Consider the following 67,572-nt stretch of genomic DNA (forward strand, 5'->3'; position numbering starts at 1 on the left):
ATTAGTCGAACTACGAAAATATTAGCCGAGGCGAGAAAACTCTTTCCTTAAGACAATATTGCCCCGCTACGGTGCTTACGGTTATTTGGCAACGGTCTCCCAAGATACAACGACTAACTCGGCATGTCCGTAACATCCCAAAAGTGACCTAGTCGGAAAACAAATACTTAAATAGTTGTTTCTAAAAGTGAATACAGAAGATTAAAAAGCTAGAACAACAAAATTGTTGTTCCCGATAAATAAAACGGATAGTGAATTTAGTAAAATGGTCGAACAAATTAGTGAAAATACGAAAAGATTAGTCGAGGCGAGAAAAACTTTTTCCTTAAGACAATATTGCCCCGCTACGGTGCTTACGGTTATTTGGCAACGGTCTCCCAAGATACAACGGCTAACTCGGCATATGAGCACTTAAAATCCCAAGTACAACGAACGTTACTTTGTGTCTCAAACTCTCGAATCGAATACGAAAGAAAATATTCTACGAAGAACATTTCCGGGCTAAAGAAAGAAGAATTCCATAGAACAAAATTATAGAATTGAATTGATTTTTATGTTGTTATTAAATCAAACACATGGAGTTTATATTTATAACTTTCCAATGGTTGTGATTAATGAACACAACCCTTAGGAAATAAAACAAGTGAAGAGGTGTGACCACACCTCTTCATATGTCACACCTATTTGATCAAATAGGTGCCTAAAAATATCTTTTAATTTTCATTCAAAAAATAATTTTATTTTAATTAATAAAATTTCCAACAAAAACTAGTAGAGGGCAGAAAAAGGAGCCTGAGATTGTAAATGAGACTGACTAATGAGAGAGGAGAGAATAATCGAAGGGAGGATGAGAAAATGGACGATGAATAGGTCTCAACCGACCTTGGGTTCTTCCGCTCACATATAAGGAAAGTTTGTGCTAAGTGAAGAATCGAACTAGTAACCCAAGCCAGTCTAACCAAAAGGAAAATGGACTCGAAGCATGTGGAAGTGAAGCTTGTACAAAGGGCTCAGAGCTGTGAGGAAGGAGCTCATAGGAAAGCATCGACGAACCACAGGGACAACGACAATGAAGAGGTTTGATCTTGGAGCATACAAGCTAGTTGGGACGATGGCGAAAGCATGGCCACCTGAGCTAATCATGGGGCACTGGTTGATCGCTCTCTCTTTGTGCGCACGCGTGTGTGTAGTCTGTGTGGTGTTAGATTATGTGACCAACAAGTCAACTTGTGGTTGTGGTTTTTCCTTTTATAGCTGCAATAACAATTTATTTCGTAATTAATGAAAGTTTATTTTTTAACAAGCTAAATCTTGTCCTATTTTTTTATGGATAGATATAGACCTCATAGTTAAAATTGTATTACTATGAATTGATCTAGAAGAAGAGATAATTTATTAAGTATGGTAACGATTAGATAAGTTTCTAGTGGATGGGTTATGCTAAGAATTAGGATAATAGTCTTTCATGTTTGAGACTAGCACTTAATGTATGTGAGCTGGATCTTAATTAGGCGTGTGCACGGCTCGGTTCGATTGTGTTTTTGGCTAAATCTGAACATGAGCCGAATATATAGGTTTTTATAAAATTAAAAATCATATATGTCGGTTTTTCATCGGGTTGATTTCTTTCCATTTTGGTTTTTTTTTTCAAGAGTAATTATATATTCAAGTTATACAAACAAAAGTATCCAATTACAATTACTTTCACAACTAACCAATGCAATGAAAATATAAAATATTTAATCCCATAGGACTTAACGTAATTTAGAGGATGTATTATGCTTCATTTTTTTTTCCTATTTTCATCAACCACATTATTAAAACCACGAACTCTAGTAAAATTTTAGTTACTAAATAAATAAAATACAATGTCTCAATTTATGAATAAATGCTTAGGATGAGACAAGTAATTCAAAGATAGAAAGTAAAAGGTAAAGTAAAATAATACATATACATAAAACGAAGTCATTTTATAGTTTTGGTTAGGTTCGGTTTTTCGGTCCGATTATTTACCATTTCCACCATACTGAATCGAATAATTTTGTATTTCAAAAATAAAAAACCGTACATACGGTTTTGCTATTCGGTACGGTTTGAAACGGCTCGATTTTTTCGGTTTTCGGGTCGTTTTTTTGGTTTTTTTTTGCTCACCCCCACTGGATCTCCTCAGCTACACTGTCGAGACATTGACATACTTAAGTTGGTTCTCATAGTTGATGAGTTCACTGAACTCCCTCATCCTACAATCTTTAAATGGTTCCCAATAATCGAGTAGAGGTTCTATGATATATTATAGTTGCACACCATTGGTTTGTAGGACCTAATACTTCACTACGAATTTCATAGTTGTGTTGTGACATGTCCCTGAGTTTCATTAAAGACCGCCCAAAAGGCCAACATTCACATATTCTTAAATCTAGTAGGAGTCTGTTGGTTAGGGATTATTTTCACCGCTTGCTTAATTGTATGGATGGCATGTGTGTCCTTAAGTATATAGTCCACGGTCTTTGGTCGAAGTACAAAGTGGGGTGGTTAGAGAAAAAGGTTCCTCTGAATCACACGCGGATGAACTTTATAGCTTTAGAACGTTCACACAGCTATCGAACAATATTATAGGTCTCGGTAAACCAATGCACTAGTTCGATCATGACATATTGTCAAAAGGACCACACTATACGAAAACTATGATTTAAGGTTCTTGCAGACACTTCATTTATATCTATGAAATCATGACACGTAGTTGTTAGACATTAATCGTGATTCGTTGGCATTAACCGGTATGATTGGCGATGAAGATTAAAATATATTTTAATATATGAGAACACTTGGGACAAGTCCATGAGCGAATAAAAAGTTATTAGAATCACAAAGAGTTGTGGGCCCACGACTAGTTTACACTTGAACTATTGAGGGTCACACTTCTTGTGGAGAGCTAAGATTAATTAGTTAATCTTAGCTAAGACAGAGTTCAATATGATTGAATTTAAATTCGTAATAGACGATTGCGAATTAGAATGAAAAGAGAAAAGCATTTTTATAGAGTGTACTTTCTAAATCAAGGATTTTCTCAATGTAACAGGTACAAATGAAACAGAGGTTTCCAAAAATGGAAAACTTAAAACATTCAATATGTACTTGAATTGATGAAAAGATTATAATATTCTCGAATATGTAATCATTTACCTTATTCGAAATAACCATTCAAGAGATATTAGAATTTTAAGAAGAATTCTTAAAAACTCCTAATGGGCTTGAGTTTTTACTACTAGGTCAAATAGGTGACTTCGCCAACAAGTCAAATAATTCACTATAAACAAGAGGCTTGGGACATAGAAACAAAAACAAAATTCCCACAATCAACTCTCTATTTTACCGTGTCTCTGTGTCACCCCTCTTCTCTTGCCCCTTCATTGAGATGTCGCCTCCAGTACTCCATGCCGTCGTCGCCCCTCTTTTGTTTCTTCTTCTGGTTTCTTTAACCTGTTAAACCTCATAATTTTGTAGTGCTATTTGGTGAGAAAATCTCTTCAAGGTGAAACATGGTTCCGGCTAATTATACAAGATAGGGTTTCAACTAGTGTTTTACTAGGTCATTTGGTTTTGAATGAGTGGATGTTCTTGGTTCTTATTTCTTGCTCCTTATATATATTTACTTCATATTCATTGCACCGTTCATTGTTCTTCGTGCATGGGTCCATAATGGTTAACAAAGTTCTCGGAGTCCGAGTGAAGCTCTGTGTAACTATTTTGCCACAGTCGATTCCAAATTCAACTTTTGTTCAGCAAGTGGTTATCTGATCCGTTGGAGTATTTTTAATAAAAACATATATATTTATTATACAATATAATATTGGCTTTCATCACTTTTACTAGGTCATTTTGACCACTATTCTGAAACCTCCAAAAACATTATTTTCCTACATCAAACACTATAAATTTTCTTCATTGTATATTCAATAGAGGTTTTATGGTGGTCATATATATACTATAAAAAATGGGGCTTTGTCGCTTAGCAAGGTGAAGAAGAGAGAAAAAATTTATATATCATATAGATATACATTGAGCTCTTGTCGTGTGTCGTGTATAAGCTTCTGCTTCACTTGAACGTGGAGTTCCTATGAAGTTACAATAGAAAGATATGTTGTGTTGTTGTATCCCATAAGTGACACGATCGGAACCTTCTGGACCTCATTAGAGAAGGGGTCGTGAAATTCGTCTTGAGAGAGCGACCTAGTTCGCGTCTCTATCTTCACATTATTGCAAATTTTACTACCTTAAAGTGCACCTTTTTTCATTTGTAACTTTTATTCAAAAAATTCAAAATCCTCGTAAACTCTGTCAAACCTTTTCAAACTCTCGGAGATTAAACGAGCAATTTCAACTACGATTTCACGTAACAAATTACCTTAATACGTAAATTTAACCTTTTGTTTTTGTTTAGTTTACGGATTAATTACATCGATTAGTTTAATTTTATTTGAGAATCGATCGAATTCAAAAAAATTCAGTTACGACGTATGTTTCGTACTCTCAAGCACTAAAAATAATGGCTTATTTTGTGATACTAAGCACGAAACCGAGCGACTTTTGAATAATGGTTCCGTTTTGTGTAGATATATAAGAAACGGAGCCATTAATTGAAAAGTCGCTCATTTTCGTGCTTTGTATCACGAAGTGGAGAAGTTCTTTACATATTCTACACGAAACAAAGCCATTAATTCAAAATTCGCTCGGTTTCGTGCTTATTATCACGAATTGGAGAAGTTGTTTACTTATACCAAATTTCGTGTAAATTTGCACAAAACAAAGCTTATGTGAAGTGGAGACTTGGTTTCGTATAAATTTACACGAAACAATATATATATATATTTTTTTAATTTTTTTAATTACTTATTATTATTTATACGTTAAAGTAATTCGTTTAATGTCTTATTCCACATATGGCAAACAAGTCAAAGGCACTTATGCTAGCACTGTTTCTGATGTTGAGCACCAAGAATGGGAGTGTATGGCTATGTTGGCGCGATAAAGGAGAGTTGCGGAGAGAGGTGGGAGGTCGGCTTGTCATGTCGATGGTGATGTCGGTCCTGCATATGCTGTGGAGGAGGTGACGGAGCCCAGCATGGAGATGGATGTTCTTGTACCTCATGGAGGTCGCGGAGGTCATGGATGTTGAGGACGTGCAGCTGGAGGTCGTGGCAGTTGTGATCCGGATTTGTTAAATAGTCCATTTCTCGGGTGGCCCGTTTGATCACACTTTGATTCCGAGTTTCAAGTGGCACATATTGGCATACATTTGGGAGGGATCGGTGAGTTATTACTATTTTTAATTAATGAATTAAATTGTTATATGTTAAGTTAATTTAATTAACTAATATGTGTACTAAATAATTAATTGCAGAAGCGTTCGATTGGACGAGTGGAGTCCCGTATCACCTCGGTGAACAAGTTCACATACAAAAATATTGCAACAACATTGGCTCCTGAAGGCATAGACGTGACTAAGGACACTCAGTTTCTTGGCTTGACCAGCTTGTTGCCCTTAGCTCGGTCCTTCATTCGGGCATAGATGGTCCGCTGTTGTACGCGCTCGTGGAGCAGTGGCAGCAGCCTGAGACAAACAACTTCCATATATTGTGGGGAGATATGACTATGGCTCTCCACGATGTTCAGATGATATTGAGTGCTCCAGTGGAGAGATGGGTGGTCGATCCTAGGTTCAAGGAGGATACGAAGCGAGCTTATTGCGTATAGGCCTTGCCCGAGATTATGGGTCTAGATTCGGACAAGGTGGATGAGGTATGGAAGAAGCGTGGCTGTTAAGTGTATATTTTTACACTTTATCGTACCTTTTTATTTGAGCTTTTGGTGTAGTTTAACGATACTTGGTGCTTGAAAAGTTGATTTATTGTATTTTAGGTACAAATTGAAGAATTGGAAAAGTATGGGGTCAAAACTGCAATTTTGAAGAAAATATGGGCCAAAAGTAAAGAAATCAAAAATCTGAAGAAATTAGCATGGGACGGCCGTCCCAGATTTACACCTAAAACTGGGACGGCCGTCTGAGAAGCAGAAGCCACCTCTGGTTTTGGGACGGCCGTCCGAGTTTTAGTACAAAATTCGGGACTGCCGTCCGAGATGACGAAAATGCGCAATAAAGGAATCCTAATTGCACAAGGAACTACCTTCTTCTCCATATTTTCCACCTTATATAAGACCAAGACAAGCACACAATTGGGGATGGATCTTTTACGCAATTTCAAGAGCAACAAAGCAAAAACGAAGACGAAGAATTCGAAGACTTCAAGCATAGATTTATTGTTTATGACTTGTTTTATTTGCGTTTTTGCTTTAATCATGAGTAGCTAATTTTCTTATTTCTAGGATTTTATTTGGAACCCTATGTGGGATTTATGAACCCAATTCTATGATTTTATGCAAGTTTTAATTCCGGATTATTTCTTCTACTTGTTTTATTAAGTGCATGAACTTGATCAACTTATGTGCTTCTATGTTATTGTTAATCGCATGAATCGGAAGATCGGGTTAATAATTAGAACTGTTGTAGAAGAGCATTTGTGGTATTAACATAGGAATATAATTAATCTCTTAGGTAGTCATTATTGAGATTTGTGCTTAATGTTGTGTTCTAGAATTAATTACGCTGGAATACAGTAATTGAATCTAGAGTATTAGAATCGTAATACACGTGGAAGCGGGTTATGATTAATTTAGCATCTTAGGTTAATAATCCGGGTTAATTACTTGCATAGAAGGAATTGGGGGAGTAATAATCACATAGGGGGGAGAATAAAATCCTAGACTTGTTTACCTTGATTAAATTTTCGTTTTAAATTGCTTTCTTGTTTTTGCTTGCCTTTTAATTTAGTTTAATTTAGTTAATTCTCTCTAAAGTCGACTGTGTAGGGTGGGCTTGATAATAATTGCTAGAATTTAGCGTCTAGGATTAAGTAATTAAATATTCCCTGTGGGTTCGATATCCGGACTTAATTGTCCACTATATTACTTGTACGATACGTGCACTTGCGTGTAGATATTTCAACCAACAAGTTTTTGGCGCCGTTGCCGGGGATTATTTTAATTATTTATTTTATTCTAGCTCTAGATTTGAACAATTTTCACGATTCACCCATTTAGTTTTTCTTTTATTTTTTATTTTTTTAGGTACAGTGTATGCGTAGGAGACTCGATCTTGCTAGAGAACCGTTTGATCCCGAAATCGAACGCACTTTTCGAGCCACTAGGAGACGTCAACGCGCAACCAATACAATGGAGGACGAAGAACGCAGACGCGCAGAGGGTAATTTACTCGGGGCCAACGGAAACCAAGTCCAAGACCCACCCCCCAACTTCCATTACAACCAGCAGCTAGGCCACGGGCACTTCAAGACATCATAATCCACCTATTGAGGCGCACAATTTTGAGATCAAGCAAGGCCTCTTGACGATGCTCCAAAATAACGGGCTATTTAGTGGATTGACGGGTGAAGATCCCCATCTTCACATTATCAATTTTCTAGATACCTGTAATTCCCACCGTCAAAACGGCGTTTCCCAAGAGGCGCTTCAATTAATTCTCTTCAAGCACTCCTTAGTGGGAAGAGCTCGCCAGTGGTTGATGTCCCAAGCCCCCCACTCTATCTCGTCGTGGCCTCAACTCCTCAACCTTTTCATGAAAGTTTATAGCTCACTCGAGAAGGACGTGAGAATCCGACGAGAAGTTCATAATTTTGTCCAAGAGCAAGGCGAGCAATTATACGAGGCATGGGAGAGATTTAAAACTCTTTTGCGTCAGTGTCCAACACATGGAGTCGAACAATGGCGGCAAATCCACATCTTCTACCAAGGGATTAACGAGAATGCACGAACTGTCTTAGATGCATCAACCGGGGGAAATTTCATGAGTCAATCGATACCGGATGCATTTATCATGTTGGATCAAATTGCACAAAATCGGTTTGCCAAGTCAAGCGAGAGGACGGTTAGTGGAGCCAAGAAAATTCCCGAAGTGTTGGAGTTAGATGCAATTACGGCCCTTCAAGCTCAAGTGACCCAAATTGCTCAACAAAATCAACTCCTTCTGCAGCACATCAAAGCAAGTCCACCACAACAAGTTCAAGCAATTGATTCTCCATTTTGTGAAATTTGCGGTGGAAATCATTACACGCTCCAATGCCAACAAGATGTGTAGTCGCTCAACTACGTTAACAATGCGCCTCGCCAATTCCAAAATCAATGGTGGAGATCACAAGGGCAATATAGAGGAAATCAACAAGGCCAGGGATATCAAAGACCTCAAGGTCAATTCCAAAATCAAGCCCCTCCTCAACAAAGCTATCAAGGCAACAATCCACCGGCCCAAAAATCAAACACGGAGGAGATATTGGCCCAATTCATGACTGCTACCCAAGCCTCGCTGCGGAATTCGGAGAATCAATTCGCTTAATTTGTTGTGAATCAAGAGAACCGTCCGGCGGGAGCATTGCCATCGAATACGGAAGATCCTCGAAAGCAAAAGTTCGAGACGTGCCAAGCTATCGATGTCAAGATCGAAAAAAGCGAAGAAATTCAAATAAAGCCGCAAGTCACTGAAGCTGAATGGGTGGAACCAATCCCATATCCACAATGATTGCTAACGAAAAAGATCGAGGTCGAGACGTGCCAAGCAGTCACCTTGAAGAACGGTAAGCAATTGGAGGAAGCCCCACGCAAAGAGAAGAGAAACACGGTAATCGAGAAGCCGGAAGTGAATGAGGAAAAAGAATCAACTCATGAAGAGCCACCATCAACGGTGCCTTCACAAGTCTCTCCAATTCCTTATCCTCAAAAGTTTATAAAGAAGAAGCTCGATGGCGAATATCAAAGATTTTTGGACAAGTTGAAGGAAATTGGCATAAATATTCCTTTCATTGAAGCACTTCAAAAGATGTCAAAGTGGGTGAAGTTCCTCAAGGACCTCGTGAAAAAAAGTAAAAAAAATTCAAGGGAACGAGATGATCCAACTCACGGAGCAAATTAGTGCAATTCTTACTCGGCCCCTTCCACAACAACTCGGCGATCCAGGTAAGTTTACTATTCCTTGTACTATAGGAGGTAAGAATTTTAGATCGCTCATTGATTTAGGCGCTAGCATTAATCTTATGCCTTATTCCACTTTTAAAAATCTTGGGTTAGGAGAAATTGAACCGACGGCTATAACTCTTCAATTAGCTGATAGATCATTAGTTTACCCAAAATGTATTTTAGAGAATGTACTAGTGAAAGTCAATAAATTTATCTTCCCTGTCGATTTCGTTATACTTGATATAGATGAGGATGGGGAGATACCTCTTATCGTAGGGAGACCTTTTTACCCACGTCGAAAACGCTAATTGATTGTGCTAGTGGTAATCTTACAATGACTGTTCATGATCAAACAATCAAATTCAATATTTTTAGTGCTAATAAAAATCCATGTGATAATAATGATTGTTCTGCTATTGAGCTTATGGATTTTACAACTCATGAAAAAATTGATGTTTTGAACTTGGACAATGGGAAAGTATCTTTGAGTGCAGGAGATGATGGCAGAAACGGGAATCGGAAGGAGCAAGTTTACTTTGTGGACTCAATTTCAACTCCTTCGAGAGAAAGTCATAAGATTTGGGGTCTTAACGACGATGAAAGTGCAAGGAAGATGTTGCCACCCAAAGACTCAAGCAAGCCACGAGATAAGGATGAGTCAAGGTATTGTGGTCATAAGGAGAAAGTCAAGAGGAAATTGCACAAAGAACAATTGGTGTTATTGTGCAAATCACGGCTGTGGTTATTCCTAAGGAAGCGCAAATCAAAGTGGTCGGTACCATTTATTGTCCAAGAGATTCTTCGTCACGAAGTGGTCAAAATAAAGGAGCGAGATTCAAATCGTATGTTCAACGTGAAGCGGAGCCGGCTCAAACCGTATTGGGAAGCGAGTGAAGATTGTCAAGTGACTTCGGTCACTTTTGCTTGAAATTAAAGAAGCAACGTCCGGCTGAAGACTTTAAACTTAGTGCTTCTCGGGAGGCAACCCGAGCTTTAATGTTTTTCGTAGTTTTCTTTAACTTTTCGTTTCGTTTTTATTGTTATAGGCATGCATTCTAATTAATTTATTTGAATTTTAATTTTCAGGGCCGAAAACATGGTCAGGGGGTCCACACCGCCGTCCGAAATTGCAAGCAAAATCCCAGACGGCCGTCTGGGAAACAGAAGGCCGCATTCTGCAGCTCTGCCTGTGGGACGGCCATCCGAAAAATAGCCTAAAAAGTGGGACGGCCGTCCCACAACCAGTAAGGGCAAAAAAAAAAAAATCGAATTTCTTTCCCGCCAATTCTCACACCCCGATCACATCGACTCCGACTAAATCAGGTTTTTTCTATCCTTAAAATTTGTGCTAATTTCGTTGAGGGCAACGAAAATTTTAAGTTTGGGGGTGAAAAACATGTTTTTGTGCTTATTTGTTTTAGTTTGCATGCATTAGGTTTTATTCGTTTTTATTGCTTTTCTCGTTTTTCCGGAATATATAAAAAAAAAATTGCTTGAGTCGAATGCATCGATGATTCATGATGATGAGAGATGATCAATGTTTGATGATGAGATTGCTTGTTTTGTGTGATAAAGATTAGATGTTTGTTTAGCTTTCGATTCAACGGAACTTAGAAGCGAATTATTGCTAGGAATCACACTTTGTGCATTGCTTTGGTTGAATGTTTTGTATTTTAAATTTGGAATTAATTTGTGCTAGATCATGCTATGTTCAGTTTTAAAACTCACCTTAGGAAATTTATGATACGAAGTATTGAGTAGTGAGTGATTTGGGATATGATTTGGGCCTTCTTTGAACCGTTTGAGCCTTTCAAGCCGACCTTTTTATCGAAATTATCCTTAGAACCTTGATTTGAGCCTCGGAAAAAAGGTGTTCTTTCTTTTAGCCAATGTGTATAAGATAGAAAAGTGGAGATTCTAGAAAAATTACCCCTTGGAGTTCGGTTGAAATTTTTTATAAGATCCTTCTTCTTCTTCGAAAAAAATAAGAAAAAAAGAAAAGAAAAAAAAAGAGATGCTTCTATATATATATATATATATATATATATATATATATATATATATATATAAAGAGAAGAAGAAGAGACTAGAAGGAAAAAGTAATGACTAGTTGTTGAATTGTTTTGAAGGCTCGATCCATTGTCTTAAGAGCAAAAGTGGAGACTTTTGAACTCTTAAGAATTGAGTTTATTAAATTCCTTAGAGGTGAATTCATTGTTTTAAACGCCTATCTTTCAAATTTTGGCGTAATCACCTCAATTCAAGAAGAATAGACACATATACCCATATTTCCTACCTCAAACCAAAGAGCCTAACAATTGAAAGCCACAAAGCCCCAATGATCCCAATAGTTTAATGTTCGATATTAGTAGAGTAGAATAATTTGGTGAGTATTTGGAGTCAAACATATGCATGTAAGTATAAATTCTTTCTATTTTTAATTTGCAAATATTGGATGCTTGAAGCAATTGTATGATTTGTGGTTTTTGGTAATGGTGAGTGACTAAGTGCTTTTGAATTTTGAGCTTGCGAATGCCAAAGAATTGTCATTATAATTACAAGTTCTGAAAACGTGAAGTTGATCATTGATCTATGTAATGAGATGTAGTAGTTGAGTTATTTGCTTACGAGTAGATTTTGCTTGAGGACAAGCAAAAGTTCAAGTTTGGGGGTGTGTTAAGTGTATATTTTTACACTTAATCGTACCTTTTATTTGAGCTTTTGGTGTGTTTTAACGATAATTGGTGCTTAAAAAGTTGATTTATTGTATTTTAGGTACAAATTGAAGAATTGGAAAAGTATGGGGTCAAAACTGCAAATTTGGAGAAAATATGGGCCAAAAGTAAAGAAATCAAAAATCTGAAGAAATAAGCATGGGGCCGTCCCAGATTTACACTTAAAACTGGGACGGCCGTCTGAGAAGCAGAAGCCACCTCTGGTTTTGGGACGGCCGTCCAAGTTTTAGTACAAAATTCGGGACGGCCGTCTGATATGACGAAAAGGCGCAGTAAAGGAATCCTAATTGCATAAGGAAACTACCTTCTTCTCCATATTTTCCACCCTATATAAAATCAAGACAAGCACACAATTGGGGATGGATCTTTTACGCAATTTCAAGAGCAACAAAGCAAAAATGAAGATGAAGAATTCGAATACTCCAAGCATAGATTTATCGTTTATGATTTATTTTATTTGCGTTTTTGCTTTAATCATGAGTAGCTAATTTTCTTATTTCTAGGATTTTATTTGGAACCCTATGTGGGATTTATGAACCCAATTCTATGATTTTATGCAAGTTTTAATTCCGGATTATTTCTTCTACTTGTTTTATTAAGTGCATGAACTTGATCAACTTATGTGCTTTTATGTTATTGTTAATCGCATGAATCGGAAGATCGGGTTAATAATTAGAACTGTTGTAGAAGAGCCTTTGTGGTATTAACATAGGAATATAGTTAATCTCTTAGGTAGCCATTATTGAGATTTGTGTTTAATGCTGTGTTCTAGAATTAATTGCGTTGGAATACAGTAATTGAATCTAGAGTATTAGAATCGTAATACACGCGGAAGCGGGTTATGATTAATTTAGCATCTTAGGTTAATAATCCGGGTTAATTACTTGCATAATTGAAGGAATTGGGGGAGTAATAATCACATAGAGGGGAGAATAAAATCCTAGGCTTGTTTACCTTGATTAAATTTTCGTTTTAAATTGCTTTCTTGTTTTTGCTTGCCTTTTAATTTAGTTTAATTTAGTTAATTCTCTCTAAAGTCGACTGTGTAGGGTGGGCTTGATAATAATTGCTAGAATTTAGCGTCTAGGATTAAGTAATTAAATATTCCTTGTGGGTTCGATATCCGGACTTAATTGTCCACTATATTACTTGTACGATACGTGCACTTGCGTGTAGGTATTACAACCAACAGTGGCCCACATGGAGGATGCTACAATAGCACTTGTTGATGCCCCACCAAACCAGCCGACATTGGGTTGAGATCTATCTGGCGTTTCTTATCGGGTCAATTTTATTCCCGATAAGACGTGTAATCGGGTGAAGCTGTGGTATATGCATGCATATGCTCGAGGATACCGAACTTGAGAATGTCGGCACATATTCGTGGGGTCAGCTTGTCTAGCCTATTAATACAGGGAGTTGGCGATATGCAGCCGAATGCATTCCAAGACCATGGTTGGATGCACCACATTTTTGCAGGTAAATTGATGTACATTATTTAGTTTTTTTTAAACTGTTTTACTTTTCTTATTCTATTAATTATGTAATTTAACTTTCTATAATTTTCTACGTAGTGCTGGATATACGAGTATTTTCCAGTGTTTCGTCCGTACGAGGAGAACACACGTTATCGTGTGTTCCAGGCTCGATGCAGGCGGTGGAGGGAACCCCCAAAAGTGGGCACAATGCAGTATGTTCGAGGGATACTCGAAGACATGAACGTGGATGATGTAAGTTACTTATTTATTTATGTATAAATATTTTTACGGTTTGTTTTAATTACTCAATTTATTATAAATATTTTATTGACGGTTTATTTGAATTCTTCTATTTATTATAAATATTTAATTTACGGTTGATTTGAATTCTTCAATTTAATATAAACATTTATGTACGGTTTATTTGAATCGTCAATTTATTATAAACATTTTATATACGGTTTATTTAAATTCTTCAATTCATTATAAACATTTATTTACGGTTTATTTGAATTCTTCAATTTATTAAAAATATTTTATTTACGGTTTATTTGAATTCTTTAATTTATTATAAACATTTTATTTACGGTTTATTTGAATTCTTTAATTTATTATAACATTTTAACTGTTTAGGTCAATTGGTTGCGTCGTGTGGCTGGGCTATACATGAGAACATCCCGCGTACACTCTATCATGACACGATCTTGTACATGTGAGTCATAGAGCTGTATATGCCTGATCATGTTGTGGGACAATTCGGATGGATTCAGGATGTTCCACACGGGTTGATCTCGTCAATGGATCCATGTTCACGCGGTCCGAAAGGTGGAACATTGTACGAGGTTACATACCCTGCGCCGGGTGGAATGTGGGATATGCTTGACGCTCATTCTCTTCGGGCTCGACATTATCAAACAACACGATATCAAAGTGATGTCGACGAGCATTACATGACTTTGGTACCGCCCACAGACGCACCTGAGGATCAACAACCCGAGTGTAGGCCCGATTGTAGCACGACAAAGAGTGAGACCACCAGACCAGTCGGTCTTTACCAGGTAGTGCGTGCCTTGTACCCAATCGTCACGAGCACTGAGCCGGCCTTAGACTGTATGCAACAGTTTGCCTCTATGTGCATCGACCTAGCAGATATGATGGGCCTTGGCGCTCGATATATCGACATCGATCATGATGACGATGACGATGACGACGATGACAATGATGGGGATGTGCTATCGGCTATGAGAGCGAGGTGGTAGTTTAGAGATTTATTTTTATGTATTACTAGACCATTTTTTTTATGTATCATTAAATTGTAACTTGATTTTAGTTGTTTAGTGTATTATTAGTTATCGTGATTTACAATTATGTACAACCGAATAAATTCTACAAAATTCCAAACCGTAAGTTAAACATGACACAGACAGAATGATAAATACTAATAAGAACGAAAATACAATTTATTACGATTGCCATTTCAATTAACAAAAAATAAAATCACATTAAAATGCAAAATACAATATTTCATAATCTATCAATTATGAATAATCGACATATGGTTATGATTTCCATCACTAACATTCAATCGCCATAATCCATCATCCCTGGCCTTCTTGCCAATTAACTTGAAATGACAACAATGTTTCTTCAACAGTCCATGTAGTTGTCCAGTTTAGTACCTTACACACGTTAAATAATGAAAATTCTCACTTTTACAATGAAGAATAAGTTGATGATTATGACTAATTGCATTTTCTTTTGCCCACATAGTTAATGCCTCCCTACTATTAAATACGACATCACGTTAAAAGAAGTCACTATGATCATGAGATTCTTGTTCTTGTTTCTGCATAAACAGAAACATTATTAAATTAATTAAACAAAAGTGAGATTTTATTTACATTTACACGAAATACGGTGTGCATTCCGTGTTATATACCATGAAATTCCCACTGTATTTCGTGTAAATATACACGAAACACTACATAATTTTGGACAAAATACGGTTCGTGTTGCAGTACCCAAAATGAAGGTTCAATTTCGGGCAATATAACATGAAATCAGTGAGAAGGTCGAAATTCAAACAAAAACGTGATTTTTTTTACATGATTTTGAAAGTTTCAAAATTTAGAGGTTGGGAGAATTTAGAAAAAGGGTTAAAAGATTTGTCAAAAATGAATTATTTCGCACTTTGAATGGAAAAAAAGCACTAAGAATAGTAAACCTCATTTATAAGAGCATCTCCAAATGTGTAATGTAAACTTATATTTTACACAATATGAATAATAATTAATAACCAAGAGCAAAATAGTGAGCTCCAAGGAAAATGCATAATTAACAAATTGGCTAAATTGTAACTTTGACTTCTCAAATTTGAGAAACCAAAACTATTATTTAGCAAATCTAGAAAATATTAAAATAATATTATATTGTTTATCATTAAAAAATATTTTATATTGTCTTACTTATTTTTTTGTAGATAAATGTACTAAAGATGAAATTTATTATTTTACTTATTATTAATAATAACTATAATTAAAAAAAATATTTATCATTTTAATTAACATAAAAAAATATTTCATAATGAATTATCAATTTTTATGTTTATTAACATATATATATTAATTAAGTTATTGAAATTTTTTATACCAAATTTTAATTAATTTTGTATACTTATTAATTAGTATTATTAGTTATTAGTATATTAATTAAAATAAAAGTCAAATAATTTAGCAAAAAGTTTTTATTAAATATCCAACATATAAATATATTGTTTAGAATAATATACATTTTTATTAATATTTTATGATAACTGAATATCATGTAGAAACTATTTAATAAAAAATAATTAAATACAATAATTGTGTATAATATAAACAATATATGTTGTTGGAGTGCATTGTTAAAAGTGGAGTGCTAAAACACTGTTCATTGGTTATATTATAGATATAGACAACCGCTTTTAGACAAACTGTTGAAGATGACCTAATCCAGTTACGTTAGTAAACAAACTTACGTATTCGATAACTTTGAGGGGTGCTATAGCAAAATTACACCATTATGATGTTATAGTTTTTTTAATTACCAAACAAATTTTATTGTCCATCATTCAACATCCATAGATACCGTTCTTAGCCATTCAAATATATTAATCATTCAGATTTAAGCACTAAATTCAGTTAAACTTAATCTAAATGATTAAGAGAAGTACCACATAAATATTAAACATAAAATATTCATTTTAGTTTGTGAAAATATAGGATAGATATGTGTGTTGTTGTTGTTTTCCCATTAAGGTATTATTCACTACCTACCTCACTGTAAAAAAAAGTTGTTATCTTCGAAGACATGCACATTATCTCATTTTAATTGTTATTATCTTTTTGTTGTTGTTTGTGTTTACAAATTACGAGTATCTTCAATGTCCTAGGGAAAATTAAAGATTATATTATTTTGACTTAAATAGCATGGAGGCTTAGTTTAGTGTTACGTTTCGTATTATCTTTTTTAGTAGACTTGAACTCTATTGGAATATTATGGATGTTTATGTCATTTTGAGGTTTTGGTTTTGAATTATTTGGTTTATATGAAATATGAATATTGTTAATGTAAATTAGTTTATTTTTAGAGCTCAATTGATTGGTGAAATTTGTGAAATATATTGCATGAACAAGGTGAAATATATAATTGAATAGTTTAATTATTTTTCTACAACGCACCGAACATTTGGTTAATATATCAACCGACAACGCACAATGAAATGTTGTTGTTAATTTAGGACAACATGCTTCTGCACTTTGTGATATACCTTGTAACAACATTAACAGTAAGTTGTGATATACCATTCAACTAGACACGAAAATGTTATGGTTAGTGTAGGACAACATGCTTATGCACTTTGTGATATACCTCGTAACTACATTAACAGTAAGTTGTCATATACCTTTCAACAAGACATAGATAAATATTGTGGTTGTTAGCAAATATGGTCGCCGCTTAGTTTTTTCAGATAAGTTGGACGTAATTTGCACGTGTCACTCACGTGACTTGTTTTAACATCGTACATGGCTTCTGTTAAAACAGATTCAAGAAAATGACTTGGCACAACTCGCGTTCCGTTTTGTGAAAAATATAGTTTAAAAGATAGTAGGATCAAAATATGTAGAATAAGCATGTAATTTTCTCTTTTAAATTTTGTCGACCATTTGTTTATCTAATTATAAAACTAAGAATGCTTGTATTGTAAATACTTTTAGAATATTCTTAAAAATTAACATGACATACAAATAAATGTAGTGTATATATTAAATTATGCACTAGAATTAAATGATATATAATCTTTACTAAAAACAAATTTAAAGCGCAACAAATATTGTTTTTAATCTTTAAACAAATAAAAGAAAACATGAAGATAAACTAAATTAGTTGATTTAACTTGATCAGTTGAAAACAATGTCGTCCTCCTCCATTACATATATATATATATATATATATATATATATATATATATATATATATATATATATATATATATATATATATATAACTCTACACGGAAATGAAAAGCTAAATCGAGAAGGAAAGAGTGTAGGGGTATTGTAAAATACAATTTATGTGCTTTTTAAATCGAATCTCAACAATGAAACTATTGTTTTCAGATGACGCAATATATGTTGTGAAATATCATTTTCTATAGACCGTTTGAACAATACTCAATGCACATTGTGAAATAGTCATTTTTCTTGTTTTGTAGAAAATAAAAGTCATGTGAATAACACGTGCAAATTCCATCGAATTTACAAAATAAAAAATTGAGGAATATTTAAATGGCATAACTAGGGTCGAGAGACTACTATTGTAACTTGAAAATATTTAGGGACACTATCGAAAAAAGTGGATAAAATTTTAGGACGAAAAACATATTTTTCCCGTTCACGAACAAATTCCATATATTAATGTTTAGCCCAATGACTACCTAGAATTTGGTGCTAAGTCTAAATTTATTCAAACAACATTAAGATTATGAGATCTAAATTTATTCATCTAATAGTTTTTTTGAGACCATAATTATCTATTGCAAAATTACACCATTATGATGTTATATACACACACATATATATATATATATATATATATATATATATATATATATATATATATATATATATATATATATATATATATATATAAGGAGGAAAGAGTGCTCCTTAATCACAAAGATTATATTGAATACCAAAAGAAAGAAAGGTACATTAACTCTCCTATAGATAGAATCACTCTGCACCAACTCCATCTTTGAATGACCCGTCAACATTAAGTTTGTAGAATCCTATTGGAGACTTGTCCAATCTATACCATGTGCCTTTCCTCAACTTAGGAATAACCAAAGGTAATCCCAATGCTTCAAGGATGTGGGATGTATACATTACGATTGTTTAGTTGGCCTGACGAATGTCAAAGATTCCGTATGGATTTGCCATCTGATCTTTTGTATAATGTTCTAAGAATACATTGGTTATCCGTCAAAAATAGCTCTACACCGGCTATATCATATCTCACATCAAATAAAATAAAGACCCGCATTCTAATACCAAAAATCATGCCAAAGAAGTTCTATACCGTAGTCGCACAATCTGAGCTCCATATTTCTTAGAAGTTCCATGAATATACAAATTATCATAAAAATATCTAAAATAAAAATTAGTCTTCCAATATGGTCTTATAACACACACGCATATAATGAGATTTAAACACTCACTAAATCTTATTCGAGACTTCAATACCACTTAAGTTAAGCCTTATAAGAACAATACTCATAGATTGAGCGAGGAATATTTGAGTTAATACAAAAATATATAATCAACATAAAACTCTTAAAAAATAATATCATTAAATATAAGAAATGGGTTGTGTTTAGATTACACTCATTAATAATAATTTGAAGTCTCGAATAATTCTCGGAGTGGGTTTGTTCAGGATCGTCTCATTAGTGATAGTATTTAATTGGCACAGGAGATGGTCCACTCGATATCAGTTCGTTGTTGAAATTCGAATTTTATTTTGTAGCTGGACATGGCAAAGGTTTATGACAGGGTTCAGTGGCGATTCTAATTTCGTGTACTCGAGCTGATGGGTTTCTCGGCGAACTTGATTGATGTTGTTCGACGATGTGTTTCCTCGTGCTAATTCTCTTAATTGATCAACGGGGAACTGACGGGGTATTTCACTTCGACTCGTGGTCCATTACTCTTAGTTTTTCACTCTTGATCAAATTGTTTCTAAGGCAGGGAGATCCGCTCTCGCCGACTCTTTTTGTACTTGCGGCTGATTATTTTTCGAGAGGTCTAGATGCACTATACAGCCGTTGCCCGAACATGTTTTATTCTACAAGGAGAGGCATCCCTATCTCCCACTAGGCCTATGCGGATGATGTGATGATATTTACCTCGTGCCATAATTTTGGCCTGAAGAAGCTGCGGGATTTTCTCGATCAATATTGTCAGACTTCGGGTCAGTTGATTAGTGTGCACAAGAGCACTTTCACAGTTGATAGGGCATGTTCTGATGGTCATCTTCACACTATTCTCGGATTTTCAGTTATCCGAGAAAGGATCTTCAGTTGGGCTCGTTTTCTCCGAAACAATTATTGCCGGAACCGGTTCCCAGATTCATCAGTTGTGTCTTCACTCTATAGCATGGTGTGGAAGCGCATGTGCCGTGTCCGTGCGCGTGTTCAAGCTCAAATATTTTGGTGGATTGGTTCAGTTCATGTTTATTTCTAGCACCATCACTGGTTTGACGATGGTTCCCTTTCGGGCATTATTGATGGTGGTTGGCTAACGTCAGTTCGAGTGGAGTATTATTTGTTAATGGTCAGTGGGAGCGGAACAAGCTAGCTGAGGATATTCCTTTTGAGTGGATTGATAGGATTTGCTCGGTCCCGATCTCTGGTGTTTCGGGTGATTTTCCCATTTGGAGAGCTTCTTCGGATGGCAAGTTTTCGTTGACCTCGGCTTGGGCCTTCATATGACAGCAGCATACCCCTACCATTCTTCTTCGTATATTTTGGGGATCTTGTCTTACTCCTACAATTTCTATCTTTCTTTGGCGTCTCCTTCTTCAGCGTCTTCCGGTGGATCTCAAACTTCAGTCTTGAGGCACCTCTCTCGCCTCGATGTGCTATTGTTGTCCAGATCCATCTATTCCTATATCGATTCTTGTATCTCAGTCGGTCGAGTCTCGTATCTCAGTCGGTCGAGTCTCCTTCTGTTGAGTCGATTGATCATATCTTCGTGGAGAGCCCGACGGCTAAGAGGGTATGGCATTATTTTTTATATCTTTTTGGCTATACACATGCACACACACTACGCACATACCCCATATTTTAATTTATTGGCAGCACTTCACTTCGCACACACTCACACACCACAAACACATCACGGCCATTGTGCCTCGCCTGATCTTGTGGTTCTTATGGACTGCGAAGAATGACAACAAGCACAAGGATATCGCGGTTCGTGCTTCTTCCATCATTTACAGGGTCATCAAGCATATTAGGATTCTTCATTAGACCAAATTACTTTCGGCGGACAATTGGACTGGCATTCCCCACGTGGCTGAGTCTCTTGGCCTATATTACCGAGCCAGAACACCAACTCTCACACCTCATCGAGTTGTTTGGCTTCCACCAGATCCGGGTTGGGTGAAGCTAAACACAGACGGAGCCCGTAGAGCATCCAACCAGATTGTAGCTATTGACGGGATTATCAGAGGTTTAGATGTTGAGGCCATACTTGCATTTCACGAGAGGATCTCTGCCCCGAGCAGTATAGCAGCCGAGCTTGCTGCCCTTGGATATCCATCCTTTCGACGATAGTCTCGCACATAGGTGCCATGCATTCCACGTTTTCTCCCATTCTTCCTCTTTCTCTCTCCTCTTTTTTCCTGCTCTTCTTCTTCTCACGTACACACACACACTCTCTCTATCTCTCTCTCTCATTTTTCCTCATCTTCTTCTTTTCTAAGATACTCTCTCTCTCTCTCTCCCCTCATTTTTCGTCCTCTTCTTCTTCTTTGTACAAATGGAAAATGTCGTCACTCGTATTATAAACGGGATTGAAGCCGTATACACATTAATAATTTTTTTTCTTACAATAATAAGAAATTAAAAGAGAAAAAAAACACAATTTGTTTTGGGATTAATTTCTGCAAATATGTTATGAGTGTGAGTAGATCTGTCAGAATTTTCTGTTAATTTTGACAAGATTACAGTTTGTTGGAAACAAAGTATGAATTTGCAGATTCTTCATCTTCTATCTTCTCTGTGTTTTTTTTTCTCTTTTCTGCTTGTTATATTTTAATGGAGTTCTTCAGTAAAGTCGTTAACAGAGAATTCCAGTTCTCCGTTGGTGGCGGGTCAAAATTGGTTAATTGGTGAAATTTGGCTAAATTGGGTTGTAAATCATGAAATTGGAGTTGAGTTCGGTTTCAAGAAATTTGTGTTAATTTTGGTATATATAAAAGGATTATCCTTATTTGCAAATAAATTTGAGTAAGCTGGAAATATTTGAAAGACAAAAAAGTTGGATTGCTCTTTTTTAATTAAGTGTCCTTGTCATTGGCGTTTTTGACATTAACCCATAAAATTGATGTCCTTTATAAATCGAATTTCCAAAATGAAAATATTTTCAGATGACACAATACAAGTTGTGAAATGTTCTTTTTCTATAGACCGTTTGACAATAAGCAATGCACATTGCGAAATAGCATTTTTTTTTTGTTTTGTATAAAACTAGTAATTCACCCGTGCGATGCACGGATTAATTATTTTTTTTAAAATATTTTGGATAAAATAAAACGAACAAAAACTTTGAGCAGTTGACATACATGTAAATAATACCAAAAAAAAAATGTTTTATTGAATCAAATATACATTTGTTTGTGATTTACGTTCATATTCGCTGAAAATCTTTTGTGCACACAACATTCCTCATAAAGTTAGTTATATCGCCCGATTCTGAGTTGGTAAATATCTTTATCTCAAATCTACTTTTAACTCTGGACATTGCGGCGTACAATTGGCTATGCCACCCTAATATGACACTAATATTACACTAACAACAACTACTAATACTAAAACCAACATTGATAATACTAATACCAATACTAATATTAATACTAAAACCAACACTAATAATACTAATATTAATATTAATCTTAATATTAATACGATGATTAATACTAATAGTCTAATACTAATATTAATATCAACACTACTATTAACCAACCCTCAATAGGAGAGTTGGTACCTAGCATTTACCAATAGGGTAAAAATCTAGGGTTCGGGTCCCCCCTCCCATACTTCCCCTTGTATTGGACTTGAATTTACTCAAAAAAAAAAAAATCAACATTACTATTAATAATAATACGTCAATTCTAATACGAATATTTAATGTTTACACTAACACGTCAATACTAATACGAACACTAATACTAATACTAATATTAAGACTAATGCTAATGTTAATGTTAATACGCCTAGACAAATACTAATATCCATACTAATACTATTATTAATACTAATACCTATAATAATAATGATAAATATAATGATAATAATACTGATATTGATATTGATACTACTACTGGTATTAATATTGATACTAATATTAATACACATACTAATACACATACACATATTGATACTGATACCGATACCGATACTGATACTAATACTCATACTAATACTATTATTAATACTAATACCAATATTAATATTCATACCAATACTTATACAAATATTGATACTGAAACTGATATTCATACTCATACTCATACTCATACTGGTGTTGTTATTGATAATGATACTGATATTGATACTAATACTGTCATACTAATACTTATACTAATACTAATATTAATACTAATAATAATACTAATATTAATACTAATACTAATACTAATACTAATACTAATACTAATACTAATACTAATACTAATACTAATACTAATACTAATACTAATACTAATACTAATACTAATACTAATACTAATACTAATAATAATACTAATACTAATACTAATACTAACACTAATACCAATAATACTAATATTAATACTAACACTAATACTAATAATATTAATATTAATCCTAATATTAATACGATGATTAATACGATGATTAATACTAATAGTCTAATACTAATATTAATATCAACACTACTATTAGTAATAATACGCCAATTCTAATACGAATATTTAATGTTTAAACAAATACGCCAATAGTAATACGAACACTAATACTAATACCAATATTAATACAAATACTAATACTAATACTAATATTAATACTAATACTAATACTAATACTAATTCTAATACTAATACTAATACTAATACTAATACTAATACTAATACTAATATTAAGACTAATGCTAATGTTAATGCTAATGTTAATGCCAATACTCCAAGACTAATATGACTTCGAATACTAATAATAATACTAATAATGATAATAATAATAATAATAATACTGATAATAATAATAATACTGATAATAATACTGATATTGATATTGATATTGATACTGATACTACTATGGATATTAATATTGATACTAAGATTAATACACATACTAATACACATACACATATTGATACTGATATTGATATTGATACTAATACTATTATTAATACTAATATCAATACAAATACCAATATTAATATTCATACCAATACTCATACAGATATTGATACTAATACTGATACTGATACTCATACTCATACTCATATTGATATTGATATTGATGTTGTTATTGATAATGATACTAATACTGATAGTGATACTGATACTAATACTGATATTGATACTAATACTGATATTGATACTAATACTAATACTAATATCATACTAACACTAATACTAATATTAATACTAATACTAATACTAATACTAATACTAATACTAATACTAATACTAATACTAATACTAATACTAATACTAATACTAATACAAATACTAATACTAATACTGATACTAATACTAATAGTAATACTAATAGCAATACTAATACTAATAGTAATACTAATACTAATGCTAATACTAATACTAATACTAATACTAATACTAATATTAATATTAATACTAATATTAAGACTAATGCTAATACGCCAAGACTAATATGACTTCGAATACTAATAATAATACAAATAATGATAATAATAATAAAACTGACATAATACTCATATTGATATTGATACTGCTACGGATATTAATATTAATACTAATATTAATACACATAGTAATACACATACACATATTGATACTACATACACATATTGATACTGATATTGATACTGATACAAATACTATTATTAATAATAATATCAATACTAATACCAATATTAATATTAATACCAATATTCATACCAATACTCATACAAGTATTGATACAGATATTGATAAATATATTGATATTGATACATATACTCATACATATACTCATGATACTAATATTGATGTTGTTATTGATAATGGTATTAATACTGATAGTGATATTGATACTAATACTGATATTGATACTAATACTGATACTGATACTACTATTAATACTAATATCATACTAATACTAATACTAATACTAATACTAATACTAATACTAATACTAATACTAATACTAATACTTATGCTAATACTAATACTAATACTAATATTGAAACTAATACTAATACTAATATTAATATTGATATTAACACTAATACAAATACTAATACTAATATTGATAGTGATACTGATATTAATATTAATACTAATATTAATATTAATACTAATACTAATACTAATACTAATACTAATACTAATACTAATACTATTACTAATACTAATACTATTACTAATACTAATACTAATATTAATACTAATACTAATACTAATACTAATACTAATACTAATACTAATACTAATACTAATAATAATACTGATACTAATACTGATATTGATACTGATATTGATATTGATATCATTAATGTTATTGATACTGATATTATACTGATACTTATACTGATACTTATACGGATACTGATACTGATATTTATACCCATATTTATACTCATACCCATACTCATATTCATACCCATACCCATACTCATACTTATATTCATACTCATAATCATACTCATACTCATACTCATAGTGATACCGATACTGTTATCAATACTAATACTAATATTGATATTGATATGGATACTAATACTAATACTAATACTAATACTAATACTAATACTAATACTAATACTAATACTAATATTAATACTAATACTAATACTAATACTAATACTAATACTAATACTAATACTAATACTAATACTAATACTAATACTAATACTAATACTAATAGTAATAGTAATAGTAATACTAATACTAATACTAATATTGATACTGATACTGATACTGATACTACTGATACTGATACTGATACTGATACTGATACTGATACCGATACTGATATTGATACTGATACTAATACTCATACGTAAGTAATGTTGACATAATTATAAATTAAACTAATCAATTGAAGAATACACTTCATCAATTGAACTTCAACTAAGCAATTTGGAGATATGACATATACGTTTGCCACATTTCTTTCGTAGATGGCATAGATCCTCTTTTTATATTATATATAGATGGTAAATACAATTTTATTTACAATAATACTAAAAATAAACAAATAAATATGATCCAAATTTATTGAAATAAAATTATAGAAACTAATATGAACGTACAAATTAATAATAATGTATGTACATATGAACAAAATAGATAAAAATAAGCATTATTAATGGACACAAAAATTAATATTTTTACAAAAATATGCAAACGCTAAATAATCTATTACATGCTCAATCAAGTTCATTAATCTCAATTTCTTTTTCATCGAAACCAAGCGTACAATCATCTCACGTATAATCAAAAGATGGAAATGCATAACTATTTTTTTCTAAATTCATCCTTAAAATATACACGGGTCATATTTATGCGTGCTATACAACGTCGCATGACTTCTCTCTTGCTAATGTCGTCGCGTATAACACAAACGATGATATCCATGGATCTGCAAAAACAAAAAAAAAAACACAAAACAAACATAAGTTAGATTGTTATATGCACACATACATAATAAATGAATAACATCATAAATATTCAACGACAAATAAATTCTTCAAGCGAACACATCGATAAATACTAATTGCATTATGAATTTGCAAAACAAAAGGAATAAAAAAAAGAGAGTTTAAGATGAGGACATTAGTTTAGCATGATTATAACAAAATATATAGATGAAGAGAGAGATAAATGAGTTGGGTTGAGATTGGGGGTATTTATACTTAATTTTCACACACTAAATAAGTAAATAAAAGATTTTAAGAAAATCATATATTGTTTATATTAGGTAATGTATATATACTAAAACATGTATACATATATATTTCACCATAATTGGACATAATTAAAATAGATGTAAATTGATTTCATAAAATAAAAAATAGACATGATTGACAACAAATCCGGTGATTGATTTTATTTGATGCAAATTCAAATAACTTATTAATAATTAATAATTGAAAGTCAAACTTTACATAAATTAAAATTAATTATGGTGATATTATTTCCATAAGTTATAATATATAATAGATATAGTATTGGTGATATATATGTATATATAAATATGTATATATAAATGATTTAGATAATAAATGCATATCCGAATTTTAATAAAAATCAAAATATATGAAATATACCCACTATTTTTTTTATCTTTTATCTTTTTTTCGTAATATAGTAATAAAAATATAAATTTCATAATATATTAAACAACAACTTAATTAAATTTAAAAAATTTAAACGTCCAAGTCCATCAATATACTATATTTGCAAAAGGAAATAAAATAAATTCAAATTAATATGATTGATATAAATCTATATCAATCAATGATATAGTTTATATATAATTATTTCCATGTATATTGATAAAATAATATATTAATATATTAATTTGAATTATTAATTAATATATTAATTAAAATTAGAAAACATTATATATATATATATATATATATATATATATATATATATATATATATATATATATATATATATATATATATGTGTGTGTGTGTGTGTGTGTGTGTGTGTGAATTTCATGTATAATGATATTTGAATATATTAATAAAATATATATTTTATTATATTTCATTTGATTATGATTAATTAAAAAATACTAAATTAATACATTCAAATGAAAAAATTATGAAATATATATTAATTTATTAATATATTCATTTTATACAGATATCCCAATTTTTTTTATTGAATGGATATTCGAATATTCCAAAATATTGAAAATTCAAAAAAAAAAAACAAACAATTGTATTCCTTTATTTTAATATTTTAATATTAAAAAAATATTTTTTCTGAAAATTATTTGAATATTCGTAATTAGTATCGTGAATTTTTTCAATAAATGTATTTTGAAATACTGAAAATATAAATAAGACTTTTTTATTTCGAATTTATAAAATATTAACTTTGTAAATAATATATATACATGTGGTAATTATTTAAATGATTGTATAAATATTAAATAGGAAATAACTTAAATACATACCAAAATAAAATTGACAACTCATCAATTGAAGAATCCACCTCATCAATTGAACTCCAACTAAGCAATTTTGATAAATGACATCATCATTTGCCACATGTCAATCATTGAGGGCATAGATCCTCTTTTTATATTATATATAGATAGAAGTCATGTGAGTAACGCTTGCAAATTCCATCAAATTTACAGAAAAAAGAAGTACGGAATATTTAAATGGCATAACTAGGGTCCAGGGACTACTATTGTAATTTAATAATATTTAGGGACACTGTTGAAAAAGTGGATAAAATTTTAGGACCAAAAACATATTTTTCTCGTTTCTAAACAAATTCCATATATTAAGGCTTAATTCCATTTTGCACCCTCCCATTTTGGCACTTGGCTCACCCGGAAACAATTTATGGCACTTTGCACCCTCGGAGCACATTTAATCGTTCAAAATGCACCCTGTTCTATTTTCCGGCCACATTTCCCGACGTTGACTAATTTTCTGATTGTCAACAGGGGTATTTTTGTCTCTTCACCTTACAATTTGAAGTCACGTGATGATCATGTGATTAAGGGCAAAATTGATTTGTGTACAATAAAATAAAGTGGCCTCGGCTGTTGTTGTGAGTCGAACGGTCTACCTTGGTCTTTCCCGACCTTCTATGATCATTCCCACCCCTGTCTTTTTTATCATTTTGGCTACCTGTTTTGCCCGCATTCTTAACATTTTGTTAGTTACCTATTGTCTTTTGTTTGTCAATTGCTATAACTAGCCATCTGTTGGCCAATAGTAACAATTTGAGCGAAACTCATTATGTACTTCTTAGATTTTGTTTCATAAACAGGTAGGGGGTCGTAACCCCCAACCTCCTCGGGTGTCATTCTCATAAAAAAAAAAAATAAATTAAATGTCACACATATCTTGTGAAAGATAATAATAGATGTCTTTCCATAAAGCCCGGTCAAAAAGTTTGAGAAAAGATTGTGGGCTTGAAAGTTTCCCCAAAAGGTAACCAAATATGCAACATGTAAGATTTTATCTAGTGTGTAAATAGCAACGAACAACATGTAAAATATAACTTTTATTATAGTAAAACCAAATGCAACAAAGAATGACAATTTAAAGCGCAATATGACCCTCACAAAACCAACTTCATATAATTAATTAACTTCCATAGAAAATCATAATCAATAACGATAATTAAATTCTTAAAGCATGAACAATAGGAATCACAATTTCAACCAGTCAGATGGAATTGAAGATGCACCACATTCTTCTCGGTCGACATTCGCCAGGTCAACCTTCTTCGAACCTGAAGGCCCAGCATCACTCAATCTTAAATGTAACGGTTTGACAAAACCAACTCGTGGCCCATTCGCATCGGTATTTGTCAAATCAGCCTTCTCTGGAGCTAAAGGCCCACCAACATTCAATGTTAAATCTAAAGGCTTGACAAAGCCCACATGCGACCCATTTGTCTCGACATTTGTTAAATTAACCTTCTTTGGAATTGGAAGTCCAACAACATCCCGTCTTAAATATGAAGGCTTGACAAAGCCCACACACGGCATATTTTGCTCGACATTTGGAACGTCAACCTTATTTGGATCCGAAGGTCCGGCAACATCCAACCTTAAATGTGATTGATTGATAAAACCCTTTTTTGGCCCATTTGTTTGGATATTTGCTAAAGTTGCCTTCTTTGGATCTGAAGGCCCAGCAACATCAAATATTAAACTTGAAGGCTTGACAAAGCCCACTTGTGGCCCATTTGCCTCGATGTTTGTAGGACGAACCTTTTTTGGTGCTGAAGATCCAACAAAGTCCAATCTAGAGCGTGAATGCTTGATAGAGCCCGATCGTGGTCGATTGGCCAGACCACGACGCAAGTTATCTCTAAGATTCTCCATCTTTTCTTTTAGTTGCTTGAGTTGATCGAAATCAAGCAGATTCAAGCGCTCTTCGGAAATCTGGCACGACGAGCCCTCCAACGTTGCTTCGATTTCTTTTCCTCTCGTTTTTCTGATCTCCAACTCTTTGTTCTTTTGATCGCATTGTTCTTTAAGTTGCTGCAGCGTAGCGGAACGGATCCTCGTTGCATGAACGGAATCCTGCTGATTTGGGTTGCGATTTTTGCTGCGAAAACGGTCTAACACGGATCCGACACTAGGGTTGCCAAATGAATAGGCCCTACCACCAAGAGAGAAAATTATAAGGGCGATTTGAGTTCCACAAAGAACGGAAAATTCCGTGGCTTTCTTGAAAAGCCCGGCCCGCCGCTTTGAGAAAGTGACGGTTCGGGCATTTTCATCGGATATCAATTTCATTTCAATCTTTTTTCGGCCCTGTGATTTCTTCCTTCCTTGTGGAGGAGCCATGTGCACTGAGGATATCTAATTGAAATTAAAAACTTCAAGAAAGATTGTCGGAGATACCGAGGGAGGTTGAAAGATTGGGGGACTGTAGGAAGAAACGAGACCCCGAAAACTCGTATTAAATAAGGATTTTTTGGTGCATTAAATATAGCAAGACAATTACTACCACGAATCCTCGTTGTATTACCATAATAAGTTCAAATGTTTGAAAAATCTGGTGCAATTCAATGCAGAGGCTTCACACTCATTAATACATTGCGAAAAAACTTCCGTCCGGTGGTTGCAACAAATGGCAATCGAACATTGCACGACCACCGATGGTCGTCCAATAGGACATCGACACGTGGCAAGAAGATGACAGATAATTTGAAGCAATTCAAGAACAAGTCCATTTGTCAATCCAATACTGCTGGGCTTTTTGCTCTTGTTTTGGTAGTGCATATATCAGAATTTTTTTGAGTTTTAACCTCACTCAATTTGTTGTACTCTTGCACGTGTGTCTATAGTAAGATATTAATGTGGATGCATGGCAAGAAATCTATTGTTGCAACATGTGACAAATCTATTGTGTATGATGGTAGCACCGTGACAATATGTGCACTAATGGAACATTTTCCTAATCATTAAGACTTAATTTGATGAACAATACAATCTTGTTCTTCATGCTTAATATATCATATCTTTTGAAAAATCGACTAACTAAAATTAGATTATAATTAGTAAGATATAAATTAGGATATTTTAAAAGTTAGTTTGTTCATTTTTTACTAGTCATCAATATTCAATTTTGAGTTTAGCTTATCATCTTATATATAAAAGAAAGAAACGCTGGGCAACCCTAAAAAACCCTAATGGTATTTCTGTAATTAAATATTTTTAATATTTTTTTCTCTACTAATTTCTAACTATAATTTTTAACAATTATCAAAATTGATAAATCCCGAAGAATCCTATCTAATGATACTTTTGTAATTATTTATTTTTAATATTTTTTGTGTACTAATTTTTTAACTATAATTTTCAACAATCATCAATCTCCCGTTTTTCATCAATATATCTCAAATCTTAAGAGATAAAGATATAAATTCGATTTGTTATTAATCTATATATTTGAATTATAAATCTTAATATGTCAGATTCAAAAAAACTAATGTTATATAAAGTATGAATAATACTACATATTAAATTTTACTATGTTTGTATACTATATTTTCTTATTATGTATTACATTGATTATTTTTTTCACGGGGAAAAATGCTAGTATTATATAATTTATTTAATCAAAGTAATGTATAAGGGTTTATTTATTTTACGGCTATGTATTTGCTCCACTTTTTTTTTTAAGAAAAATCCATGTATTATTTTTTTTTTTTTTTTTGAGAAAAAAAATCCATGTATTATTATTATTACAAAAACCCACTATAATGCAATTTTGTTTAGCAAACTACCCCAAAAAGCTTACAATTTACGGAGTTGTGTGCTAAAAATAATGTATTGTGAGGAGATTTTGCTAATATTAATAATACTATACTTTAGTAATTCGATATAACACGAGATTACTAATAAATTAAAATCTAATCATATATATATATATATTAAGAAAGTCAATCAATAAATCTATATAATATATAAATTGAAACCCTTATGTTCTAGAATTACGATATGTGTCATCCATGTCACCATCCACGTGGGCATCCTAATTATCCACCATGTGTCACTACATATATTACATATATAATGTCTATCTAATCATAATTTCCCATAATGTGATATTAGATTATATCATTTTCTTAATATCACAATACCATAAATGATATATTTTATGAGAATTACATATTTCCGTAATATTATATATATTATGGCAATTATTAATTATGCCATTTAATAATTATTAAAACATATTAATCATATTTTATGTTTTATGTTTTAATTGTTTTAATTAATCAGGATTTAAAGATTTAAAGTCCGCGTGGATGAATGCATTAAAAAATTTACGAGGGCTATTAATGTAATCGTACATGATTTTTTTTTTATTATAAAATAATATAAATTTGAGAAATGGGGGGAGGGGCATGGCCCTATGGTGGCGCCGCACCAACTTAAATCAAAAGGAATTTTCTTATAAATTATACTAAACTAAACTAGTACTTCCCCGGTGCGGTGCACGAGGATATTCATCATGAAAACAAATATTTGATTACAAATAACAATCATCGGGAAAAAAAAGAGTTTGAAATAGTAAGACTGGGTTGATATGCAATACAAAGTAGCAGAAAAGTAAACTAAGAAAATGATTATGTTTGGTGTAAGGAATTAATTAAGTCAAAAGAGGTGAAAAACGATAAATATCGAAGAATGAAATTTCGTATAAAAAACAAATACATCCTTGGTCTCATTGTGTAGAACCATAATACCCAATTAATTCAAAATTTTCATTTGTTCAAATCTATTATTAAAATCGTGTTTCATAACAACTTTCTTAAGTGCATGTCGAATCAAATAGTTCAAGATAGAATACTTGAACGAAAAACTTTCAATAGTTGATATATATCCGTTTCATTCGATTGAAGTACCGAATTAAACAAAATAAATAAATAAAGAAAATAAAAAAATAGGAAAGTTGTGAATAAAAAATAAGCTACATTATCTGACGCAAAGGGTACAACTATCTCGTCTAATGACTCAACAATAAAGACATAGAATAGACGAAACCTGTTTTGGATATTGGCTCTGGTTACCAACTGATACGAACCTCATATAATTTGTTACGAAACTCGATACCTTATGTGGAACCAAGATCTAAACACCCAAAATGAAGGAATCAAAGGGTTGGAACTGCGACTTGTTGCTTATAAAGAAGCAAGAATCTTGCTATGTAAAGACGCCACAATCAACTGTGAAAGATTGATTAATAAGTCGGGTGAACGCACGGAATCCTCCAATATGTTCGAAAAGTTCTTAAACAACTAGAGAGAGTAATCTCAATATTTTATTCAAAATTCATCCATCAAAATACCAAATTAGTAACCTATTTATAAGTACTAAAAAGACTTTTTTCACAAGGAAAATAACTCCTACCTAAACTATAATAAGAAAACTTCTAATTAAGATAATTACAATCATAAAGTAACTCTAAAATAATAAAATATCATACATCATAAAATAAAAACATGCATAACTAAATTCAATAACTCAAACTTCAAGTCGACTTCACAATCATTGTGCATGTGCATAAACTTGAAGCACGATTATAACATTGTTACGTTTTGAATCTCTATCTGCTCAAAACTTGAAAGGTTTTTATCTGAACTTCCAGTTGACGTCAGAGGAGAGAGTTATATATCGAATGGTAAAGCTCCCAGAAACATACAGGAATTTTGTGATGCATTGAATTCGGATTGTCCAACGAATTTTCCACTTCTTTTTCTTCCAATCCCACACCATAGACTCTTCAAGAAACTACAATGAGGCCATATCAGATACGGACATGGGACATTGGCTTAATACCATGAAATCCCAAATGGACTCCATGTAATCCGACAAGGTATGGACCTTGGTAGATCCCCCCAAAGGGAATATGTCCCATAGGCTGCAAGTGGATCTATAAGAAGGAAATTGGAGTGGATGGAAAGGTATCGACCTACAAACCTAGATTGGTTACAAAACGATATACTCAAAGGCAAGGTGTTGACTATGAGGAAACCTTTTCACCAGTTGCAATGTTCAAGTCCATTAGGATTTTGCTGGCCATAGCTGCGTGATACGACTATGAGATATGGCAAATGGATGTGAAGACCGCTTTCCTTAATGGAGACATTGAAGAAGAAATTTACATGGCGCAGCCGCAAGGCTTCATATCATTTGGAAATGAGCAAAAGGTTTGCAAACTCCAGCGATCCATTTATTGATTGAAACAAGCATCCTGTAGTTTGAACATAAGGTTCGACTCAACTATCAAAGAGTTTGATTTTGAGAAGAACCCGGAGGAACCTTGTGTATAAAATAAGTTTTGTGGGAGGGAAGTTATATTTTTGGTGTTTTATGTCGATCACATTCTACTCATTGGGAATCACGTAGGGGTGTTGCAACAAACTAAAGCTTGGTTGTCCACACGTTTCTCAATGAACAATTTGGGAGAAGCATCTTACGTATTGGGAATACGTATCTATAGAGATAGAGCTAGGAAGATGCTAGGCTTATCCCAAACTCTGTACATAGACACCGTTATGAAACGGTTTAACATGGAAGAATCAAAGAAAAGATTCTTGCCAATGTCCCATACGGCTCGTCTCTCGAAATCCATGTGTCCTCAGGCACCTAGTGAAATCGAGAAGATGAAAAGGACGTCATATGCTTCTGCCATAGGAAGCATAATGTATAGCATGCTATGTACTACACCCGATATTGCATATGCCGTGAGTGTCACATGCAGATATCAGTCTAACCCCGGTCCAGCTCACTTGAAGGCTATGAAAGATATCCTCAAGTACTTACGAAGGACTAAGGATATAATTTTGGTCTATGGGGGTGTCGAGTTGAAATTAGAAGGCTTTACCGACTCTAGTTTTCAATCGGATGTGGACGATCAAAGTCGAACTCGAGATTTATATTCACGCTTAATGGTGGTGTCGTATGTTGGAAGAGTTCCAAGCAAAGTACGACGGCCGATTCTACTACCGAAGCTAAGTATATTGCAGCGTCTGAAGCTGCAAAAGAAGGGACTTGGATACGGAAATTTATCCAAGAGTTGGGTGTTGTTCTTAATGCTAATGATCCAGTACCGTTGTGTTAGAGTAGGTGACCAACAAGCCAACTTGTGGCTGTGGTTTTTCCATTTATTATTGTAATAAACAAACCTTTTTCGTATTAATGATAAAACACCTTGTCATTCTATATCTTTGTCCCTTTGTCACAAGCATAGATATATTCCTTACAGTTATTAAAAGTACTAGTAATTGATCGTTAGGATTGTGAGATATTTACTTTAGTATTATAACTGTTAAACGTGATCCTATTCGAAGGGTTACGCCACCAATGAGTATATCGGCATTTCCCATTAAGAGACTAGCACTTAGTGTATGTGTACTGCATCTCATCAGTAAATGGTATTGTGATATCATCATGCATAAGTGGGTGCTCGTAAGTTGACAAGTTCAGTGAACTCCCTCACCCTAGAAATCTCTAAGTGGTTCCCAATAATCGAGTAGAGATATCTATGGTATAGTTGTACACCATTAATCTTTATGACCTAGACATCACCGTGACTTCACTAGAGGACCAGCTTTATCGTAACCTGTCCTTAAGTTCCACCGAGGACCACCCCAAGGGCCAGTGTTCGTGCAGTCCAAAATCTAGTGGGAGGTCTGTGCATTTTAGTCGGGGATTCAATCGCTAGAATAGTCTTGGATGTCATGTGTGTTCTCATAGTTTGTAATCTCTAAGTCTCTGGCCAGAGCTGACTAAGTGATGATTAGAGAATTCGATTCTCTAAGTCATGCACGTAACGATTACAACATTTAGAACGATCGCACAGTCATTGAACTACTAAGGAGGTCTCGATGAACAAATGCCTCTAGTTCAATCGGGACATATGAATCGAAGGGATCGTACTGTACGCTAACTATATCAAAAACGTTCTTGCAGACACTTCATTTGTATCTAGGGAATCATGACGCGTAGTTGCAAGACGCCAATCTTGATTCATTGGGTGATTAAGGTGAAATGAGTTTCATCTTAATCGTAACTCTAAGGGACGAGTTTTGACCACAAAGAGTTGTGGGCCCACGGCTAGCTTACATCTGAACCATCGAGGGTCACACTGCTCGTGTACATGAGATCTTTGAATGACCGGCCAGAGATAAAAATGTTTTATCTTTGCATGATTGGAAGTCAATATGATTGGATCGAACATTCGTAATTTGGAATTATGAATGAGAATACGAAAATGAAATGAATAGGCGAACATCTTAGTGGACTTTCTCAATTGGGAAGTTTCCAAATTTTGAAAGTGCACTAAATTAGGGTTTCCACTTTTAGAAAGTTGGAAATTGAGAATTGGCACTCGTAATGACGAGAATGTTATAATGATTCCAAAAATGTAATTGTTGCAATTTTCCGATCAATGAATTGAGAGAGACGAGCGAGTAAAATAACTAACGAACTTAAGATGTTGGGCCCGGTCCAACTTAAGCCCGTTAGGGCTTTTATGCAAGACACTATAAATACTTGATTTATAGGTCTTGCACAAACACTTGAACACACAACCCTAATCGAAAACCCTAGCCTCTCTCTCTCTCTCTCTTTCGGCCGAACTCTCCCCGCGGCTCCCGTCGCCGCGGCCGCCATTCACTCGCCGGAAATCGGCCTTCCTTGGCCGATTAATCATGGTAGTTCTTTTCTTTGTTTATTCTTTTCGTTTATTCTAACTACTGCGTTTCTAGTGCCACGTTTTACTAGATCGAGGTATACGAGGTGAAATCCGAGAGGAGAAAGATCGAAGAATCGATGAGCTGCCCTACGCCGCCGCCGTTCGCGCCGTCACCGTCGCTGCTCACGCCGCCGCCGCTCCCGGATTGCACGGATTGAATTCCGTGGCAATCTTGCTTCGACTCGTGCGCCTACCTCACGCTTCAAGAGGTAAAGATTCGAATCCGTATTTATTTGATTTGTTTTTATTTAAATTAAATATACATGTTCGTTTAGTAAGTATGTTGTATGATTTTATGTATATTATGTGATTACATGAAATTCATTATTTACTGCGAGCATGATTATTTGATTTAATGCGAGGATGCTATTTGATTTAATGTCGATTAAATAATTCGCATGTATGTTGTTTTTAATTTCACTGGAAGCGCAAAGGTACGCAATTAATTGTTTAATATATGTCGGGAATGTGATTATGTGATTTAAACTCGTTTAATTCGCATAAAATTTTTGTTTTCCGCTGCGTACACGTTGTACTGCGATAACACCGGAGCCCTGGCGCAAGGTAAGGAGCCGAGATTTCATCAGAAGTCCAAGCATATTCTGAGGAAGTATCATGTGATCCGAGAGATCATTGATAGAGGTGAAGTCAAGGTAGAACGAGTCACCTCGAAGAGAACGTAGCCGACCCCTTCACAAAGCCTTTACCAAGATCGATCCACGAGAAACATCGAGAGTCGATGGGATTACGATATATGGGTAGTTGGCTTTGTTGGGGATCGGGCATGTGTACGCAGCGGAAAACAAAAATTTTATTTTATTTATACAAACTAGTTTATATAAATAAACACGTGCACAATAATTACAATTAATTGCGTACATTTTCGCTTCCAATCACCGACAAACATGCTCGCATATATAATTAATTTAAATGACATAAGTTAAATCATCATAGCATGCTCGCGAAATTAAATCAAATAATTAACATGCTCAACGAACGATTCACATAAACACATAATCGAACATATAGATTCATGTGATTCAATAATCAATTAACATACATTAATCTCAATTAATATAAATTAATTAATACATGTATATTAATTAGGGAAAACGATATGTTACCCTTGAAGCGTGAATCGAACGAAGACTCAAGAAGATGGCTAGCTACTCTTCCCACTCATATTGATTCATGTTTGCTTATCTGAAATTACAGCCTTGCTCCGACTTCAATATATACATTCTTATTTACTGGATGGACAATTCCTTCTGAAATATTTTGGATTTATGAGTCTTAAAGCTTCTACCAAAATTTCACGTTCATCCGATCACCCGTTGATGTATGGCGAATTTTTTCGCTGGACTGCGCAGAAAATCCGAGAGCAGTTTTTCAGAATTGCCTTCTCGCGTCACTGGCTTGTGGCGGTGCGTGGGGGAGCGTGGCGACGACTCTAGTGGCGTCGTTGGCGGCATAATAATATTCCTCCTCTAAGGTTTCACCTCGTATATTCAATCCACTATCCACGCAGCACTAGATACGTGATAGGCTAAGTACAACGAAGAAGAACGAAAGGAAAAGGAAGATGCCGATGCGGCGGCACGGCGGCTAGTGGCGGAGGTAGGGTTTCGGCTACAAGGTGGACGGACGTGGGGAGAGAAGCTAGGGTTTCAAGATTACGTTTCGTAATATTTTGTGTCTTTCACAAGACATATAAATCCTATTTATAAGCTCCTTATGAAAACCCTAACATGCCTTAAGTTGGGCTAGGCCCAACAGCTTAAGTCCACTCTCTTTCTCGGCTCGTTTCTAACAAACGAATGCTCGTAAAAATATAACAATTATATTTTGACGACGAGCACAAATTCTCGCCGATACGAGTACCACTTTGCAATTTACCAATTTCCGAAATTGGAAACCCTAATTTAGAACTTGCCAAATCGGGAAACTTCCCAATATAGAAAGTTAACTAAATTTTCGTCGGATTCTTTTCCTCTACTTATTCTCATCCGTAATTAACAATTACGAATGTTGGACTCAATCACATTGACTTCCAATTACACTAAGATTAACTAATTAATCTTGGCTCGTTGCATTAAGGATCTCAAGTACACGAGCAATGTGACCCTCGATGGTTCAGGTGTAAGCTAGCCGTGGGCCCACAACCCATTGTGGTTTAAACTCGTCCCTAGAGTTACAATTAAGTTGAATCTAGTTTCAACTTAACTATCCAACGAATCAAGATTGGCGTCTAGCAACTACGCTTCATGATTCCCTAGATACAAATGAAGTGCCTGCAAGAACATTGTGATATAGTTAACGTACAGTACGATCCCTTCGATACATATATCCCGATTGAACTAGAGGCATTGGTTCGTCGAGACCTCTTTATGAGTTCAATAACTGTGTGGACGTTCTTGATTTCATAATCCGTTCGTGTTTGACTTAGAGAAACACATTTCTCTAATCACGACACTTCAGCTGTGGCCACAGACTTCATGGATTATAAATCGCAAGAACACACAGGATATCCATGACTAATCAAGTGATCGAATCTCCTACTACAATGCACAGACCTCGCACTAGATTTCGGACTACACGAACACTGGCCCTTGGGCGGTCCTCGGTGGAACTCACGGACAGGTCACGATACAACTGGTCCTCTAGTGAAGTCACGGTGATGTCTGGGTCTTAAGGATTAATGTTGTACAACTATATCATAGAAACCTCTACTCAATTATTGGGAACCACTTATAGATCTATAGATTGAGGGAGTTCAGTGAACTCATCAACTTATGAGCACCCACTTATGTATGCCGATGTCACAACACCGTTGACTGATGAGACGCAATACACATACACTAAGTGCTAGTCTCGAATGGGAAAGGCCGATATCCTCAATAGTGGTGTAACCCGTTGACTAGGAACCATGTTTAACAGTTACTATACTTAACTAAATAATCTCACAATTCTACTAGATCTACTTATGGTAATTAAGTAAGTGTAAGGACTATATCTATGCTTATGCAAGGGACAAAGATATAGAATGCCAAAGGTGGTATTTATCATTAATACGAAATACATTATTTACGAGTAGCGTGAGAAAACACAACAATTAGTTGGCTCTTGGTCACCTACACTAACAGGCTTTAGGTCAAGTGGGAGATTGTTAGAGTAGGTGACCAACAAGCAAACTTGTGGCTGTGGTCTTTCATTTATTCTTGTAATAAATAATCATTTTTCGTATTAATGATAAAACACCTTGGCATTATATATCTTTGTCCCTTTCATAAGAATAGATATAGTTCTTACAGTTATTATAACTACTTATATTTCATCTATTAGGATAATGAGATATTTACTTAAGTATTATAACTGTTCAACCATGTTCCTAGTCGAAGGTTACGCCACCAATGAGAATATCGGCCTTTCCCATTAAGAGACTATCACTTAGCGTATGTGTACTGCATCTCATCAGTAAACGGTATTGTGATATCACCATACATAAGTGGGTGCTCGTAAGTTGACGAGTTCAATTAACTCCCTAATTCTAGAAATCTCTAAGTGGTTCTCAATAGTCGAGTAGATATCTCTATGATATAGTTTTACACCATTAGTCCTTAAGACCTAGACATCACCGTGAGTTCACTAGAGGACCAGGTGTATCGTGACCTGTCCCTGAGTTCCACCGAGGACCACGCCAAGGGCCAGTGGTCGTGCAGTCAGAAATCTAGTGGGAGGTCTGTGCATTGTAGTCGGGGATTCGATCGCGAGAATAGTATTGGATGTCCTATGTGTTCTCATAATTTCTAATATTTAAGTCTCTGGCCATAGCTGACTAGGTGATGATTAGGGAATTTGATTCTCTAAGTCATGCACGTTCCGGTTACAACACTTAGAGCGATCGTACGGTTACTGAACTATAAAGGAGATCTCGATGAACCAATGCCTCTAGTTCAATCGGGACATATGTATCGAAAGGATCGTATTGTACGTTAACTATATCACACGGTTCTTACAGGAACTTCACCTGTATCTAGAGAATCATGATGCATAGTTGCTAGACGCCAATCTTGATTCGTTGGGTGATTAAGTTGAAACGAGCTTCATCTTATTTATAACTCTAGGGACGAGTTTAAACCTTAAAGAGTTGTGGGCCCACGGCTAGCTTACACCTGAACCATCGAGGGTCACATTGCTTGTGTACTCGAGTTCTTTGAATAAACGGTCAAAGATAAAAATGTTTAATCTTTGCATAATTGGAAGTCAATACGATTGAGTCCAACATTCATGATTGGGAATCATCTTAGTGACTTTCTAAATTGGGAAGTTTCCAAATTTAGCAGGTCCATTAATTAGGGTTTCCATTTTTAGAAATTGGAAATCGAGAATTGGCATTCGTAATGACGAGGATGTTTCAATGATTCCAAAAATATAATTGTTGTAATTTTCCAATCATTGGTTTATGAGAAATGAGCGAAGAAAAACTAACGAACTTAAGATGTTGGGCCCAGTCCAACATAAGCCCGTTAGGGCTTATATACAAGACACTATAATACAAGATTTATAGGTCTTGTATAAGAAGCAACAAACCCTAGCCGCTCATACCCTAGTCTGCTGCCATCTCCACAGCGCCTCCGTCGCCGCCGTCGCCGGAAATCGGCGCCACACGCACCGTTTTGTTCTTGGTACTCTTTTCTTTGTTTTATCCTTCCGTTTATCCTCACTTTCGCGTGTCTAGTGCCCCATACTAGTTGAACTCGGTATACGAGAGGAGGAAGACAGGAGAGTCAAATTGCCGAGAAGCCCTCGCCGAACTGCCACTACACGCGCCCTCACGCGCCGCCCGAAGACAGCGCATGAACTGCACGCGCCGCCGCTGCCCGCGCGTCCTTCGTCGCCGCTCCTCCCGACTGCACGGATTGGTTTTTGTGGCAGCTTGCATCAATCCGGAAGTTCGCCTCATGCTTCAAGAGGTAATTTTTTGATCCGAGTTTTAATAGGTGTTAATTTAATATGATTAAATTAAATGTATATATATATATATATATATATATATATATATATATATATATATATTTGCAGTATGTTTTTCATGAATGATGTTGTTGTGTTATTGTCAATGCATGATTCGTGATTTACTGTGAGCATGATATGTGATTTAATTAGCGAATTAATAATATGCATGTTGTTTTTAATTTTCGCTAGAAACATTAAGGTACGCGGATAATTGCTATTATCGAGTACGTGTTTATATTATTAAATTTATTTTTCATATAAAACTTTTATTTTCCGCTGCATACACTTGCTCGATTCCCAACAGTGGTATCAGAGCTCGTTGCGCAATTAATTCCGTTAATATATGTTGCTTATTTTAATGCATGTTGGATTTATTAAAATTGTAATTGTTGTATTATTTAATTGGGTGTTTTTCAAAAGTTTAAAACTAGTTTTGAAATATTATTTAGAATTTTTCCATCTTTAAAATTGTTTTAAATTTGAAAATCGGATCTTAAATAAAATTAAAACTGTTGTTTTTATTTTATCTGGATCGAGCCGGTCGGATCGGCCGGTTCGACGGTTCTTCGATCTAACTGACCGAATCGACGCGGAATCGGATCGGTCAGACCGGCTCTCGGTCTGACTGAACCGACCAACTGATTCGGCCAGGTAGGTCGGACTGAAGCGGACCGTTTCAGATTGATTTCAAATCCGATTCAAATAAAAAAAAAATTATTTCAGATATCTAAAATTAAACTTAAAACATATTGATTTTAATTTTTTGAAAATTATTTTCAATTAAATCCAATTAGATAATTGATTCAAACAATGAACTATTTTAGTAAATATGTGTTAGATTAATTAATTAATTTAAATTGTTAAAGTGATTTTAATTAATATAATACATATATAATATTGATTATACTTCAACGTAATTATTAGTACCTCAATAATATTTGATTTATTTATGCTAATTCAGGTCCTAATATTATTTTAAAAACCCGATAATTAATTAATGTAATTAATTATTTAGTTAGGTCATATGTTCCTCTTAGGACAATATGCGTCTCCATATACCTTTAGAGAACATAGATGTATTAGGAATCACATCGACCAACCCAAACCTTCTGATGAGATAAAACATTTTCCAAAAATCCCTCATTCTTAATTTAATTAAGAATTATTTCAAGCTATAAAGAAAAACCAATCTCTTGATTTTTTCTTTCCTTCTTCCAACGGTTGAATTATGTGTAGGCGTTTGCAATACTGCAATAAGCCATGTTACCGGGGAGTACTATAGTAAGGTAAGTTGTAATTCAATTGACATAATGATGTAGGTATCCATAAAAAAGGTTATGCTATATTAACGTGGTCGGCTGATTAACTAGGGACTGCATTAGTTTGGTATAATTAAGTTCTATAAGCATCTTTGATTGATAGGTCAGACTTAACACACGAAGATTTTGAATTTGCGAGATTAACTTAGGTCATTATCAAGTGTGAGGAAAAGTACTTTAGGATCATATAAATGATATCCTACATCCTATTCCAAATCCATTCATACATCCAACTTTGCTGGTGGCCGCTTCCGATCATGTACAATACAATAAAACGATCAAACATAACCAAATTGAAATTTCCTTCTTTTTTTCGTTCACTGGATCTCTTTTCCTAACTTTTTGACGTTTCTCAAAAATTTGGGGATAATGTTCTTTGATCTAGCAGATATTTCAGGATCATACCATTTGAATACACCACAAAAGTAACTTTTTGCTAAACCAAAAGAAATGCAAATTGTGTAAAATAATATCAACTAAAAATTAGTAAAAACAAAATTAATATTGAACTTTACCCCATCGTTTTAAATAACATGCTTCACTTTGTAACTAAAGATGTTGATCCGTACCTATAATCAATTTCTTGACTCATCATTCCGATTGCATTCGCCGACAACAAAAAAAAAACATTTTGTGATATTCAAGAGAGAAAAAAACCTAATTTGAATCCACTACCTCAAGTGCTCAAATTAACAAAGTTTGATGAAGAACCTTTGAAATTGGAATCGCACACTTTCTATTTGTGCTTTCAAGATTTGCTGAGGAGATTTATGAGCCAAATTCGTGAAGAATTTAGAGATCCCGAAAAGGGGGTTCAGGCTTTGAAGAGAAATTGGGAGATACATGATATTGTTTTGAATATGCGGTTGTTTACTGAATGGGGTGACTTTTGTGTATCACGTGCGATGCAAATGTTGTTTTTCGTCAAAACCAACCAGCTAAATGGACGGAGGGACTAAAATAACATAAAAATGGCATGTATAGGAAAGTATAATGTAACATCATCTTGTTTAGTAATGAACATCGAATAAGTGGTAAAGTATAGGGATGAAAAGTATAATTATCCCGCAAACGAAGAACCAAAATGCGATCTTTCCAAACAACAAACGAAGGAAAGCAAACCGAATTCAAATACCAAAAACCGAATCCCAATAGTTAACGAAGCACCAACAAGCGTTTTCTCCGAACACCAAATCCAAACAGCAAACACTAATCCAAATAGCTAACAAATCACCAACAAACATTTTCTCCAAACACGAAACAAATTGGTGCTTGCAACAACGACCCCAATACCAAAGAAAAAAAAAATTGGATCCCAAACAACAAACACCAGTCGGAATCCGATTACCAAACAGTAAACGGTACCCAAATTGCAAACAATTCAAATTGCAAACGATTCTTTCGAGGTTTGGTGATTATGGCGGCCAAGAAGAAATTTTCTGCAAATTGTTTGGTAAAGAAGATTTGATTTTACGATATAGGTGAGAATGGAGCACTAATTACGATTTTTTTAAGGGAGAAAATTGTAGGATTATTATTCTAGACATTTGTATTTCCGTTATTACTGGGGGTATTGTTGACAAATCAAAATTAATATATTTACTAAAAATTGGAACTTATGGATTGGATTGATACAAGTAAAAGCTATTATTTTATGACCTATAGCAAATTGTCCCTACTTAAGTATCTAACCCTAATTAAACCCTCATATAAACACCTAATTTCCCAGCCCTCCACCGTCACACACAGACGGCCCACCTTCTTATTTTTCTTCATCTCTGCACTCTCCTGCTTTCCTTTTTTATTCCTTCAAATTTTATTCCCCATTTTTCTTGCCCCATATTTGAGGTACATGTGAAAGATATCTCAAAATAGAACCTTGGTTGATGGAAGCGCAGAAATCTTAATTTTTTATGCGCAGCCATCAAATTAACGGTTGGTCCATTTGGGGCCTCGTTTAGGGCCTTCGTTGAAGTTGCCTTTTAGAAACTTATTAGGAGGTGCATGTAGCAATGTCTTGTTAGGAGTTAGGCCCCTTTAGCCCCTTTAAAATGCTATATACTTGATATTATTTTAATACAAATTATACATTGAAACAAATTGCTTCAAAGTTTGAAAACAAATTCATGATAATCCATATATCAAAAGTATTATGAAAAATCACAACCAATTTTTGACCAAGTCAATTAAACTAAATGAAAAGGGTGAAATAAATTTTAGACAGAGCATATTAAATTAAATAAAAGTGGGAAAAAATAAAATCAAAACTGTCTGAAGAAACTTTCTAGAATCTAAATAAATAATTTTTTTTTCTCTAAACAATTATTTTTCCTTTTTATGGCTCGGTATTTACCACATGGTTAAAGAAAATAAAGTATTTTTATTATACCGTCATTATAACAATTACTATTAATTTCTAAAATCTAAATAGGCTAGTATCTTAAATTTTGTTTGATGATATGGATTGAACTAGTAGTTAAAATGAGTGTTGACGATAAATTACTTATATTTCTTAAAAGTTTGGAATTTTCTGGAAATGCATATTGATTCTAATTTTGTATAAAAATTGGAAATTCCAATACTTTTTATACATAATTGAGATACCGATCGAATTTTTTTCCGCACAAGTCGAAAATAAAAAACGCAAAAAAATAGCTCTAAATTCGAAAATTTCAGATTAAAATAGACAGAATTCAAAAGTTAATTTAAATATGTTATATATATTAAGTATATTAGAGGGTAGTTGAGTTTGAAGTATTGACGTAAAAAAGGTGACGTCACATGAGGTACGTATATTTCAAAGTGCCTGTGATCTTACCAAGCTGCTTCCTACCGCATTCCAGGATGTTTCTTAGTTAGAGATACCGAGTAATTAATTAACAAATATTAAATATTTGTAGGCTCCATTTCTTTCTTCCCTTTAAGTATGCTTATCCCATCTTCACACTTTCCATCATCTTTTCCCTTCTCCCATCTAATTAAAACCCTAGCTAGTAAGTACACCTCTTCTTTTATTTCTATACTTCAAAAAAAAAAAAAAAACTACTTTAATTTTTTTAAGAAAAAAAGAAAACATTATTTTCAATCATAATAATTATTAGTTATACGTACGTACTTTTGTATCCAAAAATATGGCAGCCAAACGGTTTTTTGATGATGATGATGAGGATCACCCCAACCATAAACGGATCAAATCTAGACCTTCTTTTGCTTCGTAAGATCTTTATATATATATATATATATATATATATATATATATATATATATATATATATATATATATATATATATATATATATATATATATATATGTGTGTGTGTGTGTGTGTGTGTGTGTGTGTGTGTCATTAATTAATTATGTGTTTTTTAAAAATAAAGCTTAATTAACTTGTGTATTTTTTGTGTTTGGACTATATATATGTGAATGAAAACTAAACTTGTGATTTGGTATTTTATGGTGACAGTGTAATCAGAGAAGTGGTTATGGTGAATTTCTTTGAGAATTTCTGCTCAGCCTTGGAACCAATGCTTCGGAAAGTGGTATTATACAATTAACTCCGATCCTTTTTTTTTTCTATATATCTATTTTTTCTATATATCTATATCTATAGAGAGAGAGTTGACAAATAAGAGAGAGATAGTCATATATAGAGAGAGAGAGACCGATTCAATTCCATTTGAAAATATACATAGTGTTTTCGAAATTAACCAAATTTTATAACAAGCTACGCAATTCTTGTTACACACACATATATATATATATATATATATATATATATATATATATATATATATATATATATATATATATATATATATATATATATATATAATATTGATATATATATTGAGTAAATTACGGTCACTACTTTATGTATGGTCAAATTACGAAAATACCCCTCATATTGGAGTAATTACAATCATCCATTTTAACTATGAGTCTTCTTACACGTCTACCCTTATGGTGTCAAATTCAACATAATCTTCTTGAACCGTGGAATGTTCTCTAGCTAGTTTGTACTCGTTTTGTGCAAAAATACAGTTTCTGATGCACTACAATCTGATATTTACAAGCCAATAGACACATCTTATGATAATCTTATTTCAAAATGTGGAGCTCAAATGGGATAAAACGGGTAAAAACTGGAGAATATTCCACATAATTTATAAGACTCCACTAAATTTAACACCGCAATAGTGAACTTATAAGCAGTGTCATAATCCATGATGGTTGTAATTATCTAAACAACAGAGATTTTTTTTTTAATTTAATCGGGAGGAGTGGCTTTAATGTAATCTTTAAATATTTAATAATAAGACAAACGGTGAGTGACTAAATTGAAAAAAAAAATGAATTAGGTGAGCGAAGAAGTGGAAAACGGGCTGAAACGGCGTCGCATGAGCTCAAAACTACGAAGCCCTTCAATGAGAATGATCCATCATCAATTGGTGGGGCCCTCCTCACATACCCTACAGCTGTCATTCGCCAAAAGTCTGTCCCTCCCTATCTTCACCGGCACCAAAATCGTCGACGCCGATTTCAACCCTCTTCAGATCATTCTCGTCGACTCCGGCGCCGGCAAGTTGCCGACCTCACTCCCCTACCCAATCAAAGTTGAAATCGTGGTTCTCGACGGCGACTTCCCCAACAACAACGACGAGTGGACCACCGAAAAATTCGCGAAAAATGTGGTGAGAGAGAGGAGTGGAAAGAGGCCCTTGCTCACCGGAGATTTGAACCTCACCGTCAGGGACGGCGCTGCTTACGTCGGAGAAGTCGAATTTACCGACAACTCCAGCTGGATTCGGAGCAGGAAGTTCCGATTGGGTGCGAGAGTGGTGCATGGTACTAACGGTGAGGGCGTCGTCATACGCGAGGCCGTCTCCGAACCTTTTGTTGTTAAAGACCATCGCGGCGAATGTCAGTCTCTCTCTCTCTCTCTACTTGCGCTTTTCTTATTTTATTTTATTTTATTTTTCGTTACCGTTACCGTTACCGTTATCGATATAAATATATAATTTTTGAAATTAAAGAATTACACCAAAGTTTAGTTAACTAAGTAAATACTTATACAATTAATAATCAAATGAAGAAAACTAGTACTCCATATATACTAGTCGTGGATTTAAATATTTGTTGCTTTATTTCTTAATCACAAGAAACATTTTTTTTTTCTATTTGATTTTAGATTCTTATCCGCGTTTTATTTGATCAAATCCAATTAATTGCGTTGACTTGTCTTGGTGTTGACCTCTTCTTGTCTTTGATCAAGTTATTATTATATAAGATGATAGTACATTAACCGTATTTTATAAAAATGAAATAAAAAATGAAAGAATATTCTATATTATGGACTGAATCATAGTTTTCTTAGGCATTTCTCAATAGCATAGATTAAATTATATTAGCTACATTTCTAATAATTAATTAATGCATTAAAAAAAAAAAACTAGCGGTTAGAGGAAGAGGGTCTGTTGATTGAAGTTTGTATCTCTTTGTCAATAACTATTACGTCAAACGTGTCTTACATTATTGGCCTAGTGTAGTTTACAGATATTTGATTGCGGGTCCCCTCTTTATGTTTATAGATAACAAAATTAGAATAAACTAATTAATTATTCAATTATATCAATCATAAGTATCTGTATGACAATTAGATTTCCTCACCTACTTTTAATTTGTCACAAGATTTTGATAAAACCTAATTTTGTAGTTAGTTAAGGTGTTCTCACATTAGGATTTGGTGTTAAATTTCTAAATCTAGTACTAAATATGATGTCTATTTCATATATTTCCAAATTTAATAATTAAGGACAATAATATTTTTTTTAGTCAATCTTGCAAAATTAATTGGGTAGTACGAGGAAGGCCCACTTTGATTTTATTGGATAGTCGTATCTAATATAATTAGGGATTTTAATTTTATTTTTTTCTCGAATGACTCTAAATCTTGTCAATTATAAGGCCATTTTAAAAATATTATTTTTACCCATATTAATAAATTAACCCTTGTTATATATACAGTCAAATTGACGTAACAACTAAGAAAAGCAATCAAATAATAGATTCAATTAAACCAATATTATTATGAGTATAAACAACGCAAGTGGAGTCAACACACCGCGTTCATTACAAACCGACCTTAGATATATCATCGTCCCATAACTAATTCTAATTGTTTATTTTTTTGGTCAAAGCAATTTATAAGGAGAATACATATTATATTAGACAAGTTGAGATAAATATTAAATGACTTCCAATCATTATCTATTTATAGGGTGAATTGCATTTTGCACCTTGAAAATAACATGGATTAGCACTTTGCACCCTTAAGTTTTAAAATTGTCAAATTGCACCCTGTAATTGCATATGGTCAAATGCACCCCACACCCATCGCTTTTCTTGGTGGTGTTTTTTTCTTTTAATATATATTTTTACATTATTATTTAATAATATTATAAATGAAACACAAATGTTGATTTTTCGTATCAAAATTGAAATTTTACATGAACTAAAAAGAAAAGATTTTTTTGTGATACAATTATATATATATATATTTTTAAATAATTCAAAAGGTTGTAAGTTGTGCTCCAAAGAGCATCTAACATTATTAACATTAATATTTATATGACATATTTTATGTGATTTATTCTAATTTTTTTAATCACAACAATCGATTATTAGTCTAGTTACATTCTAAACACAGGTTTTATGTTTTAATATTGTTTGTATAAATAGGCTTTGTTTGTCCTAATTGAATTTTCATAACTTTTGTCAAAAAATACTGAAACTTTAAAATTTTAAAATATCATGATATATCATATTTTTATAAAATATCACAAGAAACGTTTATACGATGCATTTTGTCATGAGATATTCAATTTGAGGGTGCATTCTGTCAATTCTAAAATTTAATGGTGCAAAACGTCAATTCATTCCATTTTTAAGGTGCAAAATGCAAATCACCCGCTACTTATATTAAGTGGAATTATTTATCGAGTCAACCCAAATACAAAACTTGTACTCTTGCTCTGTATATCTAGTCATCTTTTGCTTTCAAAATGTATAAAGAATTAAGTCAAATCGAATTTTTCTGCTCAACCAACTTATTAACCTTCAATAAATCATCCATCCATTTCAAATAAATGGCAATTTGGATTTAAAAAAACTATTATTATGTATTATATGACAATGTATAATTCTATACAGTAGAAACTCGATAAATTAATAACCTCGTTTAAATAATAAGTTTCTCGTTTAAATTAACATTTCAGTAAATTAGTAGAATTTGGTTGGTCCCGATTATTTTGATTTATAGAGGTTTAACTGTACAACGTGGTGAGTAATTAACTATTGTGAATTGTGATTAGTGTACAAGAAGCATCACCCACCAGCACTAGAGGATGAAGTGTGGAGGTTAGTGAAGATAGGAAAAGGTGGAGCTTTCCATCAGAAACTTTCTTCCCATGGCGTTCACACTGTCCAAGATTTCTTGAAGCTCTTCAATGTCGACTCTTCCAAACTCAAAAGGGTACAATTTTTATTTTATTTATTTATTACTTAATTATTCTTTGCCTATTCGTACGTTCAAACTCTTGGCAATGCGCAATTACATTTCCATCTCACTTTAATTATTTTCCAGAAATGAATTTGTGTTTGTTAAGGTTTCTATAATAATTACTTGGAAAATATTTCTCTTTTTTAGATATGATCACAAAAAAAATTATCTTCACTAAACAAATATTACTTTATTTTTTAGATTTATCTTATACAATATATTTTTCTCACACTTTTAAAAATTATTTGACTGCCACGATATGTTTTGTCTCATTTCAACTTATGAATAAATATTACTTTCGTTCTTCAATTATTCTCTGAAAATATATTTTTCCAAAATAAAATGAAAATAACTCCAAAATTCAAACGGTACCCTTGCTTTTTCTCTAGATTCTACATATCAATCATGGCTTGGTAAAATAGATCGAGTAGTTTTCCACCTTTGACTTACACATTGTATGTGTGTAAAATATGTTTACATCTATCTATATACACGTGTGTGATAGAATATAATCAGTTTAATTGCCTTCAATTTCTTTTAGAGAGAAGAAATATTATTTGATTGGTAATGATTTTTATTGGATTTTGATATACATAATATATATAGATAATTGGAGTTGGGATGTCGGAGAAAATGTGGGAAGCAACATTGAAACACGCGCAGAGTTGTGTGATGGGGACAAGGGTTTATATATGCCATGGCCACGACTACACACTCACTTTCAATCCTATCTGCCAGCTCATCAAGGCCGACTTAAGCGGTCAAGTTTTCTACGAACGCGACTTCAAAACGATGCAAACCGTAAGCACCACCACCACTTAGGTGGTGTTTGCAAACGTTTTTCCAAAGTGATTATGAGTTTTTTAATGTTTAAAAAAAACTGATTTTGACCAAAAAACAGCTCATAATCACTTTGGAAAAGCATTTGCAAACACCCTCTTAATCATCTAATTAATTAATTAATTGTAATTAAATAAATTAATCCGTTATTATGTGTATATGGTGTGGTGAGCAGGCTTATATTGAAAGCCTTGTGAAAGATGCATACGCCAAATGGAATTCATTGGAGGTATCTGACGGACTTGTCTACCACACACCACTTTTAACCCAAGGTATCAATTCCTTCCAACTTTATTCACAATATTAATAAATTAATTAATTAAAAAAAAATGATCGGTAACTTATGCATCCATTTCGCGGGAAGTTATATGTTATATCGAGTTATTTACACCATATTATAAATCGTTAACCGTAGATGAGGTCAAATAAACATCCAATGAACACATATACACATGTGTGTGATATTATGTGCATATCTATGGTTAATATGCATCCGATCAGATGTTAATAACCCAGTGTAGCATATAATTTCTTCTATTTAACAAGAAGTTATATGCTACATCGGGTTATTTACACTAGATTATTTATTGTTAACCGTAGATGAGGTCAACTAAACACCCAATAAACATATACATATGTGTGTGCCTGTGTGATTATGTGCAAATCTATGGTTAATAGGCATCCGATCAGATCTTAATAACCCAGTTTAGCATATAATTTTGTCTATTTCGCGAGAAGTTATGTGCTACATCGGGTTATTTACACTAGGTGATTGTTAACTGTGGATGGTAAAAGAATCGTCCACTAAATACACATACACATGAGTGTACGTGATGGTTAACATCGGGTGTTAATAACCCAATGTAGCATACAATTTCCCCTATTTCCTAAACCCCACTAAACAAAAGAGACTTTTGAAAAGTTCTTGTGATAAGAGTCGTTGTTAAATTCCTAATATTGTCTTGAAATGGTAATTTAATACATACAAAAACTTTTAATTTGAAGATTTGGTAATATTTTAATTGATAAAAGGAATAATTTAGTGAATTAATATGATTTTTTAATAGTTTAACTTCTAATTGTAACTAAGAGAACATTAGTTTTAGAAGTAGTAGTCTACATCTGATAAGGAAATGTCAACGGCTTTATGATGAATTTATTCATTTTGCTTTTGAGGAATGATGTGTTTATTTGACCACTTTGTAAGCCAAAAATGACATAAGAATAAAAAAAAAAATCACTTCTAGAATTAAATATATTGCCATTTTAAACTATAGATAATCATTAGGGATTTGGTATCTTAATATATAAACAAATGAAAGGGAGTAATTAATCTTTCTTGTAAAAAAAAAAAAAAAGCGAGTATATAATCCTTTCACGGTGTTTGGCCGAGATTATAAGCTGTTAAAAAGAGTTTATAAGATGTTTAAGAGCTTATAAGTTCTTTTAAAGTACTTTTTAAAATAAGATCATAAAAATTAAGAAAGTAAGTTGTTGAAGAGCTTAAAACGTACCTCTAGCCGACAATTTTATTGAAGATCTAATAATGAGTAAAAATGGCTTACAAGCTCATTATCCAAACACTTTAAAGATCAATTTAAAAAATAAAACGTAATAACTTATCAACTCTTAAATTAACTTATCAAGATATTAGAGATATTAGAGTTTATCAGCTGTCTAAAATAAGTTTAGCCAAATGTACTAATTTTTGGAGAAATGATTGAAAAACACACTCGATCTATTATAACCTCCACCCCCACCCCCCCCCCCCCCCCCCCCCCCCCCCCACCACACACACATACACTATATTTGATTTGTAGTATTTTAATTACAATTGTTACAAGTACTACTTTTTCTGATATTTCTTGGATGTGTGTGTGAAGTTAAGAAGCAATAGTAGGTGTGAAATAGACAGAATACTAAAGTGTGGGTGGTTGGATGCAGGTGATAAAGTAGTGGAGGGGCATTCGCAGCAAATAGTAGCAAGTGAGAGCAGCTGCTATTCAGGAATAATGCACAATAACAACAATAATAATAATAACGAAGCAGACTACTCAGATGAATGGGGACTCAATTCAAACTGGGATTAGTTACCTCTTTCTCTACCAATCTTCTTCCCATGTACATTTTCCAGAATTCATCACTTCTACTATTTCATATATATATATATACTATCTCACCATTTCATTGTGTACATATGTGTGAGTGTCTCTCTCTGTTTTAATGCTGTAATATATACATTTGTTACCATTTAATTTAGTACATATGTAAATGTTGTGATTTAAGGATACTTGATTTTTTAACGGTGTAAATCGGGCCGTGTGAGTCGGATTTTGGTAGACTCAAAAATTAAAACTACCATCGGTCGTCTACCCCAGTTACAGTTAGTTGCGGTGGAGTGATATTTTAGCTCTAGTTTTATTTCATTAAAAGCGCATAGTAGTAAACCGAATCAATAAAAAACGAAAGAGAGGAATTTCGATAATACTGAAAGGGAACGAAAACATTTTCACCTTACAGATCCAACACGCGCAACAGATCAGATTCATAATCAAGAAAAAGCAACGACATACTAAAAGAATATACGTGTCGACCAAATTAATCCATGTCTACTCCGACTCTTGCGGTATCAAACTTGTTGTTTCCACATAATAATATATAACAGCGAGGATAGGGTAATTAAATTATTAAATTTTTAAGAAACAAAAAGCTTATTATACCCATTTGCTTCTGCTTCTTACAACATTCCGGCTGTTCTAGTATTTATGGTAGGAATTTTTTCAGCAAAACACGAAAATTGAACTGTTTTAGTATCTATGGTAGGAATTTTTTATTCTCAGAATTAGTCTGAATTAATAATGTTGGTTAGTAGTTATATGAGGGGAGGAAATTGTTACATTTATAAGTTGTGATAGTTATGCTAAACATAATATCAACTCCAATGGTTACGCATTTAAATGGGCTTTTCAATGATCGGTTCGAATATATTCTCATAGCTTGATCATCACCACTACATTGCTAGAAAACTTGACGTGTTCCATTTCACATTGGTAAATCGATAGATGATTTCAACTTATTAACGACGAGATATTGTGTGTAATTACACTTATCACAATGAAGACATATCAAAATAGACTATGTTGTGTGTTCCTATACTTGTTCGTAAATTGTTGAGCATGAATCTTGAGCCTCAAACAATATCCAAAATCGGCAAATGTTGATCCTAAAAAAATGTGTTTTCTACTCTTCTCAATACATCAAGTACTAACTTTAAATAACAACATTCAGACAAGTGTTGAAGGGTGATTATTGCCGGTTTACGAATTTATAACCTATTGTAAAAGAGCACACATGTACGGAACCAAATACATTGGGGAAGCGGAGCATATAGTAGCAGGGGAATTTGAAAAAAAAAAAAAAAAAAAAAAAAAAAAAAAAAAAAACAAGATTTAGAACGGCATAACTTGGAGGGCAAGAAAGAGTGTCAAACTTTTTCTTCCTAATCGAAAAATGGGTTTAGCTAAAGTCCTACATAAAGATGCGGAGTACCATTGTTAAATGCACGAGAGTACAGGTGAATGCGTTACGAAGAACAATTTGAATATGGAAAAAGAGCTCACTTTCAGAAAACCAAAAGCACCTCGCAAGACCATTTTCATACATGACAACAAAATTAACGCATGAGGCTATGGGTTAGCTGTTTCATTATTTTACGCAATGTAGTCAAAATCGAGATCTAAATCGTAAAATCGCAAGACTTGAAGATTTTACACACTGAAAAGGAGTAAGATCGCACTAAATTCGCAAGTGCCTTAAAATCGCGTTCAAAATCGTTAAAAACGCGATTTTAGTGCGATTTTGGTTTTTGTCAAGAATTTGGCTGAAATTTTGGATTCTAGCCCAATAAATTCAGTTTTTTAACAAAAAAAATTTAGCCAATTACCAAATAATCCAGAATATATAAAGCTCAGCCCTAATTTGCCTTAAAATAACAATCTATCACGACGAGAAGAAAATACTTCTCTTCTGCTAAAAAAAACATCCAGCGGCTGTGAGCATCAATTTCAGTTATCTCCCAACACAATTTATGTTAGACTATGTCTAACTAATGTTAAAACATGTTTTGTTAATGTTGGGATGTTTTAATATTTGTTAGGACATATTTTATGTATATTATGACTTAATTTATTTGTGTTACGGATGTTTTCTAAGTAGTAAGTACTAAAGATATTTATTTTACAATACATACGATTTTACGTTTCCTATTTCACTTAAAATCCCGATTTTGACTACCTTGATCTTACGGATGCAAAATAAACAGTCAGATTGCTCATCGGTATATATATACGAGTATGGTCAAACCAGGAAGTAGATGCTCATAAAGCCACGAATCAAATAAATTATATCAGGGATAATAATGCATTCCCTCATTTTGGATCAAAGCACCAATTTTTCTTCACTATTGTTCAAGCCAAAAGCAACAAAATCAAAAGAATGCATGCATTGCAAACCACCAAACCCAATATGGAACAAAAAAATGTAAATATTTTAATTAATTACAAAACTGACCTTTGATTTATAGGGATGTACAGTGGGGTTGTCACACTCCTAGAGGTCCTCCTTCACACTCGCTATAAAAGAAAATCCGGAATAACCGACGACTGAGCTGGCAACGCCCCACCATCTCCTCTCTGTCGAGACTTTCGCTTTGGCTTTTCCCTTTGACCTTGACCGTCGTGTTCTTTATCCTTCCCGGTACTTTGACTTTTTCTCTCTTTACCATGACCATGCTGCTGCTTATTTCTCTCTCTCGATTTCTTTGACGATTCTCTTTTTCTTGATGATGACGATGTTGCAGTAGCTTCATTGCCTAAAAGCACTTCTTGCACAGCACCTGAAATTAGATCGCCACCCTCGACCTCGCGTTTCTTGGCCGAAACATTAAACCCTTCTCCGTCGTCCAATTTCACAACAACGGGCCTGATCCTCGCCTGATTCGGTTTCTTCTTAATGACGAGTGATTCTTCTGTTAACCTCGCAAGATCTTCCGCTTCGTCAGCATCCTTATCTTTAGGATCGATAGCAGGCGGATAGTCGTTCGATACCGTCCCTGCATTTTCCGAAGATAGGTAATATAGGCCGTGCCTCTTTCTATGCTCTGCAAGTAGAGACGTAGACTCGGTCAACGTTTCGGATTCTTCCTTACTGGTGCAATCTGAAGTGCCGGCGGCATCCATTTTTTGAAGTTTGACTATCGAAAATGAAGACGGTAACGAAAACTCTGTATCACCACCGCATATATCGTCCAAGTCACCAAGATTTTCTTTGAGCACTAATCCATCGGGTATCGGTACCCTCTCTTGGGCATTAACAGAAACCGGACCAAGATCCTCGGAAAACGCATCGAAAATCAGCTTCACCATTTCGGAAGCTTCTACCTCTCCTTTTACGTTATCTCCTTCACTCCCGAATACTATTAGTTTTATCAACTTAATCAATCCAAGAACATTGCTCGCTCGCTCCTGCACTTCTACTTCGTTACTCCCGGCTAACGGTCCCAAGTTAGTTTCGACAAGATTCATTAAATTCACGAAGGATTCTTTCGTAAAACGATGCATACTTGAAGAAGCAACAACCACATTACCATTACCGTTATCTAGTTCAGTATCGGATAATAGTTGACTTGCTACAGTGTCGACACTTAACTTGAGATACAAAGATAGACAGAAAGTCAACACTTTAAATGCCGATTGAATATACACAGCTCTCACCGATGGAGTGAGGAGACTAGTTCTTGGCTGTAGCAGTGCTTCCATGATCTCAAAAGGGTTTCTTGAAAGCTCGATGTACTCTCCCGAAACCCAAGCAGCAGCACCTAAAACTCCATGTATAAACGAATTACCAAGCAACGCTGGATCGATCACAAGCTCACGAGCAATATGAACGAGCTGAACCCTAGCATCCTTAACCCTCATACCAATATCAACAAGCTGGTTCTCGATTTCGTTCCCTTTCCGACAATGCGGAATCCTCGCCATTTCTCCAAGAAAAGACACGTACCAATCGAAATCAAAGACCACCTCGTAGAAATTCCTCGAACAAGTCAACAAGACGTGGCCCAAAATCTCGTTACAGAACTCCGGGTCGGACTTGAGTGCCTGACTGATCAAGATCCTAGAGATTTCCATTACGTTATCCTCCGAAACCATACACATCACGAGGCGCAACGCCTCGACTTTAATGTTTACATCGACGTCGCTCAAGGCCTTAACTACCAACTCCTTGTTCTCCAAGACCGCCCACATATTCGTCTTCGAAACAATTGTGAGCCCTTGCAGACCGAGATACTTCAGATTCGGATCATCTTCTAACAGAAACTCCCTCAGCTTAGCAACTGCGAGCTTCACTGCGGAATCGTACTCGCTCAAACTAGTCACAATCATTCGAACGCACTCGAATGCTAACGATTTCGCACCGGTTCTCGCCATGTGGTCGCAGATAGGCTCGACCACCCTCTTACCCAACCTTGGCTCCAAAGGTGCCAACTTTGCGAAAATCTTGATCACTTTAATCAAGACCCAATTGTTTCTGCAGTCCACTAAGATTTTGTAAAACTCGGGGGCCAAGGGCAAATACGATCTGGGTTCTTTCTCTGTGAGCTCGCAGAACAAACCGACAACGGCGGACAAGGTTCCGACGTCGTCGCTCTCGAGATTGCCCACGACTCTCTTGAAGCAGACGCGGACGGCGTCGGGGTACTGCTCGAAAACCCTCAAAACGGCGGCGATCGCCTTCTTCCTGACGAAGGGTTTGCCGCTGGCGAGGAGGGCGAACACGTCGGGGGTGAGATCGCGGGCCAAGTCGGGGTTGCAGATGGCGGAGAGGGTGGAGAGGGCGAGGCTGACGTCATGGGGGTTGGCGGAGGAGAGATCCTTGCGGAGCTGGTGGGTGAGGAGGAGGATGACCTGGGTGGTGGAGGGGTTGAAGGAGAGGGAGGCGGAGAGGAAGGCGACGCGCTTGTAGGAGTGGGCGGAGGAGGAGGAGAGCTCGACGGAGTGGAAGGCGGCCCAGGACATGTCGGCGGAGTGGAGGGAGTGGAGGTAGGTGAGCTTGTGGAGGGCGGTGGCTTTGGTTTGGGGGTCGGTGGATTTGATCTCGCGGCGGATCTCGTCCAGGGATTTGGAGATGAAGATTGACTCCGTGCCTGGTGGGCAGAGGCGGAGGCCTTTTATTACATCGTCTATCGAGCGCTGGAACAATGAGTCCATCAGTGAAGGAACCACCGCCATTGTTACATTCAGTTTCAATTTCAGCTCTGTCTCTCTCTCTCTGGTTTAATTGGGGGAAGAGGAAACAGCCGATTTGGGGGAAATGCGGAAGAAGCCGGCTGAACGTGCAGCTCACGTGCTCACAGTAATTTTCACTTAAATCACCACCAATTTTAACTTTGTAAAATTAGTAGAAAAAAAAAAAAGAAAAAGTTAAATTACGGTCACCTCTTCTTTGGGTAAATTTACAGCCACCCCCTCCTATTAAATACTTTTACATAAAATTTATGTAATTCGATTATTTAAGAAACCAAATCGTATATTTAGTTTGGTAAACGGTGTTAAATGTTGGCGTAACAAAATTCCAGTTCGGTTTCACCAATTAACATCCCTAAATTTACCTATTGAGGGGTTTTTTTCGTAAGATAATAGATAATTGAGGGGTGACTGTAATTATTCGAATAAGATGGGGGTTTTCGTAATTTGATCATAACTCAATGGTGATTGTAATTTGCCAAAAAAATAAACTAAAAAGAGATGATCTATTTCCATCTTTAAAATATCTTATGGCTGCGGCTATATACAATACTAATTCCACTTGTTCAAGACTAAATTAAATAATATTTCCAAAAGATTCCATTTTTATTAAGATGAAATGACAAATATATACATAAATTAAGTTGGCTTTTGTTTGCTCATGCAAGACCAAATAACAAATAATAAAAAAAAAACAAAAAAAAAGAAGAAAAAAAAGAAAGTGAAATTAAACACACACCCCCAAACCCTACCCTACGCCAAAGCTCCGCTGCCCAAGATCCGCCGCTCTTAATGCGACGTTCTTAATGTCTTGTACATATTTTGAAAACTTGGATGAATTTGGACAATAAATTGCGCATTCGCATTCGCTTTTTGCTCTAAAAAATAAATGAATATTGAAATAAAAAGTAATTGGTAAATAAAAAATTAGAAAAAATATGAAACAACTAAATTTTGACATTAAGGTGTCGAATATATGTCCATAAATTCGACACCTTAATGTCAAAATTAGTATATTTGGACTAATTTGCTAACAGTTAAATTTCGACACTAAGGTGTCGATTTTGTACTCCAAAATTGACATCTCAATGTTAATTTTTACCTGTAAAATTCGACATGTACATGTCGACCTCGTCTGCGCGTGATTTAAAAAAAAAATATGAAGCAACTAAATTTCGACATTAAGGTGTCGAATATATGTCCATACATTCGACACCTTAATGTCGAAATTTAGTATATTTGGACTAATTTGCTAACAGTTAAAATTTCGACACTAAGGTGTCGATTTTGTACTCCAAAATCAACATCTCAATGTCGATTTTTACCTATAAAATTCGACCCGTACATGTCGACCGCGTCTGGGTGGGATTTTTTTTGGAAAAACAATATTCTAGCTAAAAACACATAAATGCATACCTTCTTGGGTTCTTCCACCGTAGAATCTTCTATTTTGATGTCTTTTGACTCCATACTTTCCATCTTAGTAAGATTCGTTGAGTTTTGATGATTTTGAATATTTAGGTTTTGTGGGTTTATGGAAGAGGAAAGAGAAATGTTTTGTGAGTTTTGGAAGATGGAGAAGGTGAGAGTTGGTCTTGTGGTTTTGTGATAGGGTTTTTTGTGTATTTGAATTTTTGATATTGCACATTTGGATTTTTCTATTTTTTTAACAAGGGTATTATAGTATTTATACATTGAAAAATTTAATTTGATCTTGCACAAGTGGAATTAGTCTTGCATATAGCCGCAGCCATATCTTATTTCACCATCAAATTAAATGTGTTTTTTTTTATCCATGTATCATCTTTCACCTATGTTCTATACAAATTCAAAAATTGTCCACTATCAAACTAATTAGAATATTCACAAAATAACTCCACAACTTTCGACTAGAATCTTTACCAGAAAATTTCACCATCGCCACCTTAAATGAACGTTGCATTCATCAGAGAAAAACACCTGAATGTCAAAAGAAGTAGGAATTCACGTTTTTGGAGAAATAAAATTAAAAGCACTTAATGTACAAATAAATTAAACAAAATCAGAGATTTTTGTTTTCGGTGGAACAAATTTAAATAATGGGCTACATTTTCATTAATTATAACATTAACTAATTACATATGTTCACACAACTAAGAAAACTCGCGGCTCAAGACTGAAGCCTGCCGTTGACAAACCAGAATACTCGGGAGATCACTCCCCGTGAGTGTTAGGATAGTAGACTAAAAGTCTCGGTTTTAGTTACATAGTTATATTATTGAATTAATAAAATAGTGTATTATCATCTTATGAGTATCTGCACAAGGGTTTTCAGTGCGTTGGATTGATGGTTTGTCAATTAATTAAATGTACAAGTCTAATATTCTAATAATATTCAAAATGTTGTGCTACGGCGCACATAAAGATCATTTGAAAAGTTCGTTGAGAATATAAAGATAAACGTTCACAGTCTAGATGGAAATGGACTAACCACTGGTAAAAAATTGTAGCGCAATATTTAAGTGATTGGTCCTTGATCACATTAAACGAAGAATATGTGGCACCCCTTTTCTAATTACACTTAGTAATTTAGAATATGCTAGCGGAAGACTTTTATAAAATAATGAGTGTAGAATGTTCGTTTTAAAAATTACCTTCTATAAATAGAAAGTTACCCATAAAAGTTTTCTTTTTAAAATCAGAGGAAGAGTGTTCACATACCATACCATAGGTAGATCAACTTCGAAAATTAATTTCTCTTAAATCATTCGTAAAAAGGCTTGGAAAATATAACCACATACTCTAATATGGGTCTAAATCATTCATTTAAAAAAGTTTTAAAATATCATTAGCCATTTGAGAGAAATAATTAAACACATGCAACTGTACAATTTGAAAATACATAATCGGGGAGGGAGATTTGAAAATTCTTTAAAAATCCCCTAGTGTTGTAATCACTACCAAATTTTATACCAAAGAAGAAAAGTGAGTTAGGAACATACTCAAAGTTAAATGAATTAATTTGAGTAAGAAAAACTTCATATATTGATGCGTGTCCTAAAAATGACTTTGTATGTGTACAGTTAGGGAAAATAATTCAGAATAAATGCATGTCTTATACAAATGATGCAAAAGATCTACCAAAATGACCGTAACAGAAAGACCTATGACACTATAAATTTACATGCAATTCTAAACCGAATTATATAGAAGTTTGGCAAAAAGAGGTAATCATAAATCCTAATTATTATTAAATGTAATGTTCTTACTACTAAGAGCCCCCGATGGAGTACGATAATATATATCTAAGATGGTATCAAAAGTCTTTAAAATTAAAATATATATAAGGGAAGCCACATGACTAAATTAAGAGCACATAAATCCACACGTCTTCCTTATGAACACATCCCTCGATCCTCGAACTCGACTCCAACTTTACGACTCGTGCTCGGGATTGAAAGTACCTACAAATATTTCAACACGTATATGAGTCTTTTGGACTCAATGAGAATTTCCGAAGAAATATCGAATACACATAGGCAAACAAACATATATTTATATATATATATATATATATATATATATATATATATATATATATATATATATATATATATATATATATATATATATATATATATATATATATATATATATATATATATATGTACCATCTCAAATCACACATATAAACACTATAAACATTTCGATTTTACCTCAATCGTTATTTTATTAAGGCACTTTACCATTTTTACCTTAGACCTTCTTGGTTTTACCTCTTAGACCTTCTTTTCATCATTTCATAAGGAATAAGAGAAGATCCCTCACAAGGGAGTCATTCTTTTACGTATACATTCATTAATTTCAAGAAACTTGATTAGGTGTGTGAGAAAAACATTTTTGATTGGATATCCTTTGAAAAATCAAACAAATCATTAGACAATAAGCCTTCATTTATTTGGAACCCGTTTCATAAGTGGAATCAAGCCACACACTCTTCATCTCATTTTTGGGTACCGGCCCCTCATACCCCGTGCTTATTCGATCTAAGTTTTACAAGATTTTCCAACTTTAAAAACGTGCAAGTGAGGTTAGTACACTTTTAATTTCACATATTCAAAGTTAGCTTACACATAAGCATATTAGTACACATATTTGCACATATTTCAAAAAATTACATAGTTTAGTCACAAGGTCATCGAGCGGATAAGCTGCGTGTATTTGCTGTCCGAGGTATTAAACCTCGATTTTGAGGAGATTGACGAGTCATGGAAGCATGGGGGCCCCACATGGAGGATGATACATGGACAGTTGTTGATGCCCGACACGCCCATGAGACGCCGAGTTCAGATATATCTGGTGTTTCTCCTCGGATCGATTTTATTCTCCGACAAGACATGTGATCGGGTGAAGCCGTGGTATATGCACGTTCTCGAGGATTCAGTGCTTGATCAGGTCGGCACGTATTCGTGGGGTTTGGCTTGTTTGTCCAATCTATACATGGAGCTGGGTATATGCAGCCGAGCACACTCGAAGAGCTTGGCGGGTTGCACCACCCTTCTTCACGTAAATTTTAATATATTTTTGTACTTATTTTGTTCATAATGTTTTTAAATTTATATATTCTCTATTGTTTATTTCCCTAAATATCTTTAAATAAAATATTGCAGTGTTGGATATACGAGTATTTCCCGAGATTCCAGCCGCCGGAGGAGAGCAAGTGGTACCACAAGTTTCAGCCTCGATGCAAGAGGTGGAACGCGCCGCCAAAAGCGGGCACGCTCGAGCATATTCGAGGTTTACTCGACAATATGACTGCGGATGATGTAAGTTTTTTTATATTTATGTATTTATATTTTTTTTTAAATATGAATTTTTCGATTTATGTGTTTATATTTTTTTTAAATATGAATTTTTTCGATTTTATGTAATTGTAGTTTGTTTAAATATGAATTTTTCTGTTTATGTTTGTAGTTTGTGTAAATATGAATTTTTTGATTTATGTATTTATATTGTTTTTTGTTTAGGTCGAGTGGCTACCGTATGGTCGGGATATACACGAGAGTATCCCTCGTACGTTGTATCATGGCACAATCCAATACACGTGGGTCGTAGAGCCGTATATGCCTGATCGTTGCGTCCGACAGTTCAGGTGGGTTCAGGATATTCCGCGTGGCTTGATTCCATCGATGGAGCCATGTTCACGCGGTCCCAAAGAAGGTACATCGTACAAAGTCAACTACCCATTTTCGGGTGGTATGTGGGACATGGTCCAATCTCATTCCATTCGTGCCGACGTATACAAGACGGCACGACAACGGGGGCAAGTTGACGAGAACTACATGGAGTGGTACACCGATCGGACTCATCTGAAGATCAACAACCCCAACATAGGCCCGGCTCCACTGCATCGAGAGAATGTGAGGCCACCAGATCCGCCGACTTATTACCAGATAGTACGTGCATTGTACCCGATCACCAGGAGCACTGGACAGGACTGGATGCAGCAGTTTGCCGATCTACGTCCCGACCTTGGAGATATTATGCAGCCCACCTCCCAATATATTGGCATCGATCAGGACAACGACAAGGAAACGACGATCATGAGGTGCAGCCGCCGAGGAGAGCGAGGCGGTAGTTTATTGATTTTTTTTAGTTTATTTTATTATTATTAGGACTATGCATTTTTATTATTATTAGGAACTATTTAATTTAATAATTTATTTTTATTATTGTTAGGAACTAATTATTTTACTAATTTTGTTTATTATTATTACGAACTATTTAATTTACTAGTTTGTTGTTTTGTATTTTAATTCACTAGTTTTATGATTTGAATTTAGAAACTACGTACAACTGAAGCAATTAAAGTACACATTTAAACATTCCAAAACAATCTTACAAACAACCTGACAAATTTAATCATTCCAAAAACATAAGTTAAACATAAAAATGCAAAACACAACGCTACAAATTTAAATATTCCAAAACATAAATTAAACATTAAAATGCAACATTAAAACAAATACAAATTTAAACATAATTTAAAGTTTCAAATACAAGGCAGATGGTTATGATTATCATTACTCACACTCAATCGCCATAATCCATCCTCCGTTGATTTTTTGCCAATTAACCTGAACGAACAAGAACGTTTCTTCAATATGAGTACGTGTCGTCCAGATTGATATCTTGCACGCGTTAAAACATGATATTTTTTTTATTTACAATGATTAATCAGTCGATGATTATGACGAATTGTTGTGTCTTTTGCCCACGTAATTAATGCTTCTCTACTATCACACACAATACCACGTTCAAAGAAGTGACTATGATCGTGAGATTGTTCTCTTAGTTCCTGCATAAATATTTGAAATTAAAAGACAATATTTAAGGAATTTCGTATGAAATAACACGAAATGTGTAAGCTACAATTTCGTGTAAAAACATACGAAATAGGAGCTTCCATTTCGTAGGTTTTACTACGAAATGTAAGCTTTAATTTCGTATGTTTTTCTACGAAACAAACAACAAACGATTTTAAGACACATTTCGTATAGTATTACATGAAATGGAAGGATATATTTCGTGTGTTATAACACGAAATGTCTAAAAACGTTGGAAATGAACAAAAAAACGTGTATTTTCACCTCAAAATCGAAGCCGTTGTCATCCATGTCGATAATACTTGTGCTCTAACTGATATTGATCGAAAAATTATTGAATTTGAAAAATTTCAAGAATTAAAGGTTGATAGTGTTTAAGAGGTGGTTTGGATAAGATTTAGAAAAAAAAAAAAAAAAAAACTATTTTGCACAGCGAATGATAAAAACCACACTGATAATAGCAAGGGCCATTTTTTTTTTACAATATTTCGGGATTTTTTTTTGAAAACTGGGGTGATTTTATAATTGATTTCATAAATACAATAAAGCGTCATTTAAAACGACGCTCTTTAAGAACCGTTAGATTTTGTCTGGATCAATGGTCATCTCTTCATTTCTGTCTCCTTAATCTGACGGTCCGAGATTGATATGGACGATCGGACGGCCCTTAAAAGGCGTAATTCAAAACGACGCCCTTTAACCTGCCGCACTGGATTACAGCGTCATTCACATGTACGCCTTTTAACAGCCGTTGGATTGTGTTTATATCAACGGATGGATTTGAGCTGAGTTTTTTAAATTTTACTTAATTCTTTTTATTGTTAAATTCTAATACTTAATTGAATTTTAATTTTAAATTAATTATATGTTGTATTTTAAATTTTTTTCCTTCATTTATTTATGCAATTTATTTTATAATTCACTATAAAATAATACAAAGTTAATTAATTATAACCTAACAAAAATTAAGAAATAAAGAACTCTTTTATCAATTATATTACTTTTTTGTGAAATAAAAAGCTTTTTTGCATAAATTATAAATAAAGAACTATTTCGTTAATTTTATATATATATATATATATATATATATATATATATATATATATATTTTTTAATTTATATTTTATTAAATAAAAATAAAATGCCTTATTATTAGGAAATTATTTTTGTCTCCAAATCCATTTAACAGATATGGACATGGATGCGTATTCCTCCATCAAGGCATTTTATTTTTATTTAATAAAATATAAATTAAAAAAAATAATATATATAATTGACAAAATAGTTCTTTATTTATAATTTGTGCAAAAAAGCTTTTTATTTCACAAAAAAGTAATATAATTGATAAAAGAGTTCTTTATTTCTTAATTTTTGTTAGGCTATAGTTAATTAACTTTGTATTATTTTATAGTGAATTATAAAATAAATTGCATAAATAAATGAAGAAAAAAATTTTAAAATACAACATATAATTAATTTAAAATTAAAATTCAATTAAGTATTACAATTTAACAATAAAAAGAATTAAGTAAAATTTAAAAAACCTCAGCTGAAATCCAGCCGTGGATATAAACACAATCCAACGGCTGTTAAAAGGCGTATATGTGAATGACGATGTAATCCAGTGTGGCAGGTCAAAGGGCGTCGTTTTGAATGACGCCTTTTAAGGGTCGTCCGATCGTCCAGATCATCAATCTCGGACCGTCAGATTAAGGAGACAGAATTGAAGAGATGGTCATTGATCCAGACACAATCCAACGGTTCTTAAAGAGCGTCGTTTTAAATGACGCTTTATTGTATTTATGAAATCAATTATAAAATCACCCCAGTTTTCAAAAAAAAAATTCCGAAATATTGTTAAAAAAAAATGGCCCATAATAGCAAACCCCATTAGCTAATGGCCCCAACCTTTAACCATCACCAATATGCGAATATGAGCCGATAACGATAATAATGTCAGCGACACGCCGCAAATTATGGGCTCCTGAGAAGAAAAGCACGATGGCTGCTATTAATTAATGATGACGGGAATGCATGACGTCATTGAGTTTACGTCATTAGGGAAAAGAGCATCGGATCCTCTATATTATATATATATGGGTTGAAAATGGCTTTGATTTTGAGTCTTCTCCCATTCCCGTAGTCTATGTAAACAAAGAGCGAATATTAATTATAATAATAATAAAAAAAATACTCCTAACGTAAAGCACACCAGTTATTACTTATTATATAGTCGTCACTATATATAATCAATAATCATGGACCAATAAATATCGGAAAAGTCTATATATTCCCTAAAAGTCAAGTCTCCTATGTAGGTATATATATATATATATATACATTATATGTATTTCTGAATGGCTACATATAATTAGAGAGAGAGGGAAAATGAAGGGAGAAAGGAAGAGGAAAAGAGTGG

General features: G+C 33.8%; 3 protein-coding genes across 3 annotated transcripts; 1 reads left to right on the forward strand and 2 right to left on the reverse strand.

The window, feature by feature from the left end:
- Nucleotides 1–29,014: 29,014 nt before the first annotated feature.
- On the reverse strand, nucleotides 29,015–30,555 carry LOC105948920 (uncharacterized). The gene has a single exon (XM_012972181.2). The coding sequence runs from the start codon at nucleotides 30,324–30,326 to the stop codon at nucleotides 29,178–29,180; it is 1,149 nt and encodes a 382-aa protein (XP_012827635.2). The 5' UTR covers nucleotides 30,327–30,555; the 3' UTR covers nucleotides 29,015–29,177.
- A 15,568-nt stretch (nucleotides 30,556–46,123) lies between these two features.
- Nucleotides 46,124–53,843, forward strand: SARD1 (Calmodulin binding protein-like protein). The gene is made up of 7 exons (XM_088822857.1): nucleotides 46,124–46,299; nucleotides 46,550–46,625; nucleotides 47,445–48,006; nucleotides 50,457–50,617; nucleotides 51,251–51,445; nucleotides 51,660–51,756; nucleotides 53,429–53,843. Exons 1-7 carry the CDS (start codon nucleotides 46,217–46,219, stop codon nucleotides 53,572–53,574), a joined length of 1,320 nt encoding a protein of 439 aa, XP_088678983.1. The 5' UTR covers nucleotides 46,124–46,216; the 3' UTR covers nucleotides 53,575–53,843.
- A 2,071-nt stretch (nucleotides 53,844–55,914) lies between these two features.
- Nucleotides 55,915–58,934, reverse strand: DELTA-ADR (delta-adaptin). The gene has a single exon (XM_012972235.2). It carries the CDS (start codon nucleotides 58,771–58,773, stop codon nucleotides 56,116–56,118), a length of 2,658 nt encoding a protein of 885 aa, XP_012827689.2. The 5' UTR covers nucleotides 58,774–58,934; the 3' UTR covers nucleotides 55,915–56,115.
- Between the last annotated feature and the right edge of the window lie 8,638 nt (nucleotides 58,935–67,572).

Source organism: Erythranthe guttata, chromosome 9 (genome assembly GCF_056151865.1).
Source record: "Erythranthe guttata isolate IM_541 chromosome 9, IM_541, whole genome shotgun sequence".
Classification (NCBI taxonomy): Eukaryota; Viridiplantae; Streptophyta; class Magnoliopsida; order Lamiales; family Phrymaceae; genus Erythranthe; species Erythranthe guttata.

Excerpts from the sequence above, each read along its gene's own strand:
- SARD1 (XM_088822857.1), top strand. The coding sequence starts at position 46,217 with ATGGCAGCCAAACGGTTTTTTGATGATGATGATGAGGATCACCCCAAC. Across the intron at positions 46,300-46,549 it reads TCTAGACCTTCTTTTGCTTC|TGTAATCAGAGAAGTGGTTA; the intron begins GTAAGATCTTTA and ends TTATGGTGACAG. Across the intron at positions 46,626-47,444 it reads AACCAATGCTTCGGAAAGTG|GTGAGCGAAGAAGTGGAAAA; the intron begins GTATTATACAAT and ends AAAATGAATTAG.
- DELTA-ADR (XM_012972235.2), bottom strand. The coding sequence starts at position 58,773 with ATGGCGGTGGTTCCTTCACTGATGGACTCATTGTTCCAGCGCTCGATA.
- LOC105948920 (XM_012972181.2), bottom strand. The coding sequence starts at position 30,326 with ATGGCTCCTCCACAAGGAAGGAAGAAATCACAGGGCCGAAAAAAGATT.